The sequence below is a fragment of the Manacus candei genome, unplaced genomic scaffold (genome assembly GCF_025592945.1).
Source record: "Manacus candei isolate 608988 ecotype Guabito, Panama unplaced genomic scaffold, ASM2559294v1 h1tg000119l, whole genome shotgun sequence".
NCBI lineage: Eukaryota > Metazoa > Chordata > Aves > Passeriformes > Pipridae > Manacus > Manacus candei.
In genome coordinates this window covers 2,864,194-2,921,079 of record NW_026138167.1, presented here as the reverse complement: position 1 = coordinate 2,921,079, position 56,886 = coordinate 2,864,194, and the positions used below count along the sequence as shown (strand labels likewise).

General features: G+C 43.7%; 1 protein-coding gene across 2 annotated transcripts; it reads right to left on the bottom strand.

Annotated features, from left to right (window-relative positions):
• Positions 1-1,017: 1,017 nt before the first annotated feature.
• USP3 (ubiquitin specific peptidase 3) lies at positions 1,018-40,826 on the bottom strand. 2 transcript variants are annotated; one of them, XM_051770520.1, is made up of 15 exons: positions 40,610-40,826; positions 25,417-25,477; positions 23,739-23,870; positions 16,918-17,001; positions 15,157-15,238; positions 13,343-13,425; positions 12,355-12,468; positions 11,586-11,699; positions 7,404-7,550; positions 5,468-5,574; positions 5,220-5,300; positions 4,222-4,340; positions 3,958-4,071; positions 3,781-3,848; positions 1,018-1,824 (listed from the first exon to the last, which is right to left on the bottom strand). In XM_051770520.1, the coding sequence occupies exons 1-15, from the start codon at positions 40,698-40,700 to the stop codon at positions 1,659-1,661; spliced, it is 1,563 nt and encodes a 520-aa protein (XP_051626480.1). In that variant the 5' UTR covers positions 40,701-40,826; the 3' UTR covers positions 1,018-1,658. The 2 variants fall into 2 exon arrangements, with proteins under 2 accessions (XP_051626480.1, XP_051626481.1); XM_051770521.1 differs by lacking the exon at positions 40,610-40,826 and adding an exon at positions 35,962-36,013.
• Between the last annotated feature and the right edge of the window lie 16,060 nt (positions 40,827-56,886).

The window sequence follows — 56,886 nt, the reverse complement described above, 5'->3', positions numbered from 1 at the left end:
AAAAAGCTCTCCAGAATGCCACTGTCCCAAATGTCTGGCTGTGATTTGTCTTTGCCCTGGCCCTGGCAAGGCAAGGGCTGGGGCACAACCCCTCCACCCTGACAGGGCTTTCAGAAGCAGTTGCTAAAATGGGGAATCTCATTTTGAGTTCTTGTGTGTTTTCAGACTACTGTATTTTATTGCTTAACAAACAAACACTGCTAAGAGGGGCTGGTTGATGGTGTGACTACATTAAGTATATTCCACTCTCACTCCCAGCCCTGTGAGATTTCAGGAGTGCCCAGCTCCTTGCTTGGCACAAGGGTCCAGCTAGAAAGGGTGGGCTGGGGGAAGAGACCTGAAATGCAGCATTTGGCAAATGTCAGATTTGGTGTCAGACTCCTGGCTTGTGCAGGAGTGGTTCTGCTCTCCACCTTTTTTTCCATCTTGCTGACTTTCACTGTTCAGAACAGCAGGACAGCTAAAATTCAGGTTGTTTTTTTAGCACAAGTCTTTCTCCATTACATGGCCAAGTTTTAGAAACCGCATCACATCACATTCACCCAGAGCCTAAGCCAAGGTGCCACTGCTACAGCTCCCTGAGTGCTCTCCAGGCCACTGCAGGCTTGGCTCACCCCCTCCCTCACAGGGGCTCTGCTGGCAGGAGCAGCACCTTCCCTGAGTTTGCATTGGAACTGATTAAACACTTCCATGCAAAGCACTTGGAACACCACCTGCCTCCTTCGGGGTGAGCTGCAGGCTCTACTCAGCCCCCAGACTCCCAGTTCCCACCAGGAAAGAAGGCTGGGGGTCCTACTGCCAGGAAGTTTCCCAAGTTTTCAAGCAAATCAGTGTTCAAGGTCAAATTTCAGGATGACAGCCTAAAACGAGGGATGTCTAATGAAAATCAGGTTCAGCTCAAAAACCATGAATCTCAACACAATTTGGACAGGTAATTTTAAGATAGTTCTTTTAAATTTGAAGTGGGTGGGGGGTAGAGCATATGTGAGGAATACTTGAATTAAATTGCAGTATTAATACAATTGAACCAACTGTTTATTTACAATGATTCCTGAAAGTCAGCAGCCTGAACACACACCAGTATAGCAGCAATTACCCGGTCTACTTAATGATGCCACATCTCCTCTCTTCTGCAGACAAAGAAAGATTGGTCAGAGGTCACTGTTTAAGTTTCCTGCACGAGGGAAAATAGGACGTGCAAACAATCCTTTGATTGAAAGAGATTAAATCATATCTACGTGACAGCACTGAGAACAGCATGAAGTTGTATTGCTCTTCAGAAGCACATTTATCTTGCTTGTAAGGAGGACAGAAAGCTTCTTGGATGTAAATGTGCCTTTAGAAAGTGAGAACTGAAAACATTAATATAAAAAAGTCAAATAACTATTTCATGAAACTATATATATAAAAATTGAGTTATCACAACTAAAGCAGCAAATCAAAATCTGCTGAGGTTTTCTGGTATAACTAAAAAAAAAAAAGTTAGTTTGTGTCCAAGTTCAGTAAGTCAAATGCTACCATTGACACAACAAAACTAAAACCCACAAGAGGAAATTGAAAAGTGCACAATGAAATCAATAAGTCTTGGATCAAGTATTTATGGAGAAATGGAAATGTTTTGTCCGGTGGACTTGATAAGTGAGACTGAGAAGGAGGTATCAGAGTTTGTCGGCGCCGGGCCGGGCCTGGCGCTCCACGTAGAACAGGATGTAGGCCTTGGCCTTGCCCACGGTCTCCTCGTCCGTCAGGGTCACAGTGCTGTCGTTGAAGTGGAACCAGCGGCCCTCGTGCGCCGCGTACGCCGTGTAATGGCCAGAGCCCACCCTGCCAGAGAGACACGGTCACACAGAGCCCACCCTGCCAGAGAGACACGGTCACACAGAGCCCACCCTGCCAGAGAGACACGGTCACACAGAGCAACTCACCCTGCCAGAGAGACACGGTCACACAGAGCAACTCACCCTGCCAGAGAGACACGGTCACACAGAGCCCACCCTGCCAGAGAGACACAGTCACACAGAGCCCACCCTGCCAGAGAGACACGGTCACACAGAGTCCACCCTGCCAGAGAGACACGGTCACACAGAGCCCACCCTGCCAGAGAGACACGGTCACACAGAGTCCACCCTGCCAGAGAGACACAGTCACACAGAGCCCACCCTGCCAGAGAGACACGGTCACACAGAGCCCACCCTGCCAGAGAGACACGGTCACACAGAGCAACTCACCCTGCCAGAGAGACAGTCACACAGAGCCCACCCTGCCAGAGAGACACGGTCACACACAGCTCCTCACTCTGCCAGGACACAGTCACACACTGCTCCTCACCCTGCCAGAGAGACACAGTCACACAGAGCCCACCCTACCAGAGAGACACAGTCATACAGAGCCCCTCACCCTGCCAGAGACACAGTCACACAGAGCAACTCACCCTGCCAGAGACACGGTCACACAGAGCCCACCCTGCCAGAGAGACACAGTCATACAGAGCAACAAACCCTGCCAGAGACACAGTCACACACAGCTCCTCACCCTGCCAGGACACAGTCACACAGAGCCCCTCACCCTGATCCTGTCTGCCAGGGCTGATTCAGTGCCAGGAACCAGGCATTGACAGCCCCCACAGCAGTTGGGAAGGTGCTTTCCTGCTTGAGCTATGCAGCTCCAAGTTCTCCAAGTTAAAGTTTTATATTAAGTAAAATAATCACTTACTAGGGGGAGTTTAAAGGGGTTTTTATATAAAAATCCATAACTTTTGTGCAAGGCTTCCTGCAACACTGAACTTCCATATTTGCTTAGGTACAAATCAAGTCCATTATCTGTTATTCAAGCATTAGCTATAAAATTATCACTGTACTCTATTTTCAGAGATCTTCCCCATTTCAGACTAGAGACACTCATATTGCCTAAATATAATCAAAAGCAGTCACAACAGAACTATTCCTGGAATATCAGGAAGAAAACTTTCCAGGCTTCCTTTGTTGTCCATATAGTTTTCCTACGAGTCTGAAGCACCAGGCAGATGCTCTGTGTCACTACATGGGCTGCCCTTAGTAGTCAAATCCAGGAGTTCAGACCCTTCCTCTAGAGAGAGTAAAGGGAGGGGCTTTCTGGACAGAACTGAGACTTCAATTTGGGCATCAGCAAGGTTTTGATAGAGTTTAATTTCTTTAAGGAAACTCCTTTCACAGGTCACCCCCAGGGACTGACTGCCTAAACAAGGACACGTCTCTCTCAGAATAAACAGTTGTCTTGTCCCTACTACTCTTACTCTCAACAGAGCTGTCAGGGTTGGGAAAAGTTAAAAAACACCCACCAATTTTACTTTGAAATATGACCACTAGCCAGCCCTGGGGCAGGACTGTGGGGAGGACAGGTAATAGTGGGTTACTGCTTTCACAGTGCCCATCTCAACACCCCCCTCTTTAGCCCAAGTGCACATGCACTTTCTGGTTGTACTAAGAATTTCAACACGAGGGTTCTGAAAGGCCCCCTGATTCATTCTCTTGGTTCAGGGCTTTCCATTCCTAGAGGAACTAGGCTGTTTTCATTCCATCTCACACTTCTAGTCATTAACCCCAAGAACTGCCCGTGGGCATTCACAGGAGTAGCTGTACAGATCTATCTGAAGGTAATCTAAATTTAGTTCCATGCCAGTTCATAAATTACTGCTTATTTCCAGCAGTTAAAATACATTCTCTAGGGACAGAACACCCTTCATTAACTCTGCAGGTACTCAAGTGGGAGAAGGTCTGTGCCAACACAGCTCCATGTACTCACCCTGAGCCATGATGCACAACCACAGCCACGAGATCATACAGGCAACTTTCTGGGCCACTGTTTTCAGGCTGTGGTTGGAAAAACAGAAAACTCTTCAAATCTCAAGAGCACCTACTGCAATTTGTAATAAACATCACGGAACAAAGTTCTGCAGGGAGTGCTGGTGAGCCTTCTTACCTCTAACAAGTAGCATTTCATGTCTAGGCCTCGTAAGGGGAACTCAACATATGTATCGACCTTGTTTCTCAGATATGCTGTCCAGTGAAAGCGTTTCAAGTGTAAGCATAGCACCTGCAGGCACAGGGGAGGGAAGGCTGGGTCAGAGGAAGGGATGAGCTCAGTGCCAGGCACTGCAGCAGCCTGGGGAGGGTCAGGTGCTGGCTGAGCCGTGATTTCTCTCGGCATTATCGTCACACCCTTACTTGTCATGCTCATACAAACCTTTGGTAGTTTCTGAATCCAGAATTTTTTGGTGGACTTCTGTTTCTTTTTGCACTTGTGACACATATACAGCTCTGTCTCATCAAGTTCTTCCAGGTCTGTAAAACTGCGAAGACAGTCTGAAAAAGAGCAAGGTACAGAAAAACTGAACACAACCACACGAAGAAACCCGATTCAAGATGACATCATGCCATTTTTGTAACATGAATTACAACAAATACAGCAATACAGGTGAGCATGTGCTGCAGTCACTCTAGTTATATCCACTTGTGCAGCAAACACCTGTGTACTGAAGTGTTTTAATACAATGCCACATTGTAACATGTTCCTGAAAACAGCTATAAGTAGTTAAGGAGGAAAAAAAAAAGGCATTCACAAAAATCTCCATTTTTCAAACAAACTTCTGCCCAACATTAAGCACAGCTGGTTTCAAAGAAAGCTAACTGACTTCCTAAAGAAGCATGTTCAACTTTTAAAGGTGGTTTGGCTTTAGACACTAAGTGAACAGAGGCAATATTAGTATTTCACAATCTGCAGCAAGTATATTGACAGATCTGTAAAAACTACCATGCTGTAAAATGGCAGTAAGAGCACTGCTGCCCAAGCTGCTGGACTGCTTTCGTTGTTTAACAAGCAGAACCCCCAAGAGTCACCCCTCCTGTGGGCAAGGGCTCATGCTGCTGAGCCTTGCCAATGCCCATGGGCAACAAAGCAGGTGAGTTGGTTGGAAAGACATTAGAAAGTACATTAGAAATACTCTGACTAGAGAGAAAACCCTCTGCTGGAATCCTCCCTGAAGCACTTCTGGGCCCCAGTTCATTAGAGCACTATGTCAGGACACGGTGACTGGGGTAAGGCCTTCATGGAAAATTATTCTGGCACCTCCTACCACAGAATCTTGGAAAATGAGAGGGCACCAAGTGCCAGCCAGGTGACAGCCTGCTCCTCTGAGGACACTCCTAGCCCTGGTGATGCCTCCCCTGCCCAGGCTCCCTTACCTCGTAGTGTGCACATTGGTCCACTTTCTTGGTTTTTAGAACGTTTGTTTCTGAACTGACTTGGAATATCTAGTGAAAGGTCTAGAAAAGCAAAGATTAAAACATGAATGAATAAAATGTGAATAAACAATGCCTAGTCTTTCCAGGCTGAAACTCCAGTTCACTCACGTGACATTTAAATATATCAGGCCCCAGATTAATTTTCTGCCCTCGGTCACGTGGTATTTTGAAAGCAAGAGGCACCTTACCTAGGAATGGGTCAAACTTTCTAGATTCAGTCCCACATATTAGGCAGTTGACTTCATTTTGAAGAATGCCTCCAAAAATGGCTGTGACAACAGTAGATGCTCCATTTCTAGACAAACCACATCAGAGAGGTACAGTCAGTCACAATGTCTGAGCTCAGTCTCCAGTGCCTGGTACATGTTTACACCTCCCACTGCTGGGTTGGGCTGGTAGCAGGGACTGGGGGCACCCACCCAGCAGTCACTCACCCAGAACTGCTCACTGCAGCCATTCAGTGGCTACACAACAGGTATTTAGTGGCTACACTACTCTTGCTTCATCTTGTACCTAAAGAAAGGGTGAACTGTGTGTGCTCTAAGCAGATGCTCAAACTTTCAGGGGTGCAATATTCCAGCTCGTTGCATTTCTCTAGTGGAGCTGTACCTGAGGGGTACAGTATTTTAACACTGTAATTAAAGCTGTATCTGAAACAAAATTTCTTCCCTCCTAGATAGGTCAAGCATATTTTTGGTTTAATGTGACACTCTTTGTTACAAGTACTTCTGAATTCTTAGAGCACATTTCTGCACTTCACTGCCAGAGACAGCTCAAGTTGCATTAAGACATGATAAACAATCACTGTTCTCTAAGCTTTCACTATCTCCCACTTCATTTTTTAGCAGGTTATGTAATGGGCCTGCTTCTCATAATCCAATTTAAAAAAACCCAAACAAAATTTAAGTTACATTATTACACAACTCCTGAACTTGCTGGTTTGTGCTGGTAGATCTGACACTACAGGCCTGCAGAAACCTGTGTTCCTGCCCTGCACCCCACCTACACCTTTACAGTTCATTTGAAAGCTGCTTTTCCTGAGCAGGAGCAAAAGGCTCCTCAAACACACTGGTGCACAAGGAGAGAGTGTCTGCAGCACATTTATTACTTTACTGTAGGTGTTCAAGTGGATGTGACCTTACTTTGCCCTCAGCAGAACACAGTTGACTCCACCTCACCCTCCATCTCCACAGCCACTCTTCTCAAGGCAAATTTAGAGTAAACAGGTGAAACAAAGTTTAAATGCTCCCTGGATTTGGACATCCAAAATGCTTTCAATGTTTTCAAACACATGTCAATTCTACAGACATTTAAGATTCTTTTGTGGGGTTTTTAAGCATCAGTAACACAACATAAATGCAGTGAAGAGCACAGTCTGAACTCCAGGCTTTGCCTAATGAAGCACCTATAAAATCCTGCCTCTCTCAGGCCTCCTTACTGTGTCCCAATCAGTACAGGGAGGGAAAACTCACTCAAGTTTTATGCAGGGGATCAAGGACCAAATGTTCAGGCTGAACTGACTTAAGGTTCCTTCCTGAAGCAAATTAAAAGATTTTCTCTCTGTGACACAGTTTGAATCTGAGAGAAAACACAGCTGGGACAGAATTCAGAGACAACAGTATTTTGAGGAGTGAAACAAAAATGACTCCTCTGTTTCCAGGTACACAGTAACATGAAAATCAAAATTACCCAGAAAAAAACCAGCAGCTGTCAAGTGATATGCAAATACAGCAAGATCATGTGCAGGAAAACTGACTTCAAACTGTGACTTCATTGCTCAGTCCTTAATCCAGGAGGTTTGCTGACAAGTCAAATATCCAAACACTTGGCCATCTTTTTTTGCTCCTGTAACATGTAGGGCATCCATCACCCTTATTACTAAAATGTCTTAACAACTCAGCCTGTGTGCTCACTCACACCTCTGAAAGCTGCTGATTGAGGACACTTCCTTTTGAAGGGACACAGATCCTACAGATGCTCACCCTTCATAACCTGCAGCTTTGCAACTCAACATTACAGAGGCACCAAAGAAAACTCAAAACGAGGAACCCTGATTCCAAATTTCAGGGCCACCCCACGCACAGAGGCATTAAGGCTTGGAAGAAATTAAAAGCCCCTCCTTACATGCAACATTTGTTGCTGGCAGCCAGGTTGGAATTCTCTTGCAGAATGACGGAGCGCGAGACGCCGTTGAAGCCGCCCTGGAGCTCCAGGTGCAGGTGGTCCAAAAGGTAACGCATGAACTCGTGGGCATCCTGCTGCTGGTACCCCCTGGGCAGAGAAGGGAACAACAGCAACAAAATCACAAAATAGCCAGGCTGCTCTGGGGGTGACACACAGCACCAGGGGCAGGGAAAGCCCTGTGGTGGTTTAATCATACTGAGCAGACTTTACACACGTGTTTGTACCGAGAAAGTTTTCCAAGCAGCCTTTGGAAAGCACAGCAGTGCCCACACAAACCAAGTGATTCTGGTCCTCTGCAGCTCACACTCTCTGCTCATCTCTTTGTGAGGACGGGGAAACATTTGAGAATATGCATTTTGGATAGGAGGAGCAGACACCCACCCTTTGCTCAGGACTTGGGTTATCATCACACATTAGGTCATGTCAACTGGCCTCACCCAGCCCAGCCCGTGCCAGCAGCACCCAGCACTCTATCACCTTAATAAAAGCACAGGATGCTAACAGTGACTTCCCCTCCATTTGCTTTGTCACTGACTATATTTGGTTCATATATTTGATTCATATGAGTCCCACATACACACTGCACTATTTCTCCCTATTTTGAATGTGCCACAAATTATGGTCAATATATTGTACTCTCAAAGCTGGTAAGATTCAAAAGAAAGGCACCACTAAATGTACTGTTCGTGTGGGATTCAGTCAGTATTTGTGAGTGGTTTTCATTCAGCCACTGATCCCCCTCACTCTGGCAAGTCCAAGTGTTTGCTTGCCTGTTTGTTCCCACCAAAGGCAGGAATTTGATCTCTGGGTTTGTTTTCCATATGCATCTTTCAGTAACACTATGAAATCTGAAATTATTAGGACAAGAGCACCACTTTTCTATGGTGGGCTCTATAGCCATGCTCAGAATTACACACCTCCCCTGCATAACTCACACTGTTTGCTGGGAGAGGGAGGTAAGGGTTGGGCATTCAGAGCATCTCTTGAGCATTTGGAACTGGGAGGATGGGGCTCCAGCCTCAGATGTGCCCTGTCCTCAGCAGCAATGCTGCTCCACCACCATTATCTCACCACTAACAAAACTTATGGAGGAGAACAGAGAAGCCATCAGGGGAAAATGTGCCTTTACAGTTATTTAAGCTAAATCATGCATCAAATTCAACAAACAACTGCTGTTCATTTGCCATGAAGCTGTACACTGAGACAAAGCAGGAAAGCATACATAGAAACAGTGAAAGCTTTGTGCAACACTGACATAATTATGGGCAAGCCATTGTAGGTCAAGCTACCAAAATCCCTGCAGAGCAGGACCTGGTTTTCCCTCTTCCTCTTGTCCATTCTTTTAGGCTGTTTTATCAGGCCTCCCCTGCCCCTCTTCCACCTCACTACTCCACCTAAGTATTGGCAGTAACTGTCAGGCAGGAATGTCTGGGAGAGAAAAACAAATGGGTTTTTTATGCCAGTGCTCAGGGGAGAGAAAAATGTCTGTGATACTCATGGCAGGGTACCCAGAGCTGGAGAGAAACGAGGACAGAGCCTGTGCAATGTGAGGCTGATGTGCTCAGGGAAGGCCACAGATATGTCCTATGGAAGTACTGCTAGGAGCTGACAGCAGACAAATGAAACAAAGCCTTTTCACCTTGCAGGATTACAGCAGTGTTTTCTTCCAAACTAGCAGCTTTAAAATAAATCAGTGAGACTGCATGTAGACCTTACAGAACCCTGAGAAACATGGGCAGCACTGCCTAACTTTTACAAGAGAAAAACTGGCACCCAGGAACACTGCTGTGCTTCAAAAGGCCACAGGCCTGTACAGCCAAAACCAGGACTCACTCTCCCAAAGTTGCAAAATAATTATACATTTGTTGAAACAAAGTAGTGAAACAGAATTCTTCAAAGCTGCATGTTAATTCTGCACAGTTTTGAAGTTGCTGAGGTAACACAGGATTTGCTTAGTTTACTGAACACAGATATCTTCAGTAAACATATAACCAACCACATTGAACAGCTGAAGATTAAATTTATGGAAAAAGTCTTTGCTTCAGACACACTTTGGACACTAAATTCCTCAAAAAAGATCTCTGAAGTATGTGGCACACTTGCTCTACAACAAGTTTGAAGAAATAAACCTTTGGAATCATTCCACATGGCTGGCAGTGCTCCTGGTGCATGTATTTATACTTGCACACAAGTATGCTAATTATAGATGGAAAATTCTTTGGATTTGTTAAAAAGCCTAAGTACAGATTACAGATCTTTAAAAGGCCATGATGATATGGACAATGCACTGTTTAAAATTAACTGTGATCTTAAAGCCCTTCAGCAAAAAGCACAGTTTCTCTGACAGTTTGCTTGTGTAACAAAACTGATCTCCATCCACCTGGAGCAACTCAACTCAAGCCCCCCTCCAACATTCTTTTTCCCCACTGGCAAGAGGAGAGGATATAAACAGGAACAGTTACCAGGAAAACAGAGCAGACTATTTATACAGCAGTAAAGCAGCAAAACACACATCTTGCAGCTCGGCAGGAGGCTCCAGAGCTACCCTGGCACACAGCACAGCAGCAGCCAAGGAGCAGGACCTGCACAGCAGCAGGAGAGCCCAGAGGCACTGCAGCTGTGCCTGCAGTAACTACAAATGTCCTCCCTACTCCCTGTGCAGTGGGACACAGAGGGGCACGGAGGGCAGCAGCACCCTGTGCCTCTGACACCTGAAATCTCTTGGGCCTAAAACAACTCAGCCACACTTCTCACTGTTTCCTCCCCCTGCCCCTTCACTCCAGGCTTCAAAGCACATGCCAAAGTGGCTGGTTTGCTGCTAACATGCTACTGGCTCTTTCTTTCTGGCTTCTCCCAATCTCCCAAGAAGTGCACAAGGCAGAACTGGAATTCCAGCATCATTAGCTTTTACAAGGTGCAATTAAGCACTGAACAAATTCAGAGTTTCCCCCTGGATCATGTGGAAGTGGGGACCTGCTAAGCACCTGACTCTATTCTCCAATTTGATTTTATGAGTTCCCTTATCCATTTATCATGGACATGCTCCCAGAGAACTGGGGAAAAAAAGGGGAGAACCCCAACAAACAGCACTTTTCCTTTTAAAAGCTGTGATAGAACCCACAGTGCTGAAAATTTGCTTGAGGAACTTTAATGAACTGGTTCCTCACTTACTCTAACAACAATTATAGTGAAGACTGTAATACAGGGAAACTGGTCATGGACATAATGGATGATGTTTGTTTGCCTATAATGTTTTGGTCACTGCTTGCAACTACTGGTAATAAACTTCCTTGATTCTCATAAGGCAAGTAAAACATAATTGGGAGTGTGAAGAACAGAATAAACAGATCTGTGTTACTCGGGTTACTCGCTGAGCAGGTTTGTTCACAGCATCTTTTCAGCACTGCTGGAGATACAACAGAGAACAGAACATCTTTACTACCCGAGAACATGGAGCAACTTACCTTCATCACAATATATCCTAACAGGTTTCAGTGCTCCTTTGAAAGAGGTTCAGGGGCCAGGACAGGGAGACCTTGGAGAGGAACGATACTTCGATTTACTTTGGTAACCTTTCCCCTTTCTTTTTACTGTCTGTTTTGTCAGTATGGGCACAAAACACCTATTTTATGCACAAGATTCTTCTCTTATAGCCCTCACTTCATGTCCAGCTGATAACTACAGTATTTTGAGAGAATCAAGGAAGTTTCAGCCAGTATGTTTGCATTTAGGCCTGTAGGGTGCTGTATCTTTTTTAATCTGACTACATCACTTTCTTATTGCAGCCAAGCTGGGTTCTGTCAACACTGTGCACTTGGCACTTACCTACCAGTCATTATCTTGATTCTTTCACCCTTTGGAGCACTGGCTCAAAGGTACAACTACTACTATTTCTTATTTGAAACGTTTGCCCTCTCTGACATTGCTATATGTAGCACGTGGTAGAAGGGCAGGAAGAAAAGCAAGCACTGCTGATGGGACACAAAACTAGAGATCAAAGCAAAGACCCTCTTCAAAGCAGATGCAGCCCATTTTAGAGTAGGACACCAGCAATACAAGTTTGCAATCAAGAATATTGAGTTTTGGTGTGGTTTTTTTGGTGTTTTTTTTTACAAAACTTACCTAAAATTTGGCATTATTTTCCAAACGACGTAAAATAAAGACTCCGGACTAAATGCAGTTTGGCTTCCTTGCCATAAAGCACAGAGTGTCTTTCTGAATTCTTCCACCAATGAACTGGAAAGAAAATAAAAGCTGGTGTTTAATGTTTAGAGGTTTACTCACTCAATGGTAACAAGTATCAAACATTAGCTTGGTTAAGACTGGAATGACTGTGTAAATACCCTTTCCAGTACCTTCAAAGATTTTATGTCCAAATTCCCACCCATAATGTTGGAGAGACACACTGGTCAGGAAAACTACATTTCAGAAGTTTAGTACTCCCCTGGAAATCTCTCCACCTTTTGCCATTTTAGTGCAGACTCTGCTAACATCACTCCCTTAACACTTGCTCTAACAAGCCACAGATTGTGAATCACTTCTAATTTATTTTTTTTGTAGTAGTAGCAGTATGCTGACTTGCAGTCACATCCCCATGACCATATTTTAGCTGGAATGAAGTAGCACAATGTCTGGAACACATCTAACCAGCACTTCTGAACGTTACTAAAGAGCAGTTACACTCCAGAGCTCTCTGATGTATCCGCTGCCCTCCCTGCAGCACCACACCTGCAACAGCAGCTGCCAGGGATACAAGTTCCTTTCTGTGCAGGGCCAACTATTTTCCTGTGACTGTGATCCCTGTGAACTGTGCACCATCACAGGTGTGTGGTGGCTGTACTGCCCAGGCTGTTTCCTGTCCAGCTCAGCCTACTGAGCACACAGAGCTTACACATTGTTGTCCCCCTGGCTCCTGGTGTGGTAAGTTCGCCGCCCCGCCGTCTTCCCATTCCTCAGCTCCACCGCAGGCAACTCTTTGAAGTAACAGCAGAACTGCTGAATGTTACTAGGAAAAAAGGAAATATGAATGGAATCCTTGAAGGGCAGAGAAAAAAGGCAATATTATGTATTCTGGAGCCTGTTCTTTGAAATGCAGAAACACAACTACATAAAGGATAGCAATCAGGAGCAGTTCAGGATACAAGAAATACTGTAGCAAACACTCATCTTCTGTAACTAACTGAGCAGATCTGTAAACGTCATCCCAGCTACCTAAAACAATTACATCTTGGCTCTGCTTTGACTGAGATACACCATAACAGACTGAGATACCATCTCCTAACAAGCCAGACTGCATTGTTGAGAAGGTTAACTCCATGTCTACCACCACCTCTCAATCCTGACCTCTGCCACCACAGCCCCAGTGATGGAACACGGACATGTGTGCCTCAGCTCCTGCCAGGGAACCCTGAATGATGGAAAAGAGAGTGAAGACCGATGAGCTCTGCTACAGCCCAACTCAGCCTCCCAGTGAAGGAGGCAAATTCAGCAAAGCACAAGGACAGCTGGTCCTGGCAGCAATGAACGAGTCTAACAGCTCAGTCTAGCTGTTCTCCTGCCCACTTCCATGAAACCCATCCTCAAAGACTGTCTCTGCTTTCACAGAGACCATAAACACCAACGTATTTCAAAAGCCTCAGCAATGAAGGGCAGCCTCCTGTTCTGCTGAGGTCATGGCAGGCATTGCAGACGGGCTTCCTCTGGAATGCTGCATCCCAGGACACGCCTCGTGCTGCGGAACAGGACTTTATGGTACCCACCCTCCCCAATCCTGCAGATCCAGGGATGCTTTTGTCCAGTGGTAACTTGCCAGACTCACTTGCCTAATGCTGCAGCACCCAGCCCCTCTCCCAGAGGGGTGGGCACAGCCCTGGGGGTACCTGAGTGACTGGAGGATGGCGTTCATGAAACACGTGTTCCCCAGGTTCCGGAGGCCTGTGGCACAAAGGGCAGTGGTGCTTCCCTGGAAAGGAGAACAGGGGAGTTAAAGACAGACTTACCCCACTTCCCCCCCACCCAGAGCCATTACTGTTGTACCAGCACACATCTGAACAATAACCAACTACCCTGAGTGCAGTTTTAAACACAAAGCAACCACCTCACCAGCTCAAACTACCTTGAAGCTCCATCTTGACATAAAACCTGTTTCTTACTCACTCTGTAGTAACAGAAAACTACACTACACCTTTCCCTGTGCAAGTAAATCTAGAATAGGACAATACAGAGTTAATCACAGGCTCTTACTGCCAAGGATCTGTGTGTATATATGTTCAATATTCACACTGATAATGTTCGGTGAGAACTGGATGGCAGTTTCCCTACAGTGCCTTTAAAAAATGAAAACACCAATTCTCATCCATTTCCCATGTGTAATATGCAGTGTGGCTGCCTCCAGGTTGATTTTAAGTCATCAGCACTAGTCTGAGTCTCAGTGGGGTTTTGTGGTGGCCAGGAGGGTTTTAAAAAGACAAGACAATAGCATTTATCTGAGAAAGCAACAGTCATTAGACTGCGCAAAGAAAAAGCAATGTGTTGAATAAGGAGAAGCAAAATACACACTATTTACAGTCCAGAACAATGTCAGCCACAGATGAGCTTGGTTTTTGTCAAATAATCTTCAGGGTGGGCAGGGAGGAGGGAGGAGAAACAGGCAATGTTGCATTTATGATTCTTGAATCTGCAACACTTGGACACGCTCCATTGTCTACAAAATATCCCACTGAAAGCTCATCACATTTGGGGGCATTCTTCATTGTCCTCATGCAGTTTAAAAGCTAGACTATCTTTTAGTAGTTGTATATCAGTGCAAACACCTCAGTGTCCTCAGCATATTCATCTCTCACTCCTGCCCAGAGGGACACAGCACAGCATCAATGCCCAGCAGTGCCCCACCTTTTCTAGATAAGGATCCCACATGCCAACAATGAAAAGGCAATATTTAGTATTAACAAAAATGAGAAAACAGCACAGACTAAGAATGAAAGCAGCATTTAGTTCATGCTTTCTAACTCTGTCTTCTCTGTATCTAAATGCTGCCTAGAATTTTTCTTCTGGTTCTGACTGGCTTGGAGTTTTCCTGACACACAGCAAGAATCCCCAGTGTTTCTCCCAGGCTTCCTCAGTCCCTGCAGTACAGGAAGCAGAGACAGCACATCCAGGGAACCCTAAACTGACCGTAGGTACTGCATTTTTCAAAGTAACTAAATCCCTCCAGATTTTGCAAAACAGCAACTGACTGTTTTGCTCCCACCCCTCCATTTCCATTCACACTCCTCTCAAGAGCAGCTTCTCTTTGTTATCAGTTAATTACTCCATGGCTGAAGGCAGCTTTTGCTGCAGCTCCCTTTGGTGCCATTGCTGCCAAATACCAAAAAAAAATTAAAATTTTATACTTTTTGCCAACACTTACTCCCAAAAGAGTGTACCTGCTTCTTCGCCTTCTGCACTTGGGGGCAAAAAAATTAAAATGAAACCCAGGGAATCTGTTAGTCTGGGTCAACAGAAACGTAGCAGAGTATCAAACATGTTTTTATGTGAAGGGGCTCCTCTAGGTGTGTGATTAGAAGACAAGACAGACAAAGTGCACCAAGCAGAATTTGGGTGACTGTAAGTATTTCAAGTCTAGGCCAACTATAATCCCCAACAGGCTTCTAAAAACCCCTTAAACTCCCTGTACTGAATCTGTCATACTTACATTTACTTTTAATAACTTGCTGTTCAGAGATGAGTTTTCCAATAGTTTTCTTTTCCTATGTCTGTCTGATGTAAAGGCTGAACTGTTGGAAAGTAATTAAAAAGAGTTATTTGCTATAAAACCAAAGTCCTGTGTGAAATGGGCAGCAGATAATGATCCTTGTGTTTAAAGCAGTGATTCCATCTGCCATCAGTTGTCACTGACAGCAAACAGCCTCCCAACTGCAACACATGCTCTTCAGAGCCTTAAAATAGTCTGCAGCTCCCTCAGTGCAGCCCCAGGCCCCTCTGCAGCACATTATCCATGTGACAGAAGAGTCAAGAGTGGCCTTATTAGCAGGTCACCTAAATATTGATCTTTTTCCTTAATCAAATAAATAATTAATACAGAATTTTCCATAAAATACTTCTGTCAGAAAAATCACCTAGGCCCTGAGAAAGACAACTCCAAAAAAAACCAGGAAAAAGTTAAGTTACCAAAAATCCAAAATACCTGGAATGTTAGCACTTATGTGTTACAGCTGACTTCTCTCAATTAAATAAAAATATATGAGGTTATAACATTTGTGCAACACTGAGTTACAAGAACAATTACTTACTTTCTTGCACATCACTGGAAATTACTGACCCCTCAATTATACCAGTTGATGATTTCTCTGCCATCTAACAGTGAAACCATAACTTGTTCCAAGCTTTAGTTTGGTTGTTTTGGTCAGATTTTTGGGTGGGTTTTTGTGTGTGGGTTTTTGTTTTGTTTGTTTGTTTGTTTTGTTTTGTTGTTGTTTTGGTTGGGTTTTTTTCATTAGAAAGCCCTCCAAACATGCAAAAACTGTCATTACATAGAACAGAAGCCTCCACAGTGTCATTTACCTCCCAGAAAGATCGATCTCCTGGACATTTCCAAAATACTAATGTGCCCTTCTCATTATGCTTTAACATCCTTACATCTCATTAGACACCTGAGAAGGCCATCAAAAGACAGTGGAAAAGAATGAAAATATCAGTACTGCCTACCAAGAAAGTGACAATTAACTCAGGGAGGATCCAGACACTTCCCAAAATCACAGTGATTTCTTAGCAAGAGTCCTATTTGAGCTCTGGAGCATTCCAATGGATTTGAAAGCACTGAATGCACAGGTAATTCCACTCAGCAATACAGAAGATTTTCAAGCAAACTGTGTAAACACTATTTGCCCTCTAGCACTGGCCACAGCACCTACATCACCTAGGTCATAATATCTATGTTTCAGTGGAACAGCACAAGACAAAGGCAAAGGCAAAAACGTCTCTTCTGCACAACTCCAAGTTCATAAACCTTCCTAATCTTTTTATTTGCAACCCAAATTATATAATTAATATGAAGACTACTTCCACCTGCATTTTCACTTCAATTTCTCTGATTAAAAAAACTCTTGTTTTTTTGACAGAACTATTTCTGTTCTGTTCTGAAAAATCCCTCCCATTTAAATGGAAAAAGACAGCAATTATTGTCTAGCTGGGAAGAAAGTTAATTGATATCTAAATTCCTGATTCATCACATGCTGCTTCTGCAAGACTTACTGTATAAGACACATGAGATCAGCCAAATCCATTTGTTCTGCACCTCCTGCTTCTCAGTGATGAAAAGGTTATTTAAACATACACAGTGTCACACACACAGAAGGACCAAAACATATGTATTAGGTACATATGCTCATGTAAAACAGAAATACCAGTATTACAAGTCCACCCAAAGCAGTCTGGATGCAAACAAACTACTTACTTTTCCAAGTTCTGTAGGTGCTCCCTGACCTTCTGTACCAGGCCCAGCTTGGTATCGTTGACTACAAAATCATCACAGCGATAACTGCAAGAAAAACATTCATGAGAACGTGCAAAGCACCTCGGGGAAGTTCAAACCACACCAGCCTGTGTGTGGGAAGCACTGAAGTGATCCAGGAGAGATTATGAGGGGCACTGGGGAGCACAACACCTACACAGCGAGGCTGGTGCCCTCCAGAAACTACCCTCCAGCAAAAGAGGGCACAGGCACTACCTTACTGCACAGCTTTTCTTCCAGTTCAGTTCTTCAGCAGAAATCAGAAGCATGAGGTACTGCCTGTCTCCAGGCAGAATTCCTGTTCAACAAAAACTCACTGTAACCAAAAGCAGCATCAGGATCAATTCATCAGAGAAGATCAACTGACATCCAAACTGGCATCCAGTAAACAGAATACAAAAGGTTTTATTGACTTTTTAACTACTTTAACACTGTAAAGCCATCACTGAAACCTGAGGGGCTCAAGAGATACACAATATCCAAGTTTGTGCTATGGAACAAGACTAGGGAAGATGAACTAAGAGATCATGGGAATTTTTCCAGAGTTGGGCCAGCAGTCTGTGGCAACTTCCACCTCGTGCTTTAACCACAAACATCAATGGCTCATTAGGTTTTATACAGAAACTCTTAGGACAAAACTTAAGGCAGTATTTTGAGCTTTTTCAGGGTAAGTGTGCAAAAGTAAGTAACTGAGCTGAAAAACAGAGCAAAGCTGATCCCTCAAAGCAAATGTAAAGTGAAGCCAAATCAAAACTGCAAGGGTTACAAAAGTCTACAATCCTGTAACAAGGAACTCGCATTTCCCAAGAAGCAAAACCATTCATTATAATTTATTATTCAAACCGTGGGCTGTAACACCTCACACAGTGCAAAAAGGTTACAGACATTTCTAAAAGGGCGAGGGAGGGCCTGAAAAAAACCCCCACACCTTATTTCACTGTTTTCCTGACACGTGAAGTCCCAGTGCACACCCCACACTGAGGAAATAAAGGAACAGCACAGCAAACTGTCACAAGGAGAGACTGTGACGAGATGGCATCGACTGCTGCTGCTGCTTTGCTGTGTTTCACATCCTCTGCATTTCTTGCCCTCACAAAAAGAGGGAATAGAAAAGATGCTAAGCCACAAAAAGAGGGAAGCACAGAATGGCTTGGGTTGGAAGGGACCTTAAAGATCATGCAGTATCCATGTTCTCCTACTTCTGAAGGAAAGATGACCATGGGTGGGGTAGCAGAGAGGGGAGGGAAAGGAAGGACAAAAATCCCTTAAAACCAAGACACACAAACGCAGTCTATGTCCCTACTGCAGTCAGCAGGGAAGCCCATCCCTACAGATCCACAGCAAGAACCCTGTGCAGCTCCCCAGGCCTGCAAAAGGAGGTTGGCAGCAGGAGCTGCACATCCCTGTCCCAGCAGGGCAGGGTTAGCCAAGAGCCAGCCCAGCCACCTCAGAACCTGCAACCTGCCATGAGAAACAGCAAGGTCAGAGAAGGCTCAATGCTGCCCCAGCTCTTTTGAAAGCATTGGGAGAAAAAGGGAGCAGAGACCTGTCACGGCCTCCCTTCCCCACATCCCACACTGCTAGCTCAGCTCCCAGTGTCTGTCAGCCCTTGCTGGGAGGTATCAAACTGCAGCTGTAAATTCTGGCAGGCAACTGAACTTGTCCTGTAAAGAAAACTAACTTTGGATATGTTTAATATCAGAGCTGTATCCACGTCTCTTTGGCACAAGAGCAACGCAGATGTAAAATACACCATTGCCTCAGGTTACTCCTGCTGGAGCAGATCCACCCTTGCTTCCTAATTTAATGAAGCTACTGACTTCAGGCACAACTGGAATTTACAACACTCTTCGTTGCACAAATCTGCAGTATTGCTAGTGTTAATTCAAACACTTAATTCTTGAGGAGGCTACAGAGTTGAGAAAGCAAAGAAAGGTCCTCCCGCTGAATGGAGTCTGTCCAGGACCTCTTTGAGTTTTGCCTCTAAGAAGAAACATTAATCAGACTGTCAAGATACCCAAACAATGAACTCAGCAGTTACAGATACTTACACAAGATCTAGAAATTATTATTGCCAGTAACACATTTTTTTAAAAAGATGGCCACAGACCCAGTTGGTTTGGGAGGGAGAACAAATCTGTCAATGTGCTCATTTTTCAGCCATGTTTTAGGCAGTCCTTCCTATTCAGCTTTCCCAGCCACCTCTACTGACCCAGGGAAGTGCTCCTGCACTTGCCACTCTCTCAGGACACCACCTCAAGGCCAACCCTTGGAGCACACTGACCCAGCACAACTACACTGCTACTCTGTTGTGCAGCTACTAATGCTGATACTCAGGGAATGGAAGCAGATGCAAGCTCACTGACAGCCTCTGTGACAGCTTATTGCTGAAAGATGATTTCATACTTGCTCCCATACCCTAAGCTTATTTTCACATATTAGTTTAGCACTTTCCCCAAGGTGGAAGAATAAAAGTGAATACATCAGTAAATGTCAGGCTCCTTCCAACTGTGGAAAAGTAATTGGAAGATTCACTTAAAATCAAGACAAGCTTCTTCTATTTGTCTTTTTAATGGGCTTGCAACACTGAGGACTCAGCACTACTACTTGAAATAACAGTACTACCATGAATCTATTTTGGATAAACCCAGTAAACAGAGTAAGTAGTAGTTTATGTTTTAGTAACTTAAATTTGCTAAGGTCCACACACCTTAGAGGTAAATTGCTGAGAAATTATATCCTATCTGTGAAGCTGCCATTCAAAACAGATGTTTAATTTGTGATCCTCAGGAATACCCCAAAGAAACAAAACACCTTTTTTGCATACAGCAGTTCTACAATGTGCTTTCACAGCAATGGTACAGAACAAACTCTATACCTTGCAGAGGGTCCCTTGTGTGGCTTAGCACCGTATTTTCCTCTCCACACACTTTCTATTTTTAGTACCTCTGTCCCCTCCAAGGCCTGGTCTCTTCTGGCCTCATTTGCTTCTAAAATGGCAGCAAGCCAGTGGATGTATGCACTGCTCTGGGAACAATGAAGCTTCATGCTGGCCCTTTCAGTGGGGTGCACAACCTCAGCCTGGGGTTAAAGGCCCTGACTGGACTGGAGGAATTACAGGACAGCAGAAATGAAAAAAGCCAAAGTTTCTTTACTTCTGTTAACACTTTCTATGAGCAAACTAAGAACTCAAGTTTTACTGTCTGGATAATTGTCACCGACTGCAGAATGCAATATAATAGCACTAAGTAATCTCATGCACCAGCACAGTAAGTCTGGTTTGGTTTTTAAACACAGACACCATCACAAAAAGAAAGACTAGAAAAGAATTTTCTTAACAGTTACTTAATTCCGTCAGCCAGGAACACACACACACTCTCACACAACTGTGCCCCTTTAAGGGATAACAAGGAGACTAATGGGTAAGAAATCTGACCTGCAAAGTCTGTCTGGGATTAAATGAGCACAGGAAACATATTATGCAAATACATAAACAGGGCAGCCTTTCTTCTTCTGTACCAACTGCCTGTGCACAGAGAAACAAATTTACAAGAGTCCTCTTTCAGGAGAGCAGGGTTCCTACACAGATCATTTTACCTCTCATACACAAAAAACCCACTAAACACAAGAGTCTGAAGACAAAAAAGATCTGTACTTCTTGTAAACTCTTTGTGTTTAGTACTTTGTGTTTAGTTTAGAACTGACTGAAAGGCTGAATACCTCCAAAAAGTGGAATTCAGGACTCTTTTTCTCAGCAGTTAAGGTCTCAAATGTAATTTAGTCTGAGGGTTTAGTATTGCACCCACCCTCCAAAGGGACCCAAGAATCAGGAAGAGAGTTACATTGTCATAATGAATAAAATATTAACATTCTCTCAACTTTTCCACTATGAAGATTGAGTAGGTGAACAGGAGGACACAGAATAAATATTAGAACCTCCTGGAATGTAAATCCATAGTTGCCCAATACTTAATTTTAGCTCAAGCATGCCTGTATTTTTCAAAATATAACCAAATTCATAAAAACAATAAAAACCTCATCTCAGATTAAAAAAAATATATTAGAAATTAACTACTGTCCCACCAGAATTGCAACACTTTTCCTTTCAAAGCTATGCTGAAAGTTTGTCATCCTGTAAAAGAAAACATATACATCTAGACTTCCACCTGAAATGCAGTTATAGGATCTGGTTTTGGTTTACAGCAAGACTGCACATCAGCCAGAAACAAAACTGAATAAACCCCAGTGGTTTCAACACTCACACAGTGTCTCTTCTTGTACTGACAAGAACAGTTAAGGCAAACCTTGGACTGTGCTCTCATAACTGCATCAAAGTTCATGACATGGCCAAAGAAAAGCTAAGGATCAAATGCCACCTTCTCAGAAAAGAGTCCATACAGGCCTTATTAATACAGCTTATTATCATGCAAACTAAGGAATGCAATAAATTGGGATCCATAGGATAAAAATGGAACAAGAGTATTCTCCTCAACTCTGGGTAGTAAATTAAACTGCAAATAAAAATACAAAAGCCAGCACTGCATCAAAATATCTCCATTATTTTTACAGTAGAAGTAAAATTCAACTAAGTCTTAAGATGGTATTTGCTTCACTTTCAAATTATTGAGGCAGCCCACACTGCCAGCATAAAATATTAATCTTCACATAGAAGTTTACTTAAAAGAAACATCATTGCATAAACAAGCACTGTCTACTGCATTCATGTCTACACTGAAGCTGACAAACAGCATTTCCAAATTCATTCTCCACAGAAGCTCACATTTACCTAACTATTTGCCTTAACTGGCAGGCACTATTTGCCAGCAGCCCCCCAGTGCTGCCTGAAATGAAGGGGCAGAAGTTGGTGTCAATGCTTTCTGCTTCCCCTTCACACATCCAAGCTCATTTCAACAGGGTGCAGTAACAAACACAGGTACCTTTCTCTGATTATCACCTGGGAAAAACTGAAATATCCCAAACGAAAGCAAATACAAACTGCTCCTGAATCTTATTGAGCTTCACGTTTGCACAGGAGTTACAACCTGCTGGTGAATCACCCTGAGCAGGAACTCCCCAAGGCACAGCTCCCCACAATCAGTTCCAGTTCATCCCCAGATGGATGATTCAGCCCTTGGACTGCAGCACAGCAGACATCACGTGCTGAACTGCCTCCCATCTGTCCTGCCACAGACACTCCAGTGCACTCCCCAGTGCACTCCCTGCTCCTCACAAGAACAGTTTGTGGCAGCAACACATCCCACAGCCCTTGGTTTGCTGTCAGCATTTCCCAGTGCCCACACCAGGTTTGGGAGAAGGTCAGCAGGGTGCTGGGACTTGCTGCTGTAACTCATCAAGCCTCAGCAAGTTGAGCATGCTATTTGTCATAATGAGATACAATCAAGACTTCAAACACCCTGCTAAAATTCCTCCACAGATTATTACCTTCAGAATGACTAGAAGACAGGTCATACCTCAAACAAAACAAAAAGCCACAACACAGAACTCAGTTGCTACCAGGGTTAATTAGGAAAGTGAAATCAGCTTCCCAATGCTGGTAAGCTGTGCACATGTGTCATGCAGAAAAACTTTCTGCTTTCTGATGTTTTCACACAGAAGCAGATAAAAATGCTGGTCATTTAAATCAAGTGTAAATAAAAGGGAAATCCCCTTATATCACAAAGCCACTCAAACCTTTTCTCTGTGCTTAACATGCCCACAGCTCCATGCAACCATCTGAGCAGCTTTTGAGTTGCTTCCAACAACATTTCTTCAGGTGAAGAAAACTTAGCTGTGATTTTACTTGCAGGGGATAAAAACATCTGGTACAGACATTTTCCTCATAAACCTGGACACCCAAACTCCAACAGCCAGATTTTTCCCAGATCAAGTACACAAAAGATACCCAATTATTTGAACAAAGTACCCATCAGTGAAGCCACACACCCAGTAATTGTACAAGGCTGTAACATGGACTTCCCCAAGACTGACCCAATCCTGCACAAATAACAACATCCATGGGAAAACAGGAACTACCTGCAAATGGGGAAGCACCAGCTTTGGTTAAGGGTGAAGAGGATGGAAGATGCTGAAGGCAAAAAACCACTGCTTTTAATAAACTCCCAGTCTTTGCTCTCTGGGGAGCAGGGAAGATGGGGAACCCAACCTTAGCAGCATAAATATTAAGTCTCCCTGAACAGTGCTCACTCTGAGATACACACAGAATGACTCAGCCCAGGCCATTCTGCTGCCTAAAGAAACATTCCTGAATCTCCTCCTTACTCTTGCCAGAGACTTGATGCTGCTTCCCAACAGGATCCCTCACTTTCCCAAACTCACAGAAGTTACACAGGCAAACACACCCCAAGTTCAGATCTCTTGGGCAGGAAGGGGAGTGTATTACATTACTGTCTGAATTCTGACAAATAAAGGGGATGTGAAAGGCTCATAGTCTGATGGAAGGAACAGCTTTTGCAATTAAAAGGTGAGGTCTCAACACACCCCAAAGCAAAGAGAAGCAACTGCAAACCACACAGCACTTATTTCAAAAAGTTTCTGCTGTTTAAGCCAACTGACATGTGGGAGTTTAGCCCCAACCCGTGCTACAATCCACATGCAAGAGCTGAGTGTTTCCAACAGCCAGGTCTGGAAAGCAAGAGATTAAATGCCCAAAAATGTGTGCAACATATAAAATGTTTCTCAAGAGTCTAAAGATTTCAGTGTCTAGTACAAAAAACGCTGTCAAGTTACAGTGTTTAAACCCTTACCAGTATGTACTGTAACTACTGCAGTCCATGCACACAGTATGCTGAACTTTCTCTTGTTTTTCTGTTTTCTTATGATTGGTCATAGGAATCTGTGCATCTTCATAATGCTTTTTTGCATGGCCATTCACGTATCTAAAACAAACACAAAAAACATTATGCATTTAAACAGCCAATCAACATTCATCTAAAAAATAAGAGAAGAGGCATCCAATATTTACACAGGCATTCAAAAAGGTAATTCACCCTCAGTGCAGTTAGTTCTCCAACTGCTTTCCCATACACTCTCCTGGCAGCTCTACCTCTGTTGCCACCCAGCTCTCCTGTCTGGGATTGCCCTGTGTGCTGACCCCCACACCCTTTTCCAGCTTTCCCATCCCCCAGCAGGATCTAATCTTTGAGTCATCAAGTTCATGAATCTGAAGGGCTGGAGGGCTTGGGGTTACATAACTGAAGAAGAAATCTAAAATCCTACAGCTCTTTTGCTGACACAATGAGTATTTTCATCCTTGAAATTTGAAATTAAGTATCTTTAATTAAAAAAAAAAAGGTGCCACTACAAATGCAAGAACCTGAAGTATGAGCTGAAAATCATTAATACTTAGAAATGCATGGCTGGGCCTCAGGTGAATTCCCTCCTCCCCCTCAGCATAAATAACTGACTCACTGTCTACTGACTGCACACAAGAAAGGCCATTTCTGGAGATTAAGAATAATATTTTTTTTAAGATTAGTAACTATTACAAAATTCCAAACTATTTATTTCACACCATCACACAACATGAAGCATCTCCCCCTCTCTTAGCTCTCACCAACTATAAATCTATAAAATAAATTAATAAATAGAGAAAAAAAAAGGTTTGGAGCTGAAAACACTAAATAAGAGACATTATTAAAATCGTGACACTTACTGCAATCTAGATCAAAGAAACAAAAGCTGGAGTTTATTCAATTCACTTCAAAAGACAGAGTTTAATGATGCTTTTCCAGAATATTAGCATACAGGCCCAGATGTTACCCAGCAGATGAAAACAGGCTCACATCTCAGACACTGTCTAAGTGTCAACACCAACTGCACTCCATTAATTTGTGCACCTCAAACATTTATGTAGCAGCAAATTTTCTACAATTACTCTGACATACAAATAACAGCAGTGACTATTACTCCTCTACAAATACACACAAAAAGCAGGTGCAGAGTGAAGGAGTTCTGCTGGCAGCTGGTTCTTCCATGTTATGGCAATAACTTTAGTTCCCAGACTACACTGCAGGACATTTGTGCTATTTTCTGTCTAAGCTGTTTCTCTCAAAACAAGCTGTGCCAACTTGTGGTTTTCCAACAATTCCCTTAATCTTATCACAACAGAAGCATCTTTTACAGAACAGAACTTTACAGTAATCCACTAAATTGCTCAGTTCAAAAAGTGCTCGGAGAACTGATAATCACATTTACTGTCCACTTTTCTTTAAAAAAACAAACAAACAAACCCATATCTTGAGTATAATCTCTGCCCTCTCCTAAGGTAGCTAAGAACCACTTGGAGCAGAACACACAGTGTTAAATGAGATAATGAAAGGTTTCTTTCAGGGAAGTTTTGAATGAACTGCCCCCCAGCCAAGCAACAAAGGACAATGACAAAGGTCTGACAAAGAGATCTGCACACTAACTCTTGGTACCCACCTTCCACAATGGACACTTGAACACGTCAGACAGACCCAGGGACTTTTGTTGGACCGGCACACTGTAAAAGATTGGGGAAAAAAGTGTCAGAGGAATGAAATCTACTTGATTTTAAAATAAAAAGTAGAAATATCAGAAGGACAAAAAAAACATGGGCAAACTTCAAAAATTTTGCTTTTGGCTTTTAATAAGGCACCCACTGAACACAGGAAAAAAAGCCACAGCACTCCTGTTTCATAGAACTCGTTCTACCAGAAACCATTTTAAAGAAGTTACTGCAAGGAAGCCTGGGGATCTGATGAGAAGCACACAGAATAAATCACAGTACACACATATGTATAACAGGTACTCCCATGTCCCAGTGCTCATAAAGAATCGATCCATAACGACCTCACCCCTTCAGTCACACCCAGGAAGCTGGAAGGTTAAAATGTAACACCAGTGCTGTGCTTTACAACCCACCCAAGACACCAGAAGATGTTATCTGAGTTTCTGTCTGCCTTCTAAGCCTAGAAAATTTAAAACGTGGATGTTTTAAGCTAGAGGGCTTAAACCAAAAAAAAAAAAAAAAAAAGTAAATATTAAAAAAAAAAAGATGAAATGTCATCCCAGGGCAGAGTCAAAGTCAGGATATTCCAATTCCAACCCAGTAGCAGGTCACTGAAAGAGGGATGCTATGATACACAACATTTAGATCTGAATGAAGTAAAACTGTTAACCATTATCCATTACCACAGAACTTACAGAAATAACATTACACTTTCAAATACCAAACTAATACGATTAGAAAATTAAAATGAAATGTTAAAAAAATTAAAAATTAAAATGAAATGTTTTGCAAGGGCAAAAACCAATGAAATACAACTTTGATTATGCCATAAAGACAAAAGCATATGATACCACAGAATTTTCTGCACACCCTAAATAACTGTTTTCTGGAGCAGTCGAGAATCACACAGGAAAATGAAACATATATAGAAGAGCTACCATATTCTCCACCATCACATTTCACATTTTCTATTTAAATCATATGAAAAAAATAGCTACACTGCTTCTCAAAAAATTATTTTCAAGATTTGAATTCATTATTACAAATAGCTGTATTTCAATACACAGGCCAAAGGAATGCTTAAAGCTAAGAATTTTACCACGTTATGTAGAAAAAAAGCATGTTCTCCAGGAATATTTTTTGAAGTAACTGATTTTAAACTCTCTAGTAAAGACTCCAGAATTGCTTTTTTCAGCTGCTTTACTTGACAAAGACATTTTCTCACATGCCTCAGTTCTCTGGTTTTGGTTCTCCAAACCCCAGTTTTTCTCTTTCTAAAGCAGATGGGTTCCCACAGCTCTGACCATAATCTTGCAGTAGGCTGAGGGCAGCCAGGTAGAGCTGGTTTGGTTTACTTTTCAAGGCAGAAAAGTGGAAGAAGTTTGCCTAATCTGACCAAAAACGTTACCGAGAAAACCAACATTTGGCACTGGCAAAGGGAGGGAAAGGGAAGCCCTTAAATAGCCATCACATCTTAAAAGGGGCTGAAGGAACCAAGTCCAATCTGATAAAATTGTATTGGCTTGAATTACACAAACTGAAAGGTAAAATATTAACCAGAAGGAAACAGAAACCAAAATCACTCATGCACTTAAACACAGATCAAGTGCTGTGTGAACAAAGCAGTGCCCTACACTTCCCCTGCCAGGAACACAAAACAGTCTTCCTTGCATTAAAATCCCAGCAGGAATCTCCCACTTGGAAATAACATTTTTGCTTTCATTATGTCACCAGCTGTGGATGGAACTGGTACTTGAGCAGTAGGTCAAAGGATTGTGATGGAAACGATTATTCTTACTTTCCACCCTGTACCAGGCAATTACAATTCCATGTTCAGGTACTTTAAATACCTGCACTGCTTGTTTGTCAAGTGTTAAATTATACTAAAGTAGTGCTCACCCTGCAGGTTTAAGTGCTCTGCACAAAGCCAGCAAACAAGTCCAACTCTGCACATGGCCAAAAAAATAGCATCCACTAAAATTTTCCATCTTTCATATCAGGGAATAGGAAAAGATGGCTCATTTGTTTACTTTAACTTTTAGGAAGAACTTTGCTCCAATTGCATCACATTAGAAATGTGTAGTTTATCTTCTGCACAAACATCTCCACCCACAAACTCAAATAACATTGAAGTGACTCCCACTAAGATTAAACACAGAATCCAGTATTGAATTTGTGACCTATAATTGCTCAGTTCTGAGAGAATTACACAGTTGATTTTTCAGAGTGTTGCTGGATGTTGCACTCTGTATTTTTCTGAGGTTGGCTCTGTAGGTACCTTCATTAAAGCCTGGCTCTCTAAGTATTCCTCAGTTCAGATCCTGGAGCAGTCACCATCTGTTACTCAATAAATTAAATCAGACTGGAAGTTTCAGGCATCAATCAGGACTCTCTCAAGACAGGCACGACAGAATGCACAGCAAAAGCAGAGTCACTGCCCTGAACTACTTATAATGTAAATTAAAGGGAGACAGTTGAGCTTCATCTGTAAAGGAACTGCATGCTATTGCTTTCAGAAGTGGTACTGACATGAAGGCACAAGGCTTAAAAGTAGACCAAGAATGAGGGAGAGAGAGATCCACAGCAAATTCCTACTCAATTCAAAGAACACTACACAGCCCTGGAAGTTGGCCCTTAAAACAGACTTGGGTGTTGTGGACTTTCAGGTCAGACAGTTACACTAAACTGTGTACACTAAACTGGGCTGGAAGAAAGAGTCTCCAGCCCATTTGTATAGGTATGAATTATTGCCTCAATAATCAGTATTCCAACTGGGGGGTTTTGTTTGTGTTTTTTTTTCTTTTAGTAGTATTTAGGAAAAAAAGAGGAGGGGACACTATATTAGCATCCTCTGCTTTGGATCAAAGCTATGTTCAAATATCTTATCTACATTAACAAAAATTATCTGTGTTTGTTACACCATATTTAGTGGTATACAGGCCAAGGAACACTGGCTGCTTTCTCAGCTTGAACAGAAGTGGCTACTGAAGCAGTCACCAACTGCCTCATTTGGTTGTATTTTCAGACTTGCTTCAAGTGGTGGGGTAAGGATGATGCTGACCTATCAAAAGGAAAGGGAGAGCAAATCTGCAGTGCCACAGTCTTGTTTGAGGCAGTGTCATTTGCCACTTTACATTAAAATCATCTTATTCAGAAGCTTAGAAACACTATTTTTCGCCATATAATAGGAAGGGGAAATACTGTGTTTTACAGAATGATTTCTCCAAGTGGAGTCCGAACACCCATTTGTTACACAGCCTAAAAATCCCTCCATGTAAATGGAGCACCAATCCACCCCCAGGAGAGCAAATCCCCCCCGTACAGACTCATCCAGAACTGTGGGAACATTCAGAGGTGTCCCTCCAGCTTCCCCTTTCTGTAAATCACCCAGATAACTCTGAGTTATGCCAAGCAGAATGAGCAAGGTATGGCTGATCAGTCTGGCTCCTCCCCACAGGGTCCCCACCCCGTCCCACCCTCAGGCTCACCCAAATATGTCCTTCTCAAGCTTGACGGGTTTTTTTCTTACTGAAAATTGACTCCAAAAGCAGCCTCGAGAAGCAGGAAGGCTCCTGGCACTGCGTTCCTTGCAGAGCAAAGCTGCAGCTTTCCACTGAAGGGAAGTTACAGCCATGTAAAAATGTACAACCAGTCCGTGGGTTTGTTAAAATTTAGCAACTGCAGAGCTGAGAAACTGCCAGTGGATAAAAGCAGCAGGAAGAGGAGGAGACAAACAGGAAGCAGGTTCTGAAAGGCAGCCAAGCTCAGAAACCTGCCCGGTGCAGTGCCCACCCGAGGGCTGGCACAGGCACAGCACCAGATCAATGCGGGCTGGAGGCTGTGCCAGCACAGCAGTGCCCCGAGGCCAGAGCTGCTGCAGGACTGTGCCTACAGCAGGGGTTTAAAATAGCCCTTTACTGCATCACTACAGACAGCCACAAAATATCAGCAGCATAAGAGCAATACTTTGGTCTTTCTGTAAAAAGCACGTGGAATGGAAACAAGATGAGGGTCACTAAACTATTTCAAACAGTCCCCACGGCCCTCACAAAACAGCCTGGACTTGGCTCTCAGAAGGAGCTGTAGCAATATTACAATCTCACTTGTACAATTACACTACAGTAACACAGTGACCTGCACAGACACATCTCTGGCCTAACTGACCTTTGCTCAGCTCACTCTGTGCTGTCACAGTGGGTCAGCTACACTGAAATAAGCCAAACTGAAACAAAAGCCACTGCTCCTCCCCTCAGGTCTGCCCCAGGAGCAGTATTTACACAGCTGTGGCAGCAGTGGGATACAGACACTGTGCTGAGCAAACTGTCCCACGGACACCAGCCCTTGGTGACAAACACATACAGATGTGCTCTATGTATGTGTGTGTGTATATACACACATGCCAACCAAAAAACCCCACAAGAACATTGTTGGAAAGAAATGGACTACTTTTCCTTTCCCATGACTTTAACTTAATTTTGCTTAACAATCCCTCAGTGCCCTGTTTAATTAAGATTTGATAGCAGGACTCTCATTTTGCTCCAGAAAGAACTGAAAATGGCAGCAGAAAAGAGCTGTCTCCATTAACATGTGAAGATAAAAGCAGGAACAATCCTCATACCAAAATGAGAAACCCCTTCTTTGTAAAACACAGTCCTTCTGCCTGTCACACATCAGGGCTAAGGAATCAGACTAAAAGCTACCTTCTCCAAAGATCTGGAAGCAAAGGTGAGAGAAATATGCAAGGAAAAATCCTGGGAAACAATCAGAAATGGTGAGAACACAAAATTCTGCACAAGTATTTAATCAAAATCATATAAACTCCATTAGTAATAACATCTCAAATGCAAAGATTTTCAGTCACGGGATTCAGAGCACTTCTCAGAGACCCCACTTCCATTTTACAGACTGAAAAATAGAGAATGAGAGATTGAATAATTTACCAAAAGAATTTTATCAGCATAGATCAGAACTGATCCTACTGTCCCATACACTTTAGACCTTTAAAAATCATTTTAACTGCAGGGAAAGGTAGGATATCCCAGGACTAATCACTCTACACAAGACTTGTGACTTGCCAAACCAGCTCTGAATTAAACACCTAAAACTCCCCAGATATATATACAACAGGTAGCAGGTGTCAGAGAGTCACCTATGGAAGCTGCTATTCTAAGGAGGGAATTGCTGAAGTTATTAACATATGAGGAACACTAAGGAGACAAATATGCTGGATGTGGTCCCTCCTCCGGGCCTACATGCTGCAGTTGCAAAAAGGTTCTGCCCACTCCTGGAATGTACAGCTCTGGAATTCCCACTGGATGCAGGCACAACAGTCTCTTCAAAGACTGAGCAAAGCAGCTGAGCAGTTCTCTCCAGAAATGCCCATTCATTCAAGATGTGTCTTAATGCACACACCTCCTCCCCTTGGAGGACCTGCCTTCCAGACTGCTCCTAAGTGCTGGGGGAGGACTGACAATTCCTTCTGCTAAATTAGCACTCCCATGACCAAGTGCTTCTCCAGGGGAACAGTGAGACCAAGCAAGGGAGAGGGTGGAGCTCTGACCGAGCCCGGCAGTCAGAGCCTTTCCTCGGCTGCAGCTCCACAGCAAGGAACAGCCACGCACCCTCCAGCCAAAATCCACCGCGGCAAACACACAGTGCTTACAACTGAGACCGGAACAGAGGATTTTCCACCAAAATGAGCTGACCAAATCACATTACAGAGCCATGTGCACTCCTTCCTCCTGGCCACAAACTCGGTTATAAACCACATCCAATCAAACAGCTTCTCAAGGCAAACATCCCAAGCCTTCCTCATCACAGAACATTAGTCAAGATTGCAGGATGTGTGGATATTTGCAGAATTCACATTGGCATTAAAAAACCACTTTATTGCCAGAATCAAAGAAGCCTTAAAGAATACAAGTGTCCTCCAAGGTACATCAGTACATTTACAAGCAGCATGTAAAAATCCATAACAGGCAATATAAATTACTCAGTACTAAGCACATATTTATTAATACAATGGATCACGTTCCCAGTTTTTGACTTCACATTCGTGTATTTAAAAAGTATACACACCAGCTGTATTATTATCTGAGCCTGTTGTATGTTTACATTCTGGAGGAATCAAAAAAAATGAAATGAGGTCTCAACTAAACATGATGGTAAAATCCTAAGACAGGGCAGGCCTTAACACACACACACAAGTGCAGAAAGAATGCCAACACTGGCTCATAATCTAGGAGTAGGTTCTTAGATTTTAAACACAGGGTTAAATGTCTGTGGTTGTTGACTGGGGCTTTTTGTTTGGGTTTTAGGGGGGGAAGAGGAGGGCAGTGTTTAAAGTGTATGTGCATCTGGGAAAAGAATCTGCTCTACATTTTAAGAAGTAACTGTAATGGAAGTCAGGTGACTGGAAAAAGAAGTGAAGTGTACAAGAGGATTTTTTTAACCTTAACCTTGAGTAGCTAAAGCCCCATTCCAGAGAGAGAATGTAGGAAAAAGGATTTGGAAACTAGAGATGTGTTCTACACTTACAAGCCCCCTGGTTTTTCTGCCTAGTTTTAAAGAGTACTCCCATTTGTTTCCAAACTTCGTTTCACATAAAGTTGTTCTTTCTATCCTACCCTCAGCCCCACTGCAAAGGGTTCAGTGCACTAAATTTGTTCTAAATTCTTTGACATTATGAAAAAAATACTCTATTTAAGAATATTTTACATAAGTTTCATTTGTTAGACATCTTTGTTGCCTATTTTAGAAAAACAGCATTCTGGTCAAAATGAAACCAGACAGAACGGAAAAGGTTTTTAATTATACTATTTAAAATGTTTTGCTTCAAAATCAGCAAACACACACATAACTAAAGAAAAATTAAGAAAATATGAAATTTAAATTACATTTAAATCAAAGCATGGGAATTTATAAGGAAGCAAGTTTCCTGGTAAGCACTGCTAAACATACAAAAATGTTAAATCCTTCTTTCACAATGAATAAAAGTCTCTACAGTATCGAGTGTTAACCTGACTCAAATCACATTCAAATGTAAAAGAATTTAATTAAGACTCCAAAGAACATTTAAAGAAATAAACAAACAACCCTCACAGCTAAAAACACACAAGTTATTTCTCCTGTTACCTTTCAGCCAAACCCAGAAAGATTAAGTTTTTAGTGAGAAAACAAGTCATTTAGTGATCGTGTGTGAACTTCAGCTACTATTTGTGCTCGTTTGCACCTGTACAGCTGGTTTCTCCTCCTCGTACTAAATAAAAGCACTGCTCAGTCTCACGTAAGAAATGCCACAAATGGTTGCAGTGAACCATCTCCACTTCCAGTGGAAAACCAGATATAATTCAGACATACTAAGCAACGACTGAGCGAGAATATAAATCACGGGGAGGGGAACAACTTTTCATAGAATAAGTAGGTCACTGAAGTGCCCGACACATTCCTAAGGCTGGGGAAGGTCTGTCAGAGAACAACGCGAGCAGCTCCATCTGCACGGAATTCCCCTCCCTCGCTGGCTCCCGCTCGCTATTTGGATTATGCAATCAGAATTCCACGCTGGAAAACGCGGGCGCTGAGAAATGCACGGCTTTTATTTGCCTGTACTCTGAGAGCAGCAGCGGGAAAGAGGACGGGGAGGGGAGGAGAACTTTTCGAGCAGGGAAGCGGTGAACAAACGGCGGAGGAGGTGCCAGAGCCGGGGCAGGTCCCTCCCGCAGCAGCAGAGAGCGGCTGTGCTGGGGAGAGCAGGGCACGGCACAGCACCACCGAGCACACACACACTGAGCTCTCCTGATACACCAGGGCCTTTTTTTTTGGTAATTTAGTCTTTCTACATGTCAAGTCAAATTTTAGGACACGTGTCAGCAATTGATCTCCCTGCATGTACCGCGTAAATCACAGCCCGCCTGAAAGCAGCAGTGAAAAATATCATTAAAAAGAAAAAAGGAAAAAAAAAGAAGTCAAACGTCAGAGACAGGCCTATTTTAATGAACAAATGTACCCAGAAGCATTTTTTAGAGAACTGTTGTCTCTATTTCTCCTTTACATTCTAAAAACAATTTTTAGTTGTTTGGCTACTGTGATAACTAATTAGCATCCAAATTTAAATGCATACACGCACATATTTACATACACATTTTAAAACTGAATGCTTTTATCCCTCAGAAAAAAACAGATACTATTCCTCACTGCAGTAGCAGCATGGGACAAAAAGAAAAGTTATTCAATCATTATGTTAGAGTGAGACACACAAATACCCATTTTCAGACAGCAGCCAGAATAAAAACCAGCAAAGCCAACAGTGGAATGTAATTTTTAAACCCTTCAGGAAAGGAACCTTCATGGGTCACTTAGCAATCAATAGCAGGTCAAAACATTCAGGCTGGAAACAGGAGGGAAAAGACATCAAGTTGATAAGCCTTGCTTTCTTTATATAACCTAGTACTGAATCTGTTTGTAGTCCCCACTGTCGCAGTCCTACTTCCCCAATACCAGCTACACGAACTTTTGTAGTATGAGTAATACAACTGCTAACTACCCCTGGGAACAAAACACAGAGAAATCGAATGCTCAGCGGACAAAAACATTACCAAACTAAAAACATGAACCAAAGAGTAAAACAAATAAATCAAATTTTAAAGGGTCGTGGCTATTTTGAGAAAATGCACTTATCCTGACGCAGACAAGCAGATGCTCATATTGACACCTACGAATTACCTTGGAAAAAATCAGTGTTTCCCTGTTTGCAATCGATAAGGACCTTCAACCCCCACCCCCAAACCTGAGAGCACCATCCTGCTTCCCAGGGTAAATGCTGTCTGCTCGCTCTGCTGGGGGCAGGCCAACTTCCAGAACCAGCCCCTTGTCCTGCCAGGCTGCCTGTGGCATTGGAGCACATTCAAACGGGGAAGAAAATCTGCCACAGAAATTTCCGAACGACGTCTGCAAGATCCAAAATTACGCAAGATATTCCCGGGGGGTAAAACAACCCCGAGCACCGGAGGATTGTTTTGACACCCCAGATGAGATTGCTAAATGGTAAGTGTACTCAGCAGGCAATTTAACACACCCTCTTATAATCAGGGAGAAGAACTATTAAGGACACAAAATCTTACACTACTCCCATACCAAGGGCACCATAAAGTAATGAAAACAACTCTAATTCACTCTATGATAAAAACTGTTTCCTCCAACAATATCAAAATATAAATTGGAACAGCCTTAACTAGCTTTCAGATCTAAATTTCTGATTAAGTTGCACTTTCTAGCCTCCGTGGATTATTTTAATTCACGGCCTTTAACCACTTCTTACCCAGGTAATGGATGTTTGTTAAGCCAGAAAGCAAAGCCTGAACCGGTTACCCAATGAAGGGAGTGAGACAAGGCTCAAAGCCCAGTTTCACTTCAAACACTGGGTCGGAAACTTTCACTCTGTCAACCTCAGACACAGATGTGACCAAAAAAATAGTAATTACTAATCTAACTCCGTCAGCCTCAGCACCTCGGAGCGCTCAGAAAAACAAAGAATAATGCACTGATATTGTTTAACACCTGCATACCTTGAAGGGCTTGGGAAAGGCAGGTGAAAACTACCCTGCTTAAATTTAAACGGACGGTAATGAGATTTGCTCTAATCCGTGGGTAATTCCAGAGCCTGCCGTGCACACAAGAGTCTCATCTCGCTCCCACAGCGCCTCAGACCTCACGGGGAGGAGTCACTTCAAAACACAGGACACTTTGAAACAGCAGAAAAATCCCTCCTTCGATGTTTATCTTCAAAATCATCACAAAGATCAGACCCACTTTCTCAACAAATGTATTAAATGTCTACTTCTTTCCTCTGGAGCATCTCTTCCCCAGGCTAATGTTCAAGTTTTGTGATGGACTGTGGTTTTGTTGAGAGTATAAACGAATTTTTGAAAAGAAAATGGAGAAAATATTAATCACCATCGATTTAAGTTTACTGCTTTTAAAAGATATTATTTGAAAACAAAGACTCTCCTTTTTTTTTTTTTTTTTGTAAATAAAGGAAATTTAAGTCTATCTCATGAGACTGAAATTAAGACTTTTACCCCATCTTCTAACAGAATCAGTTCCAAAGCACTTACAGGCCAAAGTAACTACTGACCCTGTGGTTTGCTCACACATCAGTGACTGATTCAAATGGAAAAAAAAAGACTGAGTCTAAAAAAAAACAAGTCTAACGAGTTTTACTTAAAACGACACCAGGGAATGAATCTAAGGAGATATAACAACCTGCACAGGAGAGTTACTAACAAGCATTCCTGCACTGCAGTGACCCAGAGAAAAAGATGAAAGACTACTCAACTTTGAAATTAAATTTAAGTGACTGAATAAAAAGGGATAATTTTTTTTTACATACTTGTTTTGTCATTTAAATTCGGAATAAATCTGGCAGTTTCCAGCTGTAGGGTGATAAATAATCCTCACACATACAATACATTAGGCCCACACACTGTCCCTGAGCTTACCCTGAATTCTCCTTAGGAAGAAGGTCCTACCTACCATTCTCCAGTTCCAGCAAGTTTTCCCTCCTCCTGTATTCTAGCAATCATGGAAAATCATGGAAAGAAAGAATCAATGAGGATCTCTAGTAACAAAATAGGAAAAGCAAACAGACACAAACACTCGTGGAGATGAAGAAACATTAAAAGGCAGCTAGGATGGGAAGGGAAGCCAAGAGGGTTAAAAGTCTGTGTACCTGAGCTTTTACACTGTACTTGTTTTGGCAATGCCTGCAGAAGTGCAGTGCCAAAAATCACAGTGTGGCAGAATGTGTTACCTACCCCAGTGAAAGGAGAACAGTGTGACTGAGCTGAGAAAACAAAACCTCCTGGGGGCGGGCGGGGGGGAATCGGCAAACAAAAAAACCATCGAAAGCAGCCTGGCCCAGGGCAGTCATGTGCTGCACAGCTCCCCTGCTCGGCCCAAAACACTGGCTCTCACGTGTAAAAGTAAAATAAAAATATATAGTAAAGGTAATACATAAATAAAGCATTAGGGGATAACTGGGGTTACTCTGAACTGAATTCATTAAATATTTTGGTAACTTACTTTAGACACACGCAAAAAAGTCATTAACTCAGCATATGGATTTCCACCATAATCATTGTTCACCAGGCCTCAAACAGCTTCCTGGTGCTGGCTCCACTCTTTTGTGGTCCCAGCCTCACCTCCAAATGCCAATAACTATGGAACTTAGTCAACACAAGTCAGAATGCAAGAAACAGATGCCAGGCAAATATATTTAGCTTTTGCAGGAAATACCAGCCTGTAGCCAGAACTGCTCTTCAATACCTAACAAAATGGTGATATTTAAGGGAAAAAAAAGTATTAATTTGATAGTGATCTGAAAAGTAATAAGTTTTAAGGATTTCAGAAGTGCAATTCCCTTTAAAAGAAAAAAAAAATCACAGAATCCCTATTTCAGCAGACACAATCCCATGTCTGCAGTTGTCCTTCTAAAAACAGAACTTCAAATTCTACATTGAACAACCAGTGAGTCCAGTGAGAACACTTAATGAATCCTCAACCAAGCAGAAAAAAAGGTGGAAAACCTCCTCAGATTTCCACAGGTGTGCTCAGAAGATTGTAATCTCGCTTAGGTGAGACACAGCTCCCTGTGGTTTGATGAGTCTGTGAAAAGTTGTTGAGCAATACCACATCTGAGCTGTTCCAGACTGCTTTCCATAATTACACGATTTGCACAACAGGGCTGAAGGTGTGGCCCATCTTACAAATTCAACAGATTCAGTCTGTGACACTTTGCAGTCCTGCCAATGCCTCCAGCTACTCTGCTTCCAACTTGAGCAGAAGTTTCAGAAATTAAAGTGCTTGGAAAGACTGCACTCTAATTGGAATTAGCAGACATCTGCACGCAGCATTTCATGTGACAGCACTGATTAAAAGCCGTTTTCAGTTTCTGCACTATTTCTACTTTATATGTTCATCTCCTCCCAAATGCCCAATTACGAAAACAACACATTGGATCTGCAGAAAAATCATTGTGTGCTCTCTTCTGATAGTCCTGAAGCTCCTCAAAGCAAAGCTGCTCTCTGCACTGCTCAGGGCACAGGGCATGCCTGACTGCATTAAACACTCGGGGGAAAGCAAAACCATTCTCTAAACACGGGTGGCTTAAACTCTCAGACCTCCAACCTATGTGACAGCAACAGAAGTTGTAGAGACACTCAACAATGAACATACAGCATTACTTACTCATTCAGAGCAAAAACATTCACACTTGGATCAACACCCCTGTTGCCAATGCTCCCTCTTAGTGCTTTTTTAGTGTGTCCCTTCACCACAAGGCCTCCAGAAACAACTCTGGCAGGTAGCTTTCAAGGGGAACTGATTTAGGCCAAAAGAGCAATTCAGGCTGATGCACATGCTCAGTAACTTGAGTGAAGCTGGCTCCAAACACCAGCACCAAATGCAACACTCCTACATTGCACAATGACACAACATTCAATGCTGTGAATCAAATAACAATATTCCAAAGTGCCTCCAGATTGTGAAATTGTTGCTGCAACCAAGAGTTTTTGCAGAGAGACAAGGAAAAGGTACTTAACCAATGTGCACCGTTCAGCACGGCAACTCCAGCTCCTCAAATCCCAGAAACACCAGAGAATGATAAAAATAGTCACGGGCACTCTGAGCTAAGAACTCGCTCTGCAACCTACTCTGCAATGTTTTGCTATCGCTGGCACGTCAGGTGGCTGCCAGAAAGCTTCCTGGATCACCCTCCTTTTCTGGAAAGGTCAGCAGCAACCAGCAACAGGACTGACAACAAGCTCTGAGTTAAAGACAACAACGTACTTGATGAGAGATGCCCTGTAATTACAGAATGCAGAAAATTACCTCCCGAGTATTTTTCTCCAACTGACAGGCCGCTGAGAACAAAAAGAACTAAAATCACAGAACTTTAGAAATGGTATCAAAAGTAATAGGCAATGCATTAAATTTTGACAAGATATTAATTTTCACACGGTGTTTTCTCTGTTTAATTTTGTATTACCAGAAAAACTAGCAAATAATACATGGCATTTACAGTGACTTGACACAAACCGGTATTACATATCTTTAAAAAAAATTAAGGTCGTCAAAATGAATACAAATAAGAAAAACACAATACTCTACATACCAATAGGGAGTTAATGCAACAATAATCACGTTACTACCTGAAAGTGAGAAGTGAGGCACTGCATTTTACTATGCCAGTAGAAATGCAACATTTATTTTGAAAAAGAACGATTTTCATTTACTTTAAATTAAAAAGAGCTTGCTGTTTGTTCACTGGAATGTTTTAAGTTCAATGTACTTCTCTAGCCACTTGTTAAGATTTCCACAGTTATCTGTGTGAGTACTGTGTGACTTATCTTAATTTTCTTTAAAAGCATTACAAACAAGAAACTCCCCCAGATATGGCAGCGAGTTCCCTTCTTCCTGCCTCAGAGCTGTAAAATAAATCAGTTGATTGCCCAGCATCTGGCTCTCCCTGTAAGTGCTGCTTTGGGAGAAATACCTCTGAACAACAAAGAAAAACTTGTTCTAACTGCTGAACTTCTTTGCTGAGAAGCAGAAGCAGCATGAAAAACAGAGACCTGCAGCTGTAAACTGGCTTTTTTTTTTTTTTTAAGCTGGGAAGTAATATTAATACCTCGTTATATATTTTTAGTTTTGGCACTTTTATCTTTTTTAAGTTCTCTGAAGGGTGGTTCCCTACCGCCATATGCTTCTGGTTGACAACTTTGCTCACCCTTGATATTCTGAAGATAACAGATGGACCCAGAGACTTAAACTTCTTGTAAATAATTTTTTTTTCCTCAGTAAAGAAACATCAGGGACAACGAGTTTCCCCGTGCTTCTCCCACTCTTTCTAATCATTTCTCCGCATGACTGCGCTGCGAAATGAACACCCTCCAAACCAAAAAGCATTTCAGAGAAAACTAACTGGTTTGGCCAAAGGAAGCAGCGACGCTACCACACCTTGGCTCCCGGAAACTGCAATCAGGGAACAAGTTAAGCAGGCAGAGCCTTCCCACACGGAGGCACCGACGCTGCCAGACAAAGGACAACCGTCTTTCCTTTAAAAACAAGGGACACCTCAAATTATCCGGCCGTGCAGGGCTCCCCGATCGGTCATTCCCAAGGGAGGCTTTCCCTCCAGTGCCACCAGCTGCCCCTCTAAGCGGGGCCCACTTCCCACCTTAACCCGGGCTTCCCTCTGCTTTCACACCCAGCCCAACTAAAACTCCAGCAAACAAAAACACGTACCGAAATCCCCGGCAAACCTCGGGGTTACCTGTGTGGAAGTGTGCGGTGACCCACGAGAAAGCTAAATCTGAAGCACCTCGAGCACGGCACCTTTAAAGGGAAAGCCCCTGAACAAATAAGATCGTGCGAGGGACAGAACCGAAGGCAGGGTATATTGCACAGGCGGTAATTTGCATTATTAAATCGAAGAGCAAAGTACTAAAAAAAGACGGGCTCTACACCCGCACCGACCCGCGGGCAGAGCGGGAGAGCCCCGAGCCCGACCACCCTCACCGCGGACCGAAGGGGGTCCCGAGCGACGCCTCCAGCCGCAGCTCTCCAATAAACTACACTCTCCAAAGTCCTCGCACAGATGTATATTCCAAAAAAACCACAAAACAAAAGGAGAGTAATCTCGGTCGGATTTCCAGCACCCCCCGACCCCACAGCCGCCCCCGGCCCCTCAGCGCCGGTCCGGGCAGAGCCCGCCCGCGGCCCCTCCGCGGACAAAAGGAGAGCGGAGCGGCCCCGGGTCGGGCCGGGCCGGGGGGCACCGGCCCCGGGACAAAGTCCGGGTCCGCCCCGGCCGGCCGGGGCTGCGGGGGCAGCGGCGGGGCAGCGGCGGGCTGTGAGGCAGCCCCCGCCCCGCACACCCCGCACACCCCGCGGGCGGCGGGACGCGCAGCCCCCCCAGGGAGGGTCCCGCGGGGCGGCCCCGCCGGAGCGGGCCGGGGCTGCCGCCCTGCCCCGCGCCCCCGGGCCCTCCCCCGGCTGCGGGGGCCCTCCCGCCGCCGGGCACCGAGGACAAAGGAGCGGCCGGGCCACCGCGGGCCGGGCGGGCCGCGCAGCGCAGGCCGCACTCACCGCTGCAGCACCAGGAGGAGGGCGAGCCCTGCGGGAACTTGGCCGAGTCGGGCGCGATGCAGACGCTGGAGCCGAGGTGCGGGCACTCCATGGCGGGGTGCGGGGCGCGGAGCGGGGCGGGCGGGCGGCTCCTCGCGGCGCTACAGCGGCGGCGCCCCGCGCACAACAGCCATCTTAGGGCCGGCCTCCCGCTCCGCTCCGCGCCGGCCGCGCCGGGCTTTGGGGGCGCCCGCCCGTCCGCCCCCGCCGCGCTCCGCCCGCCGCGCTTTGCCGGCAGCCGTGACGGGAGCGCTGGTGCTGAGGGAGGCAGGGATGGTTCGGGTGGGGAGGGACCTCGGGGAGCACCCCCTGCCACCCTGCCGTGGGCAGGGACACCTCCGCTAGCCCGGGTTGCTCCAAGACCCGTCCAACCTGGCCTTGGACGCTTCCAGGGACGGGGCGGCCACAGCTTCTCTGGGCAACCTGGGACAGGACCTCCCCACCCTCACAGGGAGGAATTTTTTCCTAATATCTAATCTAAAGCTACTCTCTGTCAGTTTGAAGCCATTCCCCCTTGTCCTGTTACTGCGTGCTCTGCTAAATAGTCTCTCTCCATCTTTCCTATAAGTTCCCCTCGGGTCCTGGAAGGCCACAACCAGGTCACCCCAGAGCTTCTCCTCTCCAGGTTGAACAATCCCAACTCTCCCAGCCTTCCCTCCCAGCAGAGCTGCTCTAGCCCTTTAATCCTCTTGGTGCCTCCCCTGGGCTCTCTCCAGCAGCTCCGTGTCCTCCCTGTGCTGTTCCCAGGGCTGGAGCAGCTCTGCAGGGGGGTGTCCCCTGAGGGGCAGAGGGGCACAGTCCCCTGCCCTGCTGCCCTCACTGCTGTGGAAGAGCCGGGCTGTGCCCGTGCCCGCTCCCGCCCAGCCTCTCCCCCCGTGCTCTGTCCCGCAGGATGCACAGCCCGGAGCTGTGCCAGCTCTGGGCTCTGCCTTCAGGACCCTGTGGTTCGAGCTTGTCTTGTGTCTCTGGTGATTATTTGCAAATATCGTCACCTCACACTTGGGGTGTTTTTTAAAGAGTTACGTGGCCTCAAATTTGGCTTGTTGCTGAATTTCCCGCTCTATGACTGTAACCTGTGAGGGGTAATAAAACCCCAGCAATTGGCTCAGCAATTTGCCTGTGCCAAGATCATACCAATGTGCTCTTTTCACACAGAGCAAAAAAAGTCCACCAGCATGATACCTGTAAAAGTGGGGATTTTTTTAATCTAAGGAACTGTGACTCCTCCTGCATATTAGGAGTTTTAGACCTTTTCTCTTACTGTAACTAATGTGAGAAATACAATTTTGCCACTGGTTTTGCCTGTTGTGTGACCTTTGCGTAGACACGGAAAGCATCTGTCTCAATGTATTTTACACAGCACTGCACTATTTCACAGGAGAATATTTTACAAACTGACAGTTCTGTATGGATTTTTGGATGAGATACTTTAAATATTCATATCAAAGATGTCTTGCTGGTCACAAATCTCCTTGGTAGAACACTGTTCCTTAACCCCTTTGTTCTTTTTCACTGTGTTTACACAAGGGAGAAGAATTCAAAGCGTGAAAGATCCAATTCTCCACAGCATCAGAAACTACTTTGACTACACTCCACGGAGATAGTTTGTATTTCTAGCTGTGCACTTAAAAGCAGAATTAGGTAAAAAATACCAAACTGTGAATATAATGACTGTAAATGTTATCTTGACACAAAACCACGGAGCTTCCTCACGTATCCCCCATCCTTCAAAGTTGTCATATTTGATCAGTCAGGTAAGTAACATTCCCAACATACACTTTACAGGTTGTACAGAAAGCATGTAATTATATAGTTTTCTAACAAGTATTGTATAAATAGAGCAAAAATTAACAGGGAAGACCACGTTTAAATTCGTTTCATACAATACGACTTTGATACACATCTAAAAATTACTTGCACAAATTTAAGGAGCAAAAAGGTGGACATGTTTTACATTAGCCAAGGGGTCCTTTTGCTTACTCTCCATCCTCTGCCACAGTGTATAATGAAGACATACATTAAATTAAAGCAGCAGTTTCACTGCAGTTGCCTTCTGTCTTTTCTAACCAATGCATATATTTAGTGTTCTTGTTGTGCCCCACCCATCCTTACACACAGACAATGAGTAAGAAACCTTGATTAGATCTGTTCTGCTTGTTTTCCCCTTGTACCCGTGTCACTTGGCCTTCTCTAGCCAGTATTCTGCAACCAGATTTTAACCAGAACAGCCAGTTCTCACCTCTGTGTGGATTATGTTGGCAATGTATTTAGTCTTTCAGAAGTAAGGAAACTGGTTAACAAGGATTGAATATGGTAAAATCAACATGTTTGTGTACTTTTGGCTCTCTAGTTTCGTTTTAGCGCTGCCATTCTTGACTTTACAGTTGATACAATATATCTGGAGAGGAGAACCAATTCCCTTCTTGAGCAAACAGGACGAGGGTCTGGCTCAGAAAAACAGGATGGCCTTGCACAGTCACAGTGGGACTGTGAAGAAAGACATGCTCAAAAATGACTAGAAATATAAGGCCTATGTCCTGCTTTCTCTTAAGAGTTCCTCCTTTTAGTCCAGAAGGCTGCAAACTTGCAAACCTCACAAAGAAAAAAATGCATGACTTTGGTTTCATTTAAGAAGCCTTTGACCGTGGCCTAGTACCTTTATTTTAAGTTGCAACTTTAACTTGCAATATTAGGCACAAAAAAAAAAGTTTCTTCTCCCCTGCTGTGGAGTTATTAAAATCCCCATGACAAAAGAACAGAAAGTGCTTGGAATTACGAGGAGGTTGGGAGGGACTGCATAACTCTGCTCAGCACAGCATTTCCTGGCATGACAGACACCAGATATGACTTCTCTAGGCAGCATTTAGCTGTGAAAAACTGCTAAATAAAAAGGTGTCAGCTTACCAAGACAGGCCCTTCATCCTCCATCCCTGATGTTTCATGTTCAGGAACCAAAATCATCCACACTGTTCCACCTGGTTCCTTTGCGAGATAATAATGGAGTTTTCTGCCTTCTTTCATTTGTGGCTTGACAGCCATTCAGTGAAACTCTTTGAAAAGTATAATTTTGCACAAAGATTTGCATATTTCTTTGTTTCAGTTGCCATGCCCACAGCAAATGTGGTAGCCTTTAAATGTTTTTTATCTCTGCTTGCCAAGATAAATACTTTAATAAGGACAATTTGATCTATTGGGAAGTCACAATGCACAGAAGTTACCACATATGTGAGGATGCATAAAGACAAGTATATTTGTAATGCAACCTCTTTGCCTACTGAAAAATAATTGGTGACTGATGCAACTCTGAGCACTCAGATCTCAAAAGCTTTACTTACAGCAAGGGTGGTTTCAAGTGCCTTGCAGTGAGACATCCATGTTGAATGCAGAGGAAAACTGGAGTAGAAGCTCTGGGAACAATTTTCCTTTTTAGTTCACTTTTTCAGTGAGATTTCTTCAGGACAAATCACTTGATTTTGCACTGAAGTCTCATCTCTTGCTCCCATCCTTCTGCAGATCAGAGTAATTTAGATGATAGCCAAGATAAATCCTGCAGGCATGCTCATAATGGGTGCAATCAGTGCAGAACAGGAGCTTGTGATTTAGGATTATTAATTAGAAATTTCTATTTAATATAGCACATCATCTCTACTACAACAGATATTCCACACAGCATCCTCTTTTGGGATATATGTAGCCATCCATCTATGCTACAGGCTCCATCTGAGAGCATCTGAGCTCAGAATTTGGTCCTGAATTGGTATCTTGCATATATTCTAAGAATTTACAGTGGGGAAGTTTGCCTGGAGAGTTATTCTGTTCTGCTGTATTCCTCAGACATCTGTGGTCTTAAATATTTGAAAATATTAATTTACCTCCCCTGTGTATGAATTATGATATGGTCTAATGAGGCACATTTTCCCTGTGATCCTGGCTTCCTTCATAATCACTAGATGAACATCACTCATGGATCAAGTGAAGCAGATTGTTGCCTTGGGTGACTTCTGCATTTGCTGTAGAGACTGGAGAGCATGGAATGAAGGAGGGCTGGCCCTGGAGAAGTGGAATGAATGCTAGCCTGAAGAACTAGGATCTAATTCAGTCTTTGCCAGACAATCCTTGCATGCCACCTGCAAAGTTATTTAAACCCCTTTCTTTACAAAGTAGACCTGTTTGCTTTTGTTAGAGGACCAACGTCCTGCTCAAGTACAGCTCAGAAAAGAGAGAGGCTGGCTCTGTGCAGAGCACACACATTGGGACTTCCTGTGGCTAAACATCCATCCTCCATTTCTAGACTAAGTGCATAAAGATAAAAAGAACATCATCTCCCATGGCTTGTTTCTTCTTTTCTAAGTGGTAAGCTCAGAATGTGTGGAATGAGTTGGCAGATGCCCTGAACACTCATCTGAAAAGGGTATCAACAAGCCTTTTGCCCTGAGCACTGTCGTGGTTTAACCCCAACTGGCAGCTAAGTACCAGGCAGCCCCTCACAGCAAACACTGAACACACTCCATGCCAGTCCAGACCTTGTAGCAAATTGATAGATTGGGCTTTCACCTCTAATTTTCCAAAGGTGTAGAAGTGAAACGCTCAGATATGACGGCGACAGCAATGGAGGCCACAGAAACCCACCACAGAGAAGTGAGTCCTTTACTCGGTGCAGATGCTGGCATGGAAAATATCAACAGAAAGCAGCAGAATGGGGGTAAATTCTAATGCAGGGTCTCAGCTTAACAAAAGCTTTCCTGGAGGTTGGTGAAGCAGCTCTGTGAGTTCTGTGCCATGTGCAGTGGACAGAAGCTTAGCTGGAGGCAGCTGGGTGTGGAGCTCCACTGCAGCACATCAAACAGCACGAGCACATTTCCGCTGGTGCGTTGTCTCATTAGCAAATCTACTTCCATTTCCTGTGTCTGGCCTCTGAAAATAAAGGTCACGCACATTTTCGGTGTTCCATCATCAGAACACGAGCAACTCCCGTTACGAGGTTCAAGATGCTTCTCTAAAGGACAAAAATTAAAAACGAGGCCAAAGCCCAGAGCAAGCACCTGTGCTGGACTTTGGCACACGGATTAAAGCGCGTGGCCAGGCAGGACTCCCTTCCCAGCGGTGCCAGTGCCACGTCCCTGGGGGGCGGTGTGACACAAGGATCGAGCGGAGCTCCCGGGAGTGCCGAGGGACGGCACCTGCCACATTCCTGAATGTTCCTGAACATTTCTGCCCCGGGATTAACGCTTCTCTCCGGTAACAGGGAGGGATCCCTCATGAGTCACTCCTTGTGGGAAATAACGTTGACCACAGCAGTACGGTGGTGTGGGGCTGATACAGCCTCCATCAGAACAGAAGGTTGCGTTTATTTTTTAAGTATAATTCAAATATGTCTGAGATCAACAGAGCAGCTGTTCCCTAAGACACTGTATGAACACACACACACACATATAGATTTTTTTTCCCCCTCTGGATGTGTGTATAGGTATATTTCTCTAGAAGGGTATCCCCTCACAGAGTCAGAACTATGGCTCAGAGTCCCCAGGTGATGCACACTGGAGATGTTCTGTTAACTGGAGCTCTCAGTGGCTGAGAAGCTGCCTCTGTGTTTGTGCTTCAAATGAAAATCAACAGGTTGTTTCACTCTCCTTTAGGCCCAGGAGTCAGAGAGGGCCAAAAGCACAGTTATTCCTGTGCCACTGCCAGAAAAGAATATGTCCTTTCCCACAGTTTTGCCCAAATAGATCAAGCATTTTTGGGATCTTGACAACCATTTGGTATTCCATGAAGTCTGTTGTAAGAGATTTGATTTTTCCTGTTGCTGAGCATGCCTGCAAAATCCAGTTCTTAGAGTGGACATTTTGGAAAGGGTACTTGAGGTGATGCAGTCCTCTGGACACTCCTCTGCAGGAACCAAACAGTACCTTAGGACTGAAAGCTCTCCAAAATAATCTTGCCATGTGCAACAAGAATGCTAAGTAGGAGTGCAAAAAGTGGGAAATCTGCTGCAGCCTGATATCCCAGATAAGTGGGTTGAAATCCTGAGACCATGGCTCTAGTTCACACTATTCTGAGAGCTGTAGCTGGGGAAGGAGAGCAAGAGGAGCAGGAAGGGAGCAGAGCAACAGACAAGCAAAGAGCAGGAGTCTTTTTACCAGAATTCCCATTTTCAACAAAAATAACAAATATTCATATGACTTCCAATGCTTTGATTTCTAAGAGCCTGTACTAATTTTACATCACTTTTCCAAGGCTGCCAGAAGCATTTCATTGAACAAAGGCAATGCTTTAACTCTGCCCCAAACTTTGCCTTTTCTGCACTGTCCCAGCTTGGACACAATGTAAAGTATAAAAGGAGGTGAGTGTGACTAATCTGGGTGATGAGGTTTTTTGAACAAACCAATGGAGATGTGAAAAATAAATGGTACAAATAAACTGAACAGTTTTTAAATTCTCCACATTGTTTTCATAAGGTATTATTTGTACAGATAAAGGGTTATTTTTAATTCATGCTTTAAACAAATGCCTGAAAGTTCTCATATGTCTGGCAGCTTTCAACACCAGCTTCATCAATTGTTAACCGTCCTCCAGAGTCTGTTCAATAATGCAAGTGCATCAGGGTGACATCCAGCAGTACTAATTCATGTCACTGGCAGCAAGCTTTTCCTGGATTTGCTATGTAAACTTTATATTGTATTATTTCCAAATGCACCCTTGAACATACTGATTCTGTGCTTGTGCTTAAAGCTACTTTTACTATCACACTTTATTTCATCCCATCTGAATCAGAATAGAAGCTTTTATAGCCAACAACACTAATTTTTCTTCATCACAACGGAACAAGGCTTCTTACCAATTTTTGGCAAACAAGGGAGCTACAGGCATATTTAAAAAAATAATAATACTATGTCAGAGCACAGAAAAGAACTTCCAAGCATCCCATTGAAAGAAAACCTAGTAGTACCTATTTGCCTGGAAAATGTGATAGCTGGGAGCAGCCTATCCACCCATCCATTTGATCTAGGAGGGGAAAACTATTCAAAAGCACCTGAGTAACTCCAGAACATAAAACTCACCAATACTACTTCTTGTGTCCCAGGGGCCAAACCACAGCTGTTTGTGGGCTGCCAACACAGCATGTTCAAATGATAGCTGGGGTTTCAATTTTACCACTAGGATTAACTTGTTAACAAATCTAAGGACAACAAAAGTCACACAAATTGTAAGTATTACTCTGACGATAATCTGGGAGGATTGGGAAGATAATGAGGTGGTACAGAATTATACTATTTCAGACAAAATTCAGGAATCAGAATGTGGAATCTACTTGCCAGGGAAAAGAACGTGTAAAGAAACTGTTATAAAATAAATATATCAATTCTCAATGTCTATTCCAAGTGCTTAAAAATGGTATGATGGGAATGTCCCAGGGTGAACTAGTATGACTTTTTTCACCTCTGTTAGTATATCTATATTTATATGTATGTGTCTGTATATATATCTACTATATCTGTAGAATATTACCACAGTAAAAGTATCATATGTGTCTGTGAACTGTGCCTGCACACAAATGATGTCACTTTTCCCACTGCCTTAAACGAGACTGTTGGTAGCCAAAACACTGTACACAAAGCTATTTTTGCTTCTGTTTGCTGTAAGCTACAAAGGCATCCCCCCTGTCTCTGCTGCTTCTGGGTTTGCAGCAGGAATTTTGTACTGTACTGCACATATATTAGATCTGGGTTCTCCTTGACTGGCACAGAGAACTGTGAATACAGCACAAAAGGTGCCAATGTCTCAGAGCATTTTGGTTCTGGAACGTTCTGGTTCCAAAGCAAAGTATCCCTGGGAAAACTTGCCATTGTACACAAGGGCAGTATATACCTTTCACTGAGAAGTAAGTTGAATGAGACTTGTGTTAGCTCACAAATGGCAGCACTGCATCCTGTTTGGAGACCAGCTCGTTCCCAGGGAAATGGGAATTTTCTTGCCATGTCACTAGGATTAGATTATTTCTTATTATGTTCTTCAGGCCCAGTGCTGAGTAGCAATCTGAGCTGGGAAATAGGAGACCATTGGTTCAGATTTCCTTTCCTTCTCCCTTCACTGAACATCTGGGAATTCAAGGACTGAACAAGGCCCTCCCAAATTTTTTTGCTCTGGCTAGAACTTGAAACTTGAGATGGCAAAACACAGTGAGAGGGAGATATTCAGCTTGTTCTGAAATAAGAAGCTGCCGGGACGCCCTGTGAGCAGAACTAAACCTTTCAAAGCTGTCTTGTCAAGCACCAAACACCAACCACCAAACTGATTTAGTCATTATGGCAAAAGGGGAATGTGCCAGTAGCTACTCAGTGCTGTAATTAAAGAGCTTCTATGAACTGCTGACATAGATTGCCCTGAATTTTGAGGAAGGGAGATGTAGCTGAGTTTTCTGGGATTTTGTCTTGCTTCACAGTAAAGATCATCACTCAAATATCTTTTTCATCATTTAAATACATGGCATTTTACAGATGGGGAGCATCAGGAAGTTAGTACCCAGGGTGATACAATTCACATTCAGGAAAACTATCTGAAAACCTTTTATAGAATTTAAAATCTGCAATGCCTATTATTTCTTTCCCTCAGAGCCTTGTACAATTAGACTCAATGTAACCAAATTTAAAAATATCCACAGATCTATTTACTACTTGTCTACCTGCTAGTCTAGAATTTACACAGGCTGATTCCTGTAATACCTGTATGGTCAGGAATTTATGGTGCACCATGGAAAGTAATTTATTGTCACCCCCTCAGGAAGTGCTCAGCAACTCATCCACACTCACATAATGCACCCATCCCCATCTCACTGTGTCAGTGACCATTTAACAGGCACTGCTGTATGCTCTGAGATTTGTGTGCCTAAAAGAACCTAAGATGACACACAGCTGCAGGAAAACCTTCCATTACTATGATTCAGGGACCAGCAGGGACTGGAATAGCTGTTCCAGTCAGTAAATGAGTGAGCTTGGTAAGACCTGCTGCATTCTGTGGTCTCTCCTTGCCCCCTCAGATAGTGAAGCAGCAGCTGCATAACTACATTCTGTTACAATCTTTACTGATTCACATATCCCTGTCAGCATCATTCCATATTTCATTTGAACCCCTGCTATGGTTCAAACCCACAAGTAATGTAAAATAGGCTAAAACCTGATGACTAATCACCATCTATCCCTATTGCATGCTAGCACAGTTTTATAAATTAGCAAAGATCTGGGAAAATGATGCAGGGATCTCATCACAGTGGTCCTTCCATTAAATTCATGTTTTTCCAGTATAATGTCACTCTGAATGTTCCATCATGTCCTAAAAAGCTCAAGCACTGTGAGATTTCCTTGCTTTTTCATGTCTCTCTCTCTAACCATGGTATATAAAGTAGGTAGAGACTGCCAGGCCTTCATTTAGAGCATAATGAGATTTTGCTCCTGTAAACATGACTGAGTACCCAAGACCAAGAAATTATTAAACTTGTGAGGTGTGTAGTGTACTTTTAAAAAAGGGCTTTTAATTCAGGACACACGGTTCTCCTTTGTCTCATTTAATGCCACTTCACACAAGGCCCAACATCTTTCAGATACATAAGGACCAAAGTTTTGAAGTGCAAGTTAACCAAGACCTGCTTGCCAAACATAGAATAATTTTCTTTTGATGGGTAAATGTAACAGCTGTATTAGATCAAAAGGCTGATCTAACTAACCAGAGCACTGAGGTATTTGTAAGCATGGCATGTGATCAGGAATCTTGCTCACGGGTTCAGCGTGAGCTTTACACCATTGCTGTCAGTATTTCAATATTTAGCATGTAAATCCACAAGGTATTTCTGTACAAGGAACATAAGACTCGGGACTACCTGCAGGCTTCACTTCTTCCTGCAAGTACGTGCACTGTGTACTTATTGTATCTCTTGTTGGCACATCCTACTTACGTTGTTTGCAAATTGTTCTGTTCCCAGAGAGACCTAGAAACATTTCAGGCTTTTAGCAGTTTGGGGTTATATTTACTCAGCTGACTACGAATCATCAGGGGTTGTGAAGATGCATCACTAAGGGCTGAAATGAAAAGTGAAATGAAAACCCCGTCTGACTGGCCATCATCTGGACAGATGTGTGCAGCTAATGTGGAAAAACGCTTCATGCATTGCCTGCTGGTGGAGAAGTCGTTCCCATTCACCTCTGTAAGCAAAGGCTTTGCTGCAGTTCCCAGTTCTACAATAAGAGAGGCTATTCAGGAATGCTCCCAGTCCCCTGTGCTGGGTTATTCTGGTCCCCTCTGGCCCTACTTGCTGTGATAATGTGGTTATCACTATGTGTGAAATATGATATTGCAGCTCTGGGCACAGTAAACAAACTGGTGGGAGAACTCCAACAGCTCCACGTTCCAGGGGCTGCCCGAAAATCCCCCTGTGGGGAGGTTTCAAAGCAGCAGCTGCAGTGCTGGGGCATTGCCTTCCTGAAGGGACTGTGGGCCAGCACATGTGGACTCCCTGCATTCTTGCATGACAGTTAATATTTTGAAATATTTTTGGGACATATTATTAAAATATAAGCAGGGTATATTTAATTTAAAACTTTTTCACGCCTTCATGCAAAGAACTGGGCCCTGTTTCCCTCCCTCCCTCACCCCTAACTCCCTGGCTTTTGCAGTCACCATTAAGGGATTTACATTTCTGGAAAACTACAACACTGACTTCTTTCACATTGGCTTTTAAAGCCAACATATTACTGGCAAAGTGTTTACCAACCAGACAAACCAAGCAGGCTTTTTATGTCTCCAAAGATAATAAAATAGTGCTTGGAGCACAGCTCCCCTGGAGTTTCTGCATGGAGTCAACATAAGGAGATGGCTATTTTAATCATCCTGGAGTTGCATAAGCATAGGTTCTCCTGTTGATTTAGAACAGTCTCAACCCAGAACACTAAGCCAGAAATACATTTGGAGCTGAGGCTGAGCAGAGTTAATATTCGTCTCTCTGGTTTTATTTTAAGATGTACCTTTAGATCTCTTGATGTGTAGCAGTCAGTGAGTCACTCCAGACAGTTTAAAGATATTTTGGAAAAAGCTGTAAAGTGAATTTTGGGGTTTGTTTTTCTTTCCTTTTTTTTTTTTTTCATTTTTTTTCCCAGTCACAAGCAGACTTGGCTTTGTTCTTTGGTTTTCTTTTGTAACAGAAGGAGAACTATGGTTGCATAGAAGTTAATGAGCACATGACATCCCTCGGCCACCCAGTCACTCCAAGAGAAGTGAAAGGACTTCTGGCTGGACTCTAGCCATCCATCCTGTGTTGATGAAGCCAGGGGAGTGCTGACAAGGGGCCTTTGCATCACCTGCAGTGAACCTCTGTGCTCAGAGCAAAGGGCACAGCTGGAGGGAGGGAACTGAGCAGCGAGGCCATTTTTCCAAACTTCCCCAGTTCCTGCTGCTTTATGGGCCTGGCTGGCTGCAATGTGGGAAGTGTGCACCATCTACAGGTATTTACAGAGGTGTAGAGACAGAAGTAAAGCAGAAGGAAGTCATTCAGTCAGTCAGAAACTGATATCCAGCAAGGGGACTCCTGGCACCCTGTCCAGATCCCTCCCTTCCTGCCTGCCAGCCTGGAACCCAGACAAGGAGAACTGGTGGTGGATCTGAATCCCTCTGTCCTCCCTATAGCAACATATGTTTGGCTACTCCCTCAGGGTCTCACATTTAAGCTCTTGAGCCAACACCACGACCACGGGTGGTGAATGAAGCAGACAGCAGGGGCCAGCAACAAAAACGGTCCTGTTATTCTGAGGAGTATTTCTGGCAGGACCAGGGGGGCACAGCAGTGAGGACAAAGCTGTGTTCCATCTTTAGCAGAAAGCATCACTTTGCTGTACTCTGTTTCATGACTTGTTTGCTCGAGCCTTTTTTTAACCACACTGTTGGGCCTTCCAGTGTGTGCAAACAGGACAAATATAGTGACTCACAAGTGTATACCTATTATTTAGTTGTTATATAAAGCCCACTTGAGCACACCATGAATTCACATTTTAGGTTTCTGGAAAGTTCTGCTGGAAATTCGTTGTGGTCTGTTGCCACCTTGCAGGGATCCTTTCTCATCCCCCCACACGAGCAACTCCTCAGCATGTTTTTAAAGGAGTGCATAGAAACCCTGTTAGTCACAGCAGTGACCACAGAAAAGGTTTTCCTGACACAGGGTTCCATTTGTGCCTCTCATGTGGTGGCTGGGGTCACCATCCTGGTAGGTGACAAGGAAATTTGGTGGAGCCTATTTTGGGTATCAGTTCTTCTTGCACACCATTCATACACAGTCATCACTGTGAACAACACAGCCCACTCCCCTGAGAGGAACCCCCCTGCATAGGAGGTGATCCCCACATCCTAAAAGTTAAATGGAATAAGCCTTGCCCTTGCCCAGCACACAGCAACCATGACCAGTCCCTACACCTGCAGCTCAGAGCAGCATATCCACCTCTGTTAAGTCAAATTATCTACCAGCATTATCTATTAGCCCCAAAAAGGTTAATGTTATATTTGTATATAATCAGTTGTTATTCATTACACTATTCCCCACATGCAACTCGTTAGATACTTGGCAGATCTTTTTCCCAGAAACTGAATGTAATGCCTTGAAATGAACTGGCAATATATTTGGACTTTTGACTCACATGCATGCCCAGATTAGAAATATTTCTGACTGGTTATTCTTACAGCCACTGTAAATACAGCATTCTGTCTGCTGCTTTTATGGGTGCTGCTTAACCTATTCTAAGCATCACAGTTTAGTCTAGAGTTTAAACACAAGTTGGGTTTTCCCAACAGCTGGGACCCGAAGTAAAGCTGCTTTACAGTAAAAGGTTACATTCAGTCCAGAAATTCAAGAGAAATTAATCCTTCTGAAGACATACTCTGAACAACCCAAAATATGCAGTCAGAGGGAGCTTTAGTTCTGTGCCTGGTGTGATCTTACCTGCTCCTGTAAATCTGTGTGAGAGCTGGCTTAGGGAAGACAGGCTTTACATCTGACAGTGGTTTGAACAGAAAAGAAAGGTGGGGGAAATTGTTTTGAGTTTGTGCAAGTGGCCACACATGGCAGTGCCTGGCCTGCTCCCTCAGGAAAGCCAGGAGTGCTGCTCTGCTCAGCCTGACAGTCCCCAGCCCACCTACCACGGGCTGCAGAACATGCAGGAACCCCTGAATTTGACTTACTGGGCTTTTCTGCCACAGTAGAAACTTCTTCCATAAGGGCATGACATGCTGGGGAGGGCAGATGAAGAATCACTAATATAGAGGGAATTTCAAAGAGGTGGAATATAATTTAGAGGGCTGGGCATTGGATTTTTGAATCCCTGCTCTAACTCCATAGCTTGTAATGACCAGTGATCAGTATCTTGGTTTTGTACATCATCCTAATATGAAGGATTTTTTTAAAAGCAGTTCTTACCTTGAGAACTTGCAGATATAATGAAAATGAGGCAAGAGCAAAATGAGAACACAGCAGATAAAAATTATTTTATATCTTGATGTGTCCCTTCAAAAAATTAAATGGACATGTCTATCTCCTCCTTATTTTATTACATATCTGCTATATATTCTTATTCTGAGACACCAAAAATATTTTTAACAAGTTGGTTTTTTAAGGGCTCTGTCTCATACACATGTTTTCTGGGATCTCTTTGTCCTCACCTAGTTATTCCTAAGGTGCAAGTCCTATTTCTACAGCCAAGAAGACTAAATACTAATTTCCAAGGATGAACTTACAGCTATTCTGCTGTGGTTTAACCCCAGCCAACAAGTATGGCACAGCCACTTGCTCACACACATCTCCCACCTCCCAGCTGGGATGGGGGAAAAAAATCAGAAAAAAAAGTGAAAAAACTCAAGGGTTGAGATCAAGAGGGTTTAATAAGTTGTGCAAAAGCTGCACTTGCATCAAAGCAAAACAAGGAATTCATTTACTACGAGCCATTCCCAGGAAAGCAGGGCTCCATCACACGTCATTTGGGAAGACAAACACCTCCCCTCTGAATGTCCCCTCATCCCTGCTCAGCAGTACCTGAAACATCCCTGTGTTACCAGCACTGCTTTAGCACAAACCCAAAACACAGCCCTGGAGTAGCTACTGTGAAGAAAACTGACTCTATCCCAACCAAAACCAGCACATATCCTCAGTTCCTACTTTCTGAATGCCTTTTGAAGAGTCTCCTGATGTCAGCAAGGCCCAAGTTTTGGAACAGTGCAGAACATTGTTGTTCCTGCAGGCTAATGGTTTGTCACTGCAAAGCAAGGCTCAAAAGGAGTTGCAAGGCTCAAAATGAATTTCTGAGACTGGACTGCCTCTGGGTTTCATCTTTATGTAAGTGTGACTGCACTGCAGACAGACAGACATACCCAGATCTGTGGCCACACGAAGCTGTGAGATTCAAGCCACAAAAGTGCAACAGCAAACACTGTGGTGCTTAAGCACAGTTCAAAAAACAGACCCATCATCTTGCCAGAGAAAGCTGTGGATTTTCAAGAGAAGTCTCCTGTGGCTGCTCCTGAGTCTCCAGCTCCTGCCTGGTTGGTCCTCACCTACCAAGACCAGAATTCAGCTCCTAAAGTGAGATGTGTAGATCCAGGGTTTGGGTGAGTGTCCCCTGAATTTAACAGACCAGAAACGCCTCCAGCTCCTTAGAGAGCCAAAGGTAAGTGAGGTGCAGGTGTCCACTCTAGGAAGGAAGGCAGAACTGGGACAGCCAGATGAGACAGTCCAGCATTTCCATCTGTTGTTGCATCTCCGAATTCTGCTGTTTCCCTCCTTCCCTCACCCTTTAGTGACCCTCAGCCTATTATTTTGTACATCTGATCTGCTCATTAAAATGTAACAAGTGGTTTGGCAGCTGTCTGCGTGTTCATAAAAAAGAACTTGGCTGTCACAAATTGCTTCTGCCAGTCTTGGATCACCTGTGGCACTTGTGACCAGCCCTGCAGCTGGAGCCAGCTGGTGCAGGAGGGTCCTGTGGTTTTCACTTTACCTGTGCACAGGGTTGCAGGAAGGTATTCCTAGTGCTAAGGTTTGGCTGTGAAAGGCAGACAGGGAATACTTAGAAGGATTATTTATTCTCAGCTTCATCTGCTTGTCAAAAAACTGACTGTAAGTATGTGATCTTTCAGCAGGGTAGATATGATACAAGCAAGGATAAGGAACAATTTCCTGCCTTGCACTGGAATTTTGAGAGACTGAAAGGCCTGCAGGAAGATCATGTCAAGGAAACAAGGAACTTGCCTGCAACACAAATGCCACTCATAAATACCTGCAGTCTGGAAATGGCCACTTTAACAATAGAGTGTCTTTTCTTGGAAAACAGTGTCAAAAAAAGACAACAAATACTGATGCTCTGAACAATATGTTTTATCTGCACAACTGGAGACTCCAAGAGAGTGGACTTAATGGCAGTGTGCACTAACATTTCAAACACAGACATCAAGGTTTATATTCCAGCACTGTTCAAATGTGAAAGCAGGGCTGAATTTAAAGGCTTCTGTCTTGTGTCAGTGCTGCAAAGTGCCTGACACCTAAGGCTCCTCCAGCACTGTGAGGGTTCCTGACACAGCTACACTCCCTCTGCCTGTCAGTGCTGTGCCCTTCTTCAGCCAGCTCTGGGGTTACACTTTGTGCTCACAGGCAGCAGGTTCCCTGGGGCTGGGTGATTGGTGTGCAGCCACCCTTGCATGCAGCCACTCTCACTGGGCCCCAGCATGGCCAGCCCCACTAACTGGGCTGTGGGTGAGGCCCCACTAGAAGGCCTTGTGACCCAGACTGATTCCAGTGACTGCAGGGAGATGATTGCTGTCTTTGGATCCAATTGGCCTTTGCTTTCTGTTTGCAGTATGCAAGGGGCTCCACAGGCTGTTAGTTACGGCCACTTATCCCTATGTTTGCTAAAATGTTTTTGAAGAGATGCAGTATCAGCATCTACTCTGACCCTTGACACTGCTCACATCAGAACCTTATTTTCTGTTTTATTACAGCCTCTTTTACAGAGCTAAACACACCAGGAAGAGGGAGTGAGGGTGGTTAGGCAAATCATCACAAATCTGCAAGTGAAAACCCCAGTTTTCACTCTTCAATGCTCTCTGAAGAGAATGCCTCATCTCCTCCATTTCCCTTAGACTTGTCCTGTACACTTCCCACTGTCACATTAGTCTGTGTATTGCTACTGCCTTGGCAGCAGGAGACAGTGTGAGTTAAA

What these genes read in the sequence shown, in the direction of transcription:
- USP3 (XM_051770520.1), bottom strand. Translation starts at nt 40,700, where the DNA reads ATGGAGTGCCCGCACCTCGGCTCCAGCGTCTGCATCGCGCCCGACTCG. An exon ending in CTCCTCCTGGTGCTGCAGCG is followed by an intron (nt 25,478 to 40,609) that starts GTGAGTGCGGCC and finishes AATCTTTTACAG; the next exon opens with TGTGCCGGTCCAACAAAAGT. An exon ending in CACCTACAGAACTTGGAAAA is followed by an intron (nt 15,239 to 16,917) that starts GTAAGTAGTTTG and finishes ACTTTCCAACAG; the next exon opens with TTCAGCCTTTACATCAGACA.